General features: G+C 35.7%; 1 protein-coding gene and 1 long non-coding RNA gene across 2 annotated transcripts; both read right to left on the reverse strand.

The window, feature by feature from the left end:
- Positions 1–20465: 20465 nt before the first annotated feature.
- On the reverse strand, positions 20466–34752 carry LOC128237601 (ficolin-2-like). The gene is made up of 7 exons (XM_052953190.1): positions 34677–34752; positions 33482–33586; positions 30924–31072; positions 30502–30598; positions 30174–30353; positions 27991–28120; positions 20466–20640 (listed from the first exon to the last, which is right to left on the reverse strand). The coding sequence occupies exons 1-7, from the start codon at positions 34750–34752 to the stop codon at positions 20466–20468; spliced, it is 912 nt and encodes a 303-aa protein (XP_052809150.1).
- Positions 34753–60257: 25505 nt separating this feature from the next.
- LOC128237034 (uncharacterized) lies at positions 60258–63579 on the reverse strand. The gene is made up of 3 exons (XR_008261483.1): positions 63470–63579; positions 60466–60548; positions 60258–60292 (listed from the first exon to the last, which is right to left on the reverse strand). It is a non-coding gene; the product is annotated as an uncharacterized LOC128237034 (long non-coding RNA).
- Positions 63580–72089: the final 8510 nt, after the last annotated feature.

Raw genomic sequence — 72089 nt, forward strand, 5'->3', positions numbered from 1 at the left:
TCATTGAGTCTATCTGTCCAACTACCTGCTGGAAACATTTTAATTTGACGAATTTTCTTTAAAACATCCCCATAAAAATCGGAATGAGCAATACTATTAGCAATCAGCGATTGAAGACTGATATTGTACTTTGAAATGAGGTTATAATGACCATTAACAAATTTTGAGAAAGTTTGCCTTAATTTATAATATCTGAAACCCTGTTTTAGAAGTTTTTCCGTCATATGTTTACCGCGAGAGCTGATTGTTTTTACATCTGTACATATTCTAGAAAATCTAATCAACTGTGCAATAAAAACACCATATGATGGTGAACTAGGAACATCTCCATCAAAAGAAGGGTAATTAATTATTTTAAAATAAAAATCATCACGTTTATCATAAAGATTAATACTCAATATATCTCCCTTAACTTTGAGTTGCAGATCTAAAAAGGGTGCTTTTAAAACGGATGTATTAGATTTATTAAGTTGCAATTGTGAAGGGTATATCGATTGAATATTATCTGTAAACATAGGATTATCTAAACTTAGAATATCATGAATATATCTAAAAGTGCTATTGAATTTATCAACAAGAGCGAGATCTCCAGACTTAGATAATTTTAACATATATTCACCTTCATAGCAGTATAAAAAGAGGTCTGCAAGTAGAGGTGCATAATTGGCACCCATTGGAATTCCAATTGTTTATTAATTAATTAATTCCAGAATTCTCCTAAACTTTGCTACCGTATTTTTTCACATGAAACTTAATAGCAGTCAAGCAAGATGTTAGTAAAATTGAAACTTGTTTAGTAGAACAAGAAATGGAATTAATAATAAATCGTGATTTATATGGAATTTTATGCATTTTAGGCAACCAGTATATTGTAGGAATGTTTTCACGATCATCAATCATCAGAACTTGAAATTTAGCATTATAATCAATATGATTTTTAATAACACTTTCTTCATCGAGTTGACTAGAAATGTAAGTTCTGTAACTCTACAAACTATGATTACATTATTAGCTGCTTTATCAGCAGATACAAATATAAGTTTTTTTATGTAGAGATTTGATATCCATGATCAGCTTTGGAGTTATTGAAATAGAATTTGGGGGAAGGGTCAATGGATTATTGTTGAAAAACCCTAATTTCTTATCTATTAGGTACAATATTTTATTCATCCACTGCATTAAGGCATTAAGTTCGACCCCATCTCTTTTACACCAGCTTTTACAAGATTTGGATAAAGTGTTTGTCAATTCTAATTACATGTATTGAAATTAATTTCCGATGCTATCCGGTATTTAGGACCTTTATTTAGCAGTTTTCTAAGGAGATTATTTTTAATAAAAGTAAAATCTCCTGTAACAATATGTCCAACAGAGTCGTAGCGGTACATGGAGTCAATACAATCTCAAGAAGAAGGTGTATTTGCAGAAATGTCATCTTCTGATACCACTTTATTATAATTAAATATGAAATATTTGCAGAAATGTCATCTTCTGATACCACTTTATTATAATTAAATATGAAATTTTTAATAGGCTTTTTATAATTATAACATATCATTGGCATTTCATTATTCTTAAAGTATTGAGGAATACATTTTTCTACATTTTTATTCTTAAATAAATTATTTAGATTGAGAGGATCTATACCCTTGTTGGTAAAAGGACGTTTGATGCGATATCTTTTGCGTGTATCAACATTCTCAATAGTGGGATGAAGGTAATGTTTAGTATAACCATTAACGATACATGCGCATTCATACTTTGGATCTGTTCTAAAAATAGTATTATCAGCTTCCCTATCAAGTGAGCGTAGAGAAGTTACTGAAAGGGAACATAAAGTAGAAAGAAGTCGATATTTGCCATTTAATAACAATATACTATTACGCTGCTCCATATCAATTGTTTTACGTTGTTTTCTTTTAATGTTTCCATTAAATCTCTTGCCATGTCATCTTGTCCTACGCTTTTTATCTTTAAATTATGAAAAAAATATCAATAATACATTTTGAAATATTACCTACATTAAATATATTATCATTAAGTCCAAGCGGATATAGAGTTTGCAAGCGTTTAATCCAGTCAAGTTCTGCGATGAATCTTGCTTTAAATTTATAAGAATTACTTTCCTTATCTGAAAATATTAGATGTTCAACTGGATGAATGGTTAACTTTTCTAAACTATGTCCAGTCTTTTAAAAATGTTAATATAGAAAATTTAAGGAGTTATTATTCTTTTTGATTTTATAAACATGCTCACGTAATCGGGCTTTCAATGGCTTCCCTTGTCTGTCCTACATACTGTATACCACAAGTGTCTACATTTCAAGTTAGATCATTTATAATATGATATGATTTTCAAGAGACGATTTCCTTGAGTTAACCATTAAACGTTCGTCTATTTATGGAAGAGGTAATGTTAGGGCTATTTCGAAGAAAAGAACAGCAAATACATTTCCCAGAATTGCACGAAGAAATTTTAGGAAACAAAAAATGCAACAAAAAGCATTACCCATCCAGAAATCGAAATAAATGTCCCCAAAGCCTACATTGTACTCTGTCATGCTTCTGTTGAAATATGGACTTCTGGTGACGCGGCGTTGAAATACCTGAAATGATAAGGCAATATAAGGTTGAGGCAAAACGACAAGCATCGGATGTCAACGTCCTTAAGGACTTACATTCTTTGTATGTTCTCGCAAACCGGATATGGAATCCCTACTAATGAAAAAGAAATATGAATGAATAGTAAAACAGACTAGGTACTTAAACACTTACGGTCCAGCCTCCCGAATCGTACGTCATGTCACAGAAGACTTGCAGCACAGTGCGTGACCTTGGCAACATAATTGTGTACACACCGTCACCTCGGTTTGAGAAGAGATAAGGGCGATTGAGTATGTCTTTACAATCCGTAGGCAACGGTCCTGTAATTACAACCGGACAAATTCACTAGAATTGAGGCATTGATTTTTTTTTATTATTCGACGGGAACGTTAAAAATATATTAAGTGTTACAGAGGCTATGCGCCCGGTCTTTTGAACATCGTTGCAGACAATAACCATACTTGCCTGATAGTTGTATTATCAGTCAGAGGTTGGGAAAAGGTGGAAATAAGTTTGTATACATACATGTGTTTTATTCTTGACAAACTTACAATTTTTACTGATAGTTTTAACTACGGACTGGCCCACTCTTGCATATTATAAATATCGGCTATCCCGAGTAGCCCATATAGTAAACTTAATAATGGGTAAGATAGCTTGCTTAAAATCTAAAGATTAAAGTCTAGACATTTCAGCAACATTTAAATTTTAAACACTTCTTACCCATATCGCACGTTTGCCCAGAATACTCTGATGGACAGTGGCATTCAAAGTCCCCATTCAAACTGGTGCAGGAGCCTCGCTGACAGGGATTGGATGAGCAGGGATCAGCGACTGAAGTGAACATAAAATCATATAATGGAAGGAAAGTCCACTACATTATAATACAGAAGGTTATGTGTTGGAAAAACACACGTCGTTCCTTATTTCAACATTTATCGAGCCTATAGAACAGTTTTCAGTTAATATCTGATATATATTTCTCGAAAAGGACGTAGCATTATACAGTGACAGTTGACAAAAGAAATCACTACGTTAAGATCAATATTCTATAATAGGCCACACCAAATTATTCTTCTGCTCTACGAATTTTCAAAAACAAACAAATGGTGAGAGCGAGCGAAAAAAAAAAGATTTTGTTTCCATTTCAAAGCTATAACGAAGCGGCCTAATGCGATTTCAATTAAAAAAAAATCTAAAGACGATTTGATTAAAACATAGTTTATTGACTTTTTTGTTTTAACAAGATCAGTATTTACAACAATGATATAGGGTTTACGAAAAGCAAATTGGTTGGACAATGGTTCTCACAACATTAGTAACATCTTCCTCATGAACACATACATTTGATAAGTATTTGGCGATAGATATAAATAAGGAAAAGGTGAGGAAATGGATAAGTGAAAGAAATGTCAGTAAAAGACTCACTGCTACACAGGTGATATGTGGTAAACTGTTCAATAAAACAACCTGTTCAGTAATAATTAAAGAAGGGGATAAGCCAATTTTTTATTTTTTTATTACTTATATATTCTCTTTTATTCCACTTTTCAGTGATTTAACATATGATATAAGTGACATGGCATACAATGTAGTTAATAATATAAATAATACATGTTCAAAAAGTACATTACTTATACATATTATATAGTTGTATGATTATTTACAAATGATTGGTTATAATGATTGAACCAACCTTTCAAATTTTGCATTCAATATGTACACGCATGCATACTGTATATTTACCCGTCAAATAACTAAGAGCTTATCGAAAACGAAAAATAAGCATTTAGTGGCAGGTTTAAGATGTGTATGTTAGGGTACTTATGCAACAAAATGCAAGCAATATTTTATCACACTTACACACTATTATTTTTATTGTACAGACTGATAGTGTCGTGAACAAATTTGCATGCTTTTTTAAGAAACATCTTAAAAGTTTTCTCCGGGAGACTGAAAGCAGTGATGAAGTTTGGCTGGAAGAGTGAACGCATTAGGTATTCATTATCCGAACTTACGAGCAACGTATATATGTGCTGACCGCATAATGTTTTAGTTTCGTGTAGAAAAGTTTTTCTGAGGCTGCCAGTTTTTGAGCAGATGATAATGGTATGCATTATAATATCACTTGTTTCAGTTTTGCAGAGTTTACACGTGTATTCGGGTTGAAATTGTCTGTAAACTAAGGCCTTGGTTGCACTTATGGCGTGAATGATTTCCGTGCGTGACTGTGCATTCAACCAAAGAATGGATGGGGCAATAGACTCATGGACGCTTTGGAATCTTCGGAAATCCTCGTCGGAGTTGGTTCTTCTTCGCCACTGAGTTTTGTGATACAGTGATAATGTTCGATTGACTATTTGTTTCCACTTACTTTTACTTGGGAATATGGATGTTTTAAGGTACACATTCAAAGACCCAATCAGTTCGTATTTTTGCAAAAGTGAAATTATGTCCGGAATGTAGCCTGTCTGACGTTGAAATCCCTTTGCTATGTATAGGTTCAGTCTATAGTTGAATATTTGATGAATTAGCAATGAGGTGGGCATAGTACAAAGTTTTTGCAGGAACATGAGTTTACGTTTATGGATGTCGTATTCCATTGTGTACCAGCCTAGCATGCTTAGGGCCATATCCGTGCGTGTCGATGTCGGTAAATGTTGACTTCGTTTAGCTGCTAGGCGCTTGAATCTTTCTAATCGCAGCATTGATGTAGCGGAAACGTTGGACCATAATTCTGCGCCGTACAGTGCTGTGGGTATGCTTACTTTTGTCACGAGAGAGGCTATTGTCAAAGGGTTAACATCGCCCTCTGATTTTTCAATTGAAAGTACACTGAAAAGGGAGGAGTATCCTTTTCGTAGACGATTGTAAATAGTTTCACTGCAACTTAAATTATACCTCAAGTTCACACCGAGGTGTTTAGCAGAGTGTACGCTGACCAGTGTTTGCTGCCCAAATGGTACTGTTGTTTCACGAGGAATGTTTTTCTGGAATATAACTAGTTGGCATTTACTGAAATTAAATTCATAGCCCCATTTGTTGGCGTATTCAAGGACAACAGTGAGTTGATTTTCAAGAGACATTTTGTTCGGGCAAAGTAGAGTTAGATCATCGGCGAGAGTGGGGTTCCCACAGGGGATATCATGCAGTGTTAAACCATGGCCATTATTTTCAAGGATGTTCAGTATTTCATCAATGAAGAGGAGATAACTCCATGTTGATAATGTTGATAATACTTGCGCCCGCACCATCTAAAAAAATAGTTATTCTTTACGAGCGCTAATTTGTTAAGTAGAATGTAGCCTTTTCCCTTATAACCGCGTTTTCCGATCGTAACAATTATCAAAGCACCGGCTCAATCATGCAGCCGCTCTAATTAGAGTCAATGAACGATATAGACCCGGATACAAGCGTCTAGATGGTCGAGACTAAATTGGCAAAATGAAAACATTTATTTCACTTCCTGATTTTTGAAAATTACGTCAACAAATGACAATTCTACCGCCATTTAAAGTTTGATTAAATTTTGGACAAATGTGTTTGTTTTAATTTGGATCCCGTTAAAAGGAAACGTATATATACTGGGCAAGAAGTGCTGAATTTTATCGTGAATGACAGTGATTATCCAAAGTTTGAATTTGGTTCGGACATGTTTGACGGGAATTCGGATGACCGTTACAGTGAAAAGGCAGTTTCCAGTCGGTCATCTAAGCCTACTACACCTGTCCAGGTAAAAACTTCAGGTGTGTATTTTAACCTCTTTGTTGTTTTGCTGTTAATATAGCAAATATAATGTATTTTTTTTATTATTTGTTTCCTTTTGTTTATTTAATTCATATGCATGTACAATGTACAGTAATAGAAAAATAAAGTTTGACCAAGAAACGAGCACCACCTTTCTTGTGTAATCATCAAACTGTTTCAGTAATGCATACTACATTATACTACAATGAACATTTATGTATAATATTGCTTATTAAAATTTCAGATTCGTCCGACGCAGCGGATCATGAAATTCCTGTCCCCATGAGGTAACGATGGCATGGTTGTGGTGGAGGCCTTGGTCGCCGATGAGTCAATGTTCGTGGACAGTAGGATGACGCTAAAAATTAACCTGACTGACATTCATATGTGCTTCATGCAATCCCATGAGTTTTACCATTCACACAAAAACTTCATACAAGGCGAATTGTGTATATTTTGTAAATATTACTCAAAAAGGATAAAAATGGTGTCAGACTGTGTGCTTGGAAAAAGGTATTAATCACACTTTGTGTTGCGAATAAATGTTTGTAGATTTTTTAGATTTTCATGTGTATATTTAAACTATATAGGGAAATCATTCAAGTGTTAAATATTTATGCTGATAGTTTTTTTGTCTATGAAAAAATATTGCATATTCTTGTATTTTCTTGAAATATTTTTTGCTATATATGAAAATTGACACAATCAGTATTTGCAGTACAAAAGAAGTAAAAGTGGCTTTTGTATATATGTTTATGTTCACTAAAGTTTAAACAACGTTAGAAAAAAAAAACGTATATAAGACTTATAAGAAAAATAAATTAATTTAACGTAACCACTGTGTATTCCATAAAATTATCAAATCCAGTGTATGTGTACAAACAATGCAGTGAAAATGTAAACAACAAAGTAGTTCAAGTAGATCCAGCATGTTTTTGAAATCACAAACTATGAGCTCTATTCAAAATCGAGGACTTCTAAGGCAACATTTACATATATCAACATTTGTTGAAGGGTTCCAGCCGCCAGCGTCTTCGTTTTAATAAATTTAATGTGTTGCCACACTTCATTTGTAATGTCTTCAAAAATTGCGTTTTACAAACTTGAGCGAGTCCCTTTAAATCATGAATTTCATATTGTGTCGTCAACCATCAAATTTTCAGGTCAATTTTCAAAGTTATTAATTTTAAATGTTCATGTATAAGTATGTCAATTCGGGTACCAATACGTCTGTGGTTATATATCAACATGATAAGTGAATGTAAGAATGCTCATACCTGGTGTTGTCACTTGTCCGCATGATATCTGGTTACACAGGGTTGTGTTGCAACACCGCATAGAACAAGGCATGTCTGGAATAAAATGTAGGCACTAACTAAAGTACATTTACCTACAGTTGCCTTTGTGTTTTTACCGGTAGAAGTGATAAAAGAAGTCCATTAATCTAGCCGCCATACAAGCAAACTTAAATAGTGCTGATTTTTAATTACCTCTTTTTCTGCCCAGTATTCCCTGCGTAAAGGTGGCTACTTTAGCTTGACAGTCCTGTATCAATGCAAGTAAAGTAAGATTTGCAATTTGCAATTGTCAGTAAACCAAATGCATCTAAGAATAACACCCAAATTAAGTATTAAGTGACAGGGGGTAATGCTAATGGGGGCTACAACTAAACTACACGTGTTAAATTATAACATAAGTTATGGAACAAGTGTAATGCTCCAGGGAGTAACAACATAATTGCATGTGTAATGGAACAGTTGAAAATGAGCCAGTGAGTTACAGCATAATTATATGTGCTATGGAACAGGGGAAAATGCGTCAGGGAGCTACAACATAATTGCATGTGCAATGGAACAGTTGAAAATGCGCCAGGGAGTTACAGCATAAATATATGTGCTATGGAACGGGGGAAATGCGCCAGGGAGCAAGAACATAATTACATGTGTTATGAAATAGTTGGAAATGCGCCAGGGAGTTTCAGCATAACAACTTGGGTAATGGAAGAGAGTGAAATGCCCCAGTGAGTTACAACATAACGTCATGTGATATGGAACATAGTTCAAATGAGCCATGAAGTTTAAGCATCATTACATGTGTAATGTAACATGGTGAAATGCGCCAGGGAGTTACGACATAATAACATGTGTAATGGAACAGGGGGAAATGCACCAGGGAGTAACACCATAATAACATGAACATTACGATATGGTTGTTAATGCGTAGAAAACCGTTGTACAATTGAACGTGACTTTTGTTATTTGTAATCATTTATTTATAAATATAAACTACTTATTCCAAATGATGTGACAATCTGTCAAAGCTAACATTAGAATATCACGGATTGCTGACGTGGAAAGAGGACGATCAGGCACGACAGATACTTTGTCAATATAACTGTAGCATAATCATTTGAATGCTTCCTCTAAGGGGGTCACATCTGGTTTCTGGACATTTTTTAAAGGTGAAATTATTGACTTTGTATTTTAAATTTGGTAGGTTTTAGGTGAAGTCTCTATTTTCATAGAGGTATTCAGAACAGCAGCTGTCAATTTATGTTTGCATATACAAACAGTGAACCTATCTTTGTTTTAAGTATTTATTAGAAGCCAAAAAATGTCCTACGACGTAGCATTTCTGACGTAATTCATCACGTGTTATACACACACTGTGTTTTTTCGTTGTCTTATTGGTGACATTTCGATAAGTTACAAAAGATACAAAGACTGTAAGATGATGTCAATGAAAATGGTCATGGTACATATAAAAGCTGACTTACCGCATGCACAGCACAGGAAGACTCGAAGTGATATGTATGGGTTGCAATGGAGATATTTGGCACAAGTTGACAAACCTTAAAATGGTAATAAACACCAGGGGAAGGTAATACAATTTTACTTTTAAATTTTTAAACTTAATTGTCGAGCAACGGAACCTTTCATGTGTTTTAAGATGCTAGAGCACTGTTGTTCCTTTAATGTTTGGTACCGGATTCTAGGAGACTTTAATCTACACGAGGAAAAATATGCAGTAAAGAATAACACCAATTTCTAACGGATTTATATTGCTTTATGTGCTGCGTGAATACAACCAGGATGACTTATGTTTATGCATCCTTCCTTCTATTGGATAAATCTATTGCCGGCAGCTAGTTTTGTTATTTTGCTATGAAGCTCATGGAGATTGCTTCTCATAAACAATTAAAAAGTCCGAGTACCTGTCCAGCCTGGCAGTGCTGTATGTCCGAGCAGGAATCCTGTGTAGTATAGTTTGAGCACGAGAAACAGGTGGGACCACCGCTTAGGGATATGTCTACAGGATGAACAAGTGATTAAGTCTCCAAACATCTTCATTTTCTTTATTGAATTGTTTTATGGCTTAACTGACATATACAAACATTATATTGCCCACGTGAATTCGAAGCACCATCATAAATAGAATGACAAATAGAAAACAAAACGGTCCGGATGTAGACCCACCTCCTTCGGGGATCGAACAGCTTTTAGAAACTTCTGTATACATGTATAACTATGGAAGAAATGAATTTGTTTCTGACAGAAAAGACGTTTTCAAAAATTGTTATTGGGATTCCGTTTAATGGAACACATTTACTAGAGCAATTTTGAAAAATGACTACCGACTTTCAATCAAAGATTATTTTGGCGTTCGACCAAAAGTGGTCAAAGATACATTAAGGAGAAGTTGCTTTAAGATTATTTTGCTTAGTCAAATATATACATACGAAAGTCGACAACTTGCTAAGACAAGTGTGTACTTTGTCCTCAAAAGAACTTAAACAACAGCCGTACTTGGAGCTTCGCCACACATGTTCATGTTGCATATTGCCCCTAAGCAGCATCGTTCGCACAGTGGAAAACCAGTCTGTGTCTGGCGGGATGTCATGGACGTTTGTGTCTCTCTCCTACCAATCACCGAACTTGCACCACATAGCTGTAACCAGATATGAAAACAATCATTTTAACTTCGTTATCTACGACTGACAAAATATGAATACCATTTCTACAAAGCATGCACATTATTTCAGTGTCGACTAAGCGGAAAGCCATTATAAAATGATTAAATTAGTTATTAACAGTTGTCGGCGTATGTTATCAAGGATCACTTTACTTTCAAGCTTAAAATGCATATATTTATTGAAACATAAAAGTGTAGTTCAATTTAAGCGGAACATAGGTATAAAATTAGACAGCGCATATATTTTTACACGGGCAGTATAATAGTATGTGTATTGCTACCTGCGAGTCTTTACATCCGTACTCGTGTAAGAGATCCCCAGAAGACGTAGCCAGGATCCGCGCAAAACATTGCTGTGCGTAACAGAAAATAAAATGTGATGTATAACATTAATTATAAATAAAGTTTTTTTGGAAGTAGATCACAAAAGTATTAAATATATACTATTGGAATAACTCATCAGTTTAAGTATGTTTTCCGGATACCCATTGTCAGCTGTACGTTACCTGTCCGGCAGAACACTTCTGTACGTGGGTACACGGCACGTCCGAGAGTCTAGCCGGACACGACAAACACGTCTCATTGTCGCCTGAAACGTAAAGATCACTATAAAGCAACACTTAATCATGTTAGTAATAATGTTCCATTTTCTAAGGGTACCACATGCGTATACATTATTAATCTGAGTGCTATCGTGTTTAGATCAGAATAGAAGATGAGGTATAATTTGATTATGTCGCCGACCGTTCTTAGTCGATAATAGCAACAATTTGCCGGCCAACTAAAATATTAGTACGTAATTAAACCGTTTATTATTTGTGTTGTTTTATGTGTGCTTTGTTTGTTTGTTTGTATTTTTACTTATATGTTTGTGTCATCTAAGATTTATGATACTTCCAGGTACGCTTTTAATTCCCGATGAAGAAATCAAATTTATTTAAATTTTTGGTGAGTACGTATCATTTTGCATATACTTTGATAGAGTTTTATGTTCTGAAAATAACTTATATATAAGTTACCGAAATAAATCAACATAGCAAATAAACTTTCTGGTTTCGATAGATTGCAAAAAAATATTTTTTCTTATGTCCCAAGTCAGTATATTCAGGTGCAGTGAAACCAGAGTTATAATCCATAAAGATTTCAAAATTCAACTCACCTCAGCTTAACAAAGGCCCCCGGCCAAAACATACACAATATCTACATGAATCATTATTATGTCACAAATAATTAAAATACAAAAAAAATGCATAATATCTATATGAAATTAAGTTGCAAAGAATTAAATAAACATACAATGTCTTTTACACCAATTTGACTGCGTTTATTTATTTTAGTACGTACATACTTTTAATCTTTAAACAGACTGAAAATTATTATGATATATATATATGCATCGTTAATTTGATATCATGTTATCAATTTCAGAAGCCATTATATAGAAGAAATGGTGTAATAGTGGGGCTGTTAAGGGCAAATTTTGGTAGAATCGTGCTCTTTGGATTAAAAGCATGAAACTTGGCAAACATTCAAAACATCCACTACTGATTAGTTTTAGATATGAACCCAAGTCAGCAGCGCCCCCTGGTGACCGTGGCGGCCATCTTTCAAAATGGGCGCCAAAATGGCCTACCATTTCTTCAAATGCTTATATCTTTGTAAAATAATTTGATATATAAAGTATTTACTTTTTAAAAACGTTTATTTAATTTAAAATGGTAATTTCACACACCCAGTGAATTATTGTAAGTATTAAAAATAGAAACGACTGTTTGAATTGTGCAAACCCATCAACCCACATATGTATAGTATGTTATAAAAACTTATAACAATTAAAGGACTTGTATTACCACAGCAAATAACAGTGCGGAATTAATACTACACATGTCCAATACGAGCGACATTACTAAGTTATTGTATGAAAACATTAATACTAAGTTTTTTTATAAATACGGCCGTCCTCGGATGACATACGGCATTCGTCACTTATTGTACATCTCACATGAAAATCATGAATAAAGGTTTATATGGCTATTAAATCTACATATTTATTGTCACTCTTGGTAACAGTTGCCTTTACAACGACAAATGGCCTTAAACTGATGGCTAGCCTTGCTGCATTTGCACAATCGCCTGCATGCCGTGCGATAATTTCAGTGTATCAGTACATTACACATGTCATGTGCCTGACCAATGGTGGTCCATTTCTGTGTCCACGAACAATCACTTTGGTGACATCCCCAGTTTGAAAACACTTGTTATATGGGTAATATGGAAGTAGCGAATGACCCAGACATGCCCTAGCTGCTTGTTAGGCTGTTCGTAGTTAATGCTGTTTCAGGGCTGCCTGTGTTGGAGGAATATTTTCCAATGCTCTACATTGATGTGTAAAGAGATGCTGCCTTGCTTTAATTACCTCAGTCTGTTGACATGTTTAATCGTACACGAGATCAACAAATTTCTCTTGAACTTCAATTGTGCTGACAAGTAAATTTGGAGGGGCAGCAGGGACTAACGAGAATGCATCATCCGAAAATACATCCCACGTTTCCATGGTGTCTTCTTGTCGATGCCTTCATTGATGGACATTGCTGGTTCTCGAGGTGGGCCTAAAGTAGATGAATAGTATGTGCTGCAATTTACCTATGGTTTCTCCCTACACCAAACGATATAAAGACTTCACGTGCCATTGGAATGCTTGCTTGTTTGGACAGAATGTTCACGACATCATCAGAGTCGCATGTCCTAATCGTTACCAGTTATGTACCACTCTGTTGCGCCTTTGCGTGCATTGTTTTTATCTGCTAATCTGCAATATATCTCAACTCCTTGGTGCTGAAAGCAGGTTGTCCCTGTATGTGCTGAAGACTGATTTTTATGTAGAAAGTCTCTGCATGAAGCCTCTTCTGCCAAACAACAGGTGAAACGATTATGTCTTACTCTCATTAACATGAAGCAAACTTACATTTACTTGGCATATTTGATGAAAGCTCCGTTCTCCTTCTTACCCAACTGGGTATAAATATCCGGCACGATATCAATCCTATGTTCCAGCTGTTGTTCAATGAATACTTTTTAAGAATCGTTTTCAAGTGTTAGTGAGTTCCTTGCAGGCATAATTTTAACTATTACAGCACCACCCAGTAATCGTGCAGTAACTTGTTGGTTTGAGTCTACTGGTCACGCCATAGCTGCAAGTTCTACAAGTAAGTCTGATAGTGCCCCACCTTTAAAGTGCTGGAGACCATGGCTGGTTTTTGTGTTTGCAAAACTCTTCAAAAATTCCTTCCCTGGATTAGCACGCAATGTACAAACTGGAAAACAGGCCAAACAGCCTTCTTTCATTGTTGGAACCATGAAGTTTTTTTTTCATTATTGGGTCATTGATTGACTTTGTTTGATCAACAAACCTTTTTTTTGACAAAAAGGTCATAGTGCTCCTGGCCCACTTTGTACGCATTTTCTACAATTGTATGTACCTCAGAGTCTATAATGAGCTTTGTGTCCAGTGTAAGCAGGTTGCCACTGTTCTCTTAAAAATAATTTCCAATTTGTTCTAAGACTTCAACAAGTGCATTCACTTACTAGGCAAATGAGGTTTGAACAGCTGTAGTTGAACCCTGAATGGTGCCATCTATGCCACCATTTTTAACATCCAGCGTTGTAGTGCATATGGATTGTAAGTCAAGCCGACAGTTCAGCCAATACCTTTTAGCATTGGCATTTGCCTCTGCTTGATTAAGTGGCATGGCAGATAATGGACAGTTTGTATTGTGTGTAATTAACTTTCCTGCGACAAGCTGTTCGTAGATGGCAGGGTGCATTTCTGATAGAGAGTATATGTCTCTAATATGCATCGAGAGCCATCTATCATCATTGATTTGGTCAAAGCTGAATACCCATGCGATGACCATTGCACATGGGTAGCTCAGAAAATTTCCTGTCATGATTAATTCGATGATCTGAAATATACAAAGTTTCATTTCAAGCACAACGGACCAATATTTAAACTGTGGTTGCTCTGCTGTCAAGTGGCCACACAAGTCTGTAAAATCCAATAAGTTCATTCCCGCTAGGATAGATTATTTGTATTTCTCGTAAGCATCATGCTGCAGAATTCAGATGACAGCAGCTGTTATCTGTTAGGCATGCCTTGTTCTGGTTAAATGTATGTCTTTTAATAGGGAGTCATTGACTCCACTTGCTGCAATCCTGGCATTAAAGATGGCAGTTACCTAACCATTCCATCAAGTCAGTCGCCAATGACATTGAATGCTTTCATCTCAATGTGTAGTGAGTCAACCAACCATTCTATGATAAGATACTCATCTTCTCCATGTGTTGCACTGAATTGATTTTGCTATTGCACAGTAATTGTTGATTCATTACTAGCACTAGATTTTGTACAGTGTTGAGGTATTCTGTTACAGCCTTACCTACTTTCATCGAATGTTTTACTATGGTATCCGAATGTGCGAATTCAAGGAATTAGGGCATATGAGCCTCAACTGTACTAGGGGCTGTTTCGTCCTGTTGTATGGAAGCATGGTATGCAGACAATGAGACAAAATCTTCCTTGGTCAGCTCCTGTTTACTGAGCAGTCCCAAGTGTGCGTAACTATACGACATGGATTTTTTAGAACAGAAACATGGAATGAGTCAAACACTACTATGAGGGAATGCCGTTGCAGTCTTTTCTCCCACGTTGGAAGACAATCGTTAAGTAAGAAAGATTACTGGGAAAATACCATACATTATACAGTTTTGGGTCCAGAAACTTTTATTGATTTCCTAGATACCAGGATTATGATCGTTTAATATTCGTCGGTGGTGTTGCCAAAAAAGGCCATTTTATTTGATATAAAAGTTATTTCTGGAACAAAAACACTTTATATATCATTTTTTTTTTTGTTGCCCAATGGCTTCCTTGGCCTAAAATATGTATATTTAGACACCAGGAACATGAATATATGACATATAGTTACATAGATAAAAGCATTTGAAGGAATGGTCGGCCATTTTGGCGGCCATTTTGAAAAATGGTTGCCAAGATCATCAGGGGGCGCTGCTGACTTGGGTCCATATCCAAAAATAATTAGTATGGGTTTGTTTTATGTGTGTGCCAAGTTTCATGCTTTTAACCCAAAGTGCATGACTTTATGCTTAGCCGCCCCACTATAATAGATATTGTTTCCATATTGTTTTTATTCAAACAACTACTACAAATCTCAAATCTTGCGGAGTATTTGATTGTCTTCCATTTTTGTTCAGTGTTAAATTTGTGGTTTAAGCATACATGTATATATTTAGCAAAGACAATCTTATATTTAATGGAATTTTCTAATGTAGGTATATTTCCGATATAATCTTTAAAATCATTATGCTAGTTTTGAACAAAACAATCAATTATACATTGTCTTAAAATTCATATTAATGAATCCATATTTCCTTCATCTTGTAAAATCAATAGTCATAGGTGAGTTACATATCTGTATACAGTTACATACGTACAAGCTGCTCAATTGCAAACTACTGAGTTGCATTTATCTTTTTAGACAAACATTAAATCTTTATAATTTAGATAGTTATTTTAAAGCCTATTGTTATAAACGTAATTATTCTATTTTAATGTCATGAAGGTGTTCGAACATCTTATAATGTTTTTAACGTTGATATCTATGACCGAATAGAGGTGTATGCCAGTGTAGCCGTGATTACATACACACAGGTAACAAGCCGGTCCGCTAAAACAGGAGCTGTGCACACACGGGCTAGGCTGACAGGCATTTACGTCTGCTTATGAAAATGATACACATCTGATGTCCAAACATACAATTATTTTAATGTAGACATTGCAATTGCGATATATTTAGAGATATCAAATGTAAATTATGAAAATAAATTAGTATTGCAATGTATTCGGGTATAACTAAAACAGGGTACGGCTTAAATTCAAAAGGTACAAGGCCAATCAAGCACTTAACAAGAGAAGAAAATAAATATTTAACAAATATCCAAATATCGTCATTGGGTTATGTTAGAGTAATTGATTCGGTACGGTGAGTTAAAACTAAGTTAGAGCTCACTTGATGTTTAAATCAGCTTTTGAGCGCTTAGCCATACATTTGTATCAATATGAGAGATCATACGGGCACCAAATAAGACATGTCATTTAAGGTATCCAATACCGTAATAAATAATCGATAAAATAATTATAGGTATAATTGTTGCAGTTTCTATGTTTGTTCTTTTATTAAACGAAAATCAACGTGAAGAGAGCATTTTTCTCCCACCTCAGGTAAGTAGATCCCAAAATTTATCCACGGGCAAAGATAAAACAAGTACCTGCGTGGAACTCCTTTTTAATGGTTATCACCTTGTAGCCAAAAAAAATGTCTTAATTCCACATTATCGTTCAAAGACATCGAGCATAAAGAAATATCATTACCCGCTGTCTCTCCCGACTGCACCAGCCAGATGGTCAACCAGGCTGCACAGGAAATAGTAAATATAAAAAACAATTAAATAGGCTCACTTTTTTGTTTAAGTCTAATCACAAAACTAAGCAAGTATTAATTCCATTTAAGAGAGAATAAATATTTTATTTGACATTAAGCAGACAAAACGTACCGAGGAATACTCGCTCCATTCCCTCTTGAGCTCCAGGTTAGACAGTGCGATCTATGAATACGCGAATTAGGTTATCTGCTCGTATTTAACATTCACTTAGCCCTGTACATATAAGATCGCCTTTCGCGTGTTGCATATATATACATTTGCAGTTTGTTATGGTTATGAAGACAAACTTTATACGTGAATTCCCATCATTTATCGGTAAAGCTATTTTGATGCGTGTGAGGTCTGTTTGTTGTGTCTGTATTTGTGTATGTGGTGTTTATACATTTGTGTCTCTAGTTCATTGTCGTTTGGGCCCTTGCCTTAAGCCTATAAACATGGTCAATATTGTTTATTGTTCGACCCATAGTATTGTAACGTTTCTTCCATTGCTAGCTCGACCACGCTACCTTAAATCAAACTATAAAACTATTCTCCGACTGCCTTGTCCCAAAAATAAAGTATGTAATCAGTAATATATTTACTTGTTTAACAATGATTACTGCCAAGAACAAAAGATTGGAAATATTTATTATGGTTCAAGAATCAATGTTTAATTATCCAAAACCACATAACGTAACAACAGGAATAACTACATCACCTATACTATATCTTCAACAGGACCAGTATACTGAACGTTCATAAACTTATCTCAGAATATATCAGTGAAACACACAGTCCGTATTGTATAGATTACATACGGGAAATAAAAAACTGACCCCCTTCCGTCTGTATCGCAATGAGCAAGGCTTTCTAAAAGTCCAAAAAGAGACCCCACGGATATCCGAACCTGAAAACTAGAAGCAGTAGCGCAATGCTCCACTTTAATTCTCCTAGTCTCCAATAGCTAGGAATCCGTTCTAAACAGTACAAAAAGGAACTTCAACGTTTCCCAAAATTTTACGCCATACTTTCACTTCGGCTTCAAGACACAAACTGATTATTCGTAGAATAGTTAAATTACATGGAAATATTTCAATAAAGAGAATGTCAGAATAAATGCATCAGGAAATTATGTAAATTCGATTCACTCAAGCGCATAAAGTGCTTACTATTTGCTTAAAGCTCCATTCAGAAAATGGTCGTGTGAACAGATTGGCAATACTGTTCTATTAAAATTAAAATCACTATTCTTGGAGGTTTATCAATACTGACAATATACTACTTCATGGCAGTCCCTCAAGTTTATCATACAATGAAATAATGTGCGTATATAATAACTGTGTTTAAGCGGAAGACAGATATTTATCAGCCCGGACTCGGATATCTGGACAATTTAGTTATAGAAGATCAACTAATCTTTACCAGTGGTAAATACCACTACAAGACTTCGTAAACGTGTGAACTGGCAATTTAGGCTATAAGCCGAAATACAGTGACAATCCGAAAGGCGTCAGAAGACTTCTTCAAATCAACTTTAGCGGATTCTGCCGCGGGAAATAGGGCTATGATCTCGGGCCTCCAAATAGAAGGGTGCATGAAAGCGCTTTCAGATAAGGAGGAGAATTCAATGGCAGGCCTCCTCCGCTAATGGCAAGTCAGAGAGTGCCGGCGACAATGTCACTGTTCGAGGGAAAAGCAAAAGAAATTCTGCTTTATTCCGGTAACTGCATTAGAATATATTATACATTTTTTTTTTCAGATTGACTTATTTTATGTCTGGTGACTTATTTGACTAGCAATCTTCTTTGTAGGTACAACCAGCGAGATAAACATACAGAGCATTTAATCTGATGGGTGATGCAGGTGCTCGAGAGACACTTAATCACCAATTACATGGCAGAGACCATCAGCGCAGCCAGGGCATCTTTGTCCACTCTGGACGTGGTCAATGAGTTCCTTACCTGAACAGCAAAGGTCATTGATGAATGTTGGCTGTAAAATAGGCCGTCTCTGGTAATTTTATCTGTAGCGTGAATAATGTTTGCTCACCGATTTCATACACGTCTCGAACGTCTTATAATGCAAATTCATTGTAAATACGACTTATTATTTTGGGAACAGCTTTTTAAATAATAACTTAAATATAACTATATGATATCCACATATTTTAAACCTTTATTCATATTAAATATATTTTCAACTGTTATGAACCCGGTTTGGCGGGGAAGGAGAAGTCAGACAAGCGGCTAATTGCCCTCAAAACTGACATGTTATCAAGCGGAAGAGGTCTAGGAGTCGCAACGCAACTATTCTAGTGGCCCCAACCAGTGTTCCTATGACAAAAAAGCTCTCATCTAAGAAATGCGTTAAGAACGGGAGGCTGCTAAGTTCAGCTGATTTGCTCTATGAACACAAAGCTTGAGCAAGCAATACATATATTCATATCTTAAAGATATAGGCAATGGAGAAAAAAGAAACAAATACCAGAGATGCAGAGGGGAGGAGAGCGCGTAGAGAGGTGAAGAAGGCTGAGAAACAAGGAAAACCAAGACACGAATGACGTTCGGGCGGAAAATAGAGCTTAGAATGCGGCGATGACGTTTGGGAGGAGAACGGAGCTCAGAAGGCGGCGAGGACGTTCTGGAGGAGAATAGAGCTCAGAAGTTGGCGATGACGTTCGGGAGGAGAATGAAACTTAGAAGGCGGTGAGGACGTTCGGGAGGAGATTAAAGCTGAGAAAGCGGCGAGGACGTTCGGGAGGAGAATGGAGCTCAGAAAGCGGCCAGGGCGTTCGGGTGGAGAAAAGAGTTCCAAAAGCGTCGAGGACGTTCGGGAGGAGAATGGTTCTCAGAAAGCGGCCAGGACGTTCGGATGGAGAATAGAGCTCAGAAAGCGGCCAGGACGTTCGTGTGGAGAAAAGAGTTCCGAAAGCTTCGAGGACGTTCGGGAGGATAATGGAGCTCAGAAGGCGGCGAGTACGTTTTGAAGGAGGTAAGAGCTCAGATAGCGGCGAGGACGTTCGGGAGGAGAATGGAGCTCAGAAGGCGAAGAGGACGTTCGGGAGGAGAATAGAGCTTAGAAAGCGGCCAGGAAGTTCGGGAGTAGATAAGAGCTCAGAAGGCGCCGAGGACGTTTGGGAGGAGAATGCAGCTCAGAAAGCGGCGAGGACGTTCGGGAGGAGAATGGTTCTCAGAAAGCGGCCAGGACGTTCGGGTGGAGAATAGAGCTCAGAATGCGGTGAGGACGTTCGGGAGGAGAATAGAGCTCAGAAGGCAGCGAGGATGTTCGGTAGGAGAATGGAGCTCAGAAATGGCCAGGACGTTCGGGTTGAGAATAGAGCTCAGAAGGCGGCGAGGAAGTTCGGTAGAAGAATGGAGCTGAGAAAGCGGGGAGGACGTTCGGGAGGAGAATAGAGTTCAGAAAGCGGCGAGGACGTTCTAGTGGAGAATAGAGTTCAGAAAGCGGCAAGGACGTTCGGGAGGAGAATAGAGCTCAGAAAGCGGCCAGGACGTTCGGGAGGATAATAGAGTTCATAAGGCGGCCAGGACGTTCGGGTTGAGAATAGAGCTCAGAAGGCGGCGAGGACGTTCGGTAGGAGAATGGAGCTCAGAAAGCGGCGAGGACGTTCGGGAGGAGAATAGAGCTCAGAAAGCGGCGAGGACGTTCGGGTGGAGAATAGAGTTCTGAAAGCGGCGAGGACGTTCGGGAGGAGAATAGAGCTCAGAAGGCGGCGAGGATGTTGCAAGACGATTGGCGGTACTCGTGCTGAAGCGTTTACGTGTGCTGTTTGTGGAGAGTGTGGGCGTGTGGATGATGAGGCTAATGGTTTGGATGTGATGGATGTAATTGGTGGTTTCATGATGGTTTATATGAGTGTAAGCGAAATGTAGTGTGTAAGGAGCAAGTTGAGTGGGTTTGTAAGATGTGTTTCCCGACAGAATACGAGTAATGACATGTATATACATTGGTTTTTACTTTATATTTTTTATCTGAACATGATTAAACGAGAATGTGATTAAATTCATTACATATTCAATGTTAAATTTTACGATTTATCATTGGATAGAATTTTTGAATGAATATAAAATTGATGGATTTTTTTTTTCTCATTTAATTGATATATGGATAAATTATTTGTTCTAGTAATAAATTGATCATTGATTTATTGATGGATTGATTGATTTATTTGTCGGTTTATTGTTTGATTGATAATTGATCGATTATTGATTGATTGCTGATGGATTGGTGATTGATCGATTCATTGATGGTAAATGGATAAATTGAAATTGAAACGGCATCGTTTGTTGTTCCTTTCCCATTTGTTTTACATTTAGTTCAACGACGAGTTTTAAATTCACATTGAACTCAAAATTTATTAATATATATATCAATATATTACAAGGTCGATGCATCAACGTTTGTTCAATATAAAGAACTTAATTTGAAATGAATTGTTTATATATTCATTAAAGTTCATCTTCACCCTTTTATGTAATGTGGAAATTGGCTGAAGTAAATACTTTTCAATGCATGAGTTAAGTATCTACATACCAATGCAAGATTTCTAGGATTCTGACAAACCTACGTGTTCCTTCAACACGAAAATTGTCTGCGAAATGTAAAGTTACGGATATGATATTTAAGTTGAGCGATGTTTACTGACTGCCTCAATCTTTTACCCCTTTAAAGTATTTATAACTGCATTATTAAAGGGAAAATGGTTTGAAGCGTGTCCGAAAAGTTACTTATCCGAAAACGGAAAATTAGGGACTTTACATGGCAGCCGACATTCAGTAATTTTAACAGTTAAAAAAAAAATCAATCAAATACGTTTTGTAAAGGGTGCTCGAAATATTGCATGCCACTTTTCATTGAGATCCAGTAAAAACTAACAAATATACAGACGAAAACCCTAAAAAATATCCAAAATTGACTACATAATCAGTAAGAGTATATTTCGACTTACGTTTTTTCCACAAAAGTTAAACACTTAATTTCGACTTCAGTTTATCGACATAACACGTTTAGCATTCAGGTTTTTTTACGTTTTTACATAAAATATTTCATAACCGGTTTGATTGAAAAGGTCATGGACATTTTCCTTATAGATTGTACAGTTAAAGATCCGATTTATTGCAATGTTAATTTCTACGTATAATGTCCCAACATAAATAATATAATACCGGTATCGTCTATAATGGTTTGGCTTTCTGAAATAAGTAAATCAATTACATGACCAAAATAATATATAGTTATAATGTTTTACAGAGTGTATATTATGCTTTTCATTTGATTTTAAATTGAGAGCGAAAGCCAATTTTGTAATCTTAGGGATCTGGAGCGAGGGTCGATGCAGCGCTTGTACATTTGAGTCAAATGGTGTCGTAAACTAAGTCACTAGGTAAAATCTTTGAAATAACTTTGGAACATAGCAGAGATATTATATTTGTTCCATTAATTATTAACGTATTTAGACTGTACTCCTTTATGAACTTTTCAATTAAATTTGAAACTAGGTCATGTGGTGTCAAAAAATAGATCATTAAGTCAAATCTTAGATATTTCGGTCAAGAATTATATCATCAGATCATACTTTGTTGGGGATTGGTTAGATTATGTTTTAACTTGGTAAAATTATTTCCCTTGATCAAGCTCCAACCGTTTGTAAATTGGGTCACATTGAGTCAAACATTAGGTCACAAGGTCAAATCTTAGAAAACACACTAGATATATTTAATTTGGTCCAATGGTCATGAAACGTATTCAGACTGTTTTCCTTGATACACTCTTCAATTAATTTGAAATTCGGTCATGTTGTGACAAAAATAGGTCACTAGGTCAAAAATTAATATATATTGTGTCTAGAACTATATCATCGGAATCATATCTTGGTAGGGATTGTTTAGATCATGTTTAAACTTAGCAAGAATGTTCACTTTGATCAAGTTCAAACCACTTGAAAATTGGGTCACATTGAGTCAAAACCAAGGTCACAATGTCAAAAAAGGTCCGCTTAGCGAAGTGGCTAGCGCACTGGCTTCCCTTCTTAACAATCGTTGTAAAATAAATAAAGTTTAAACTAAGGTCAAACCTTAGAAAAATCTTTGAAGCACACTAGATGCATAAGATTTGGTTCACTTTTCATTAAACTTGAATGTTTTCCCTTGATGAACTCATGTTCTAATTTAAAACTGGGTTCAAATGTGATCAAAAATAAGGTCACTTAGTCAAATAATCTCAGATTGTTTTGTCTAGAACCATAATATGGTATTGATTGCTCAGATTATGTTCAAACTTGGACATAAAGTTACCTTTGGTAACATTTCACAGTATTTTAAAAGTGGGTCACATGAGGTCAAAAACAATGCTAGTAGGTCAAATCTAAGAAAGAAATCTTGGGAATTCTTAAAGCTATATATCTGGTTCAACATTTATCAAATTTAATGAGAATATTTCCTTGATGAAATCAATGACTAGTTTGAAACTATGTCTCTAGGTCATATCTTTCAAAAATCATGTCCGGACTCTAATATTCGTATTGATTGGTCAGATTATGTTCAAGCTGTGGTCAGAATCTTCCCCCTTGATGTAATTTTGGTAGACTATAAAAGTGGGTCACATGGGGTCAAAAGGTAGGTCGTTAGTTCAAATTTTAAAGAAAACTTGTGAACAATCAGAGGCAATATATCCGCTCGTATCTTCTTTGAAAATGAGTGGTATGGAGTCAAATATTAGGTGACTAGGTCCAATCTTAAAAAACCTTGGGAACTCTCTAGAGGCTACATTTTTGGTATTTTTCTGGTCCAATCTTCATGTTACTTTATTAGAAAGTTTGCCTTGAGTTATTTATTTTGAAAATTTGTAACATCATTGTGTGGTAGTCCTGAACAACTTAGTTATGTATCCTTGATTAACAAACCAATTTTTTTTATATAGTGTATATGCACTGTTTGTGAAGTTTTGTGATGTTGTTCTATGTTTCTTGTTTTGTGACTTTTTGTTTTTGTGTTCTATGTCTCTGGCGTTTACCATGTGGCATTAAGCGGGGTTTATGTTTAAATTTTTATCTACTGAGCTTGTTCCTGTAGTTTTTCACATAAGCATTGAGTGAAACTGGGTAACGCGGTGTCAAGATGTAGACTACTAGGTCAAATATAAAAGCTACACTAAATGCAATATTCCTTTATTTTTAACAGTTGCTTACAAACTCATATCTCGTGTGCACAAGAGTGTGTATAATAGTCCATCACTCTGCAGCCGTATTGCATTTTTTTTATTCAAGAGCTTTACTCGAAAACATCATTGGGGTCTTGACTTCATAAACAGATAAATGGTGAAGAGAAGTGCAGTGCATAACTCTGTCTTTGGTATCATTTTATAAATAATTCGTAAATTCACATCAGTTTTTAAGGTATTAAAGTAAAACATCATCTACAAATATTAACCATAACGCTGTTTTTTTGTATAAGATTTTTCTTATTGCTTTTTAAAAGTAAATGTCCTTTGTTCATGTTGATACTTAGTTTTTGTTCACAACATAACCCAAGAAGACTTTGACGTATACCTCATATACAAATATATTTTATTCAGGACTATAACATGAACAATAACTCTGTTTTTAGCTTTTTAAGCATTTAAAATGTGATTGCCCTTTGTTCATCTCTATACTGTTATTGTCTGAAGCGTATTCTTATGAATTACTATGATTTTGTATCAAACATAACATTTCTTCTATGCTAATATTGGCATTGTAAATGGCAGTATGTGACTGCTTCTAGAACAGTTATGCGCTTCTATTTAAATTTGACTTTGCCTGCCTTTCCATTCCGCAAATGATAAGAATAATTTCATAATCACTTCGAACAAGTATTTTTATCGCGCGTCTGTCAACCACTTACTTCTTTGTCATATGTTTCTAGGGTGATTTAAAATAAATAAAGTTAAAAATTAAATATGATTATATGCTTTCCATCTCTAAATTGAACCATTAGGAGAGCATACATATTTCATCTGCGCTGGATCTGACAAAATTGAGCCTCGGACCTCTGTTTATCATCAATGTCTGATCATGAAATATTCATATACAGTGTCTTGTATTCGGAGTAAGACGACGTGAAGAAACTACCTAAATATTATGTACTATTGCTTCCAGAGAACGACCCTTGTCAAAGACAACTTAAAGTGACATTCGTATTTTAATTCAATAGATACACATGTATAACAAACATAAATTTTGAGTGATAAACCTTAATATTGCATTAAAAATGAAAACTATTAATTACAGATAGCAAAATTGTAACCGTGTATTTAATAGCTGAAACGCGCAATTATTTAATGACAGGTGAGTCCTAAAATATTTACAGTGATCAACTTGTTTTAGTGAGGTTAGTTCAACGAGGTAAGGGGAAGATGACCCTCATGAGGTATAGAGCCAATACAAATAATTCGAACCAAAATAGTTGTGTAACATCAAGAATGACGTTTAAACGTTTAACCACCAAGAGAAGATAAAAAATAGGGGTCAGTCTCCGTTAAATGGGGTTCCAGGCTGTGTGCACGTTGCATTGATATGTCTGAAATGGATCGCCCCAAAGAGTGACTCAGAGCCTCCACTTGGACCACCATCCTACCCAGTCGAATGATAAACTGTTAGTATGCGCCTTATTTTTAAACACTGAAAATAAGCGTTCTCCGGGACCTTTTCGGTGTCAATCTTGGGACTGGTGTGTATTTCATAGTTCATAAAGATACGCATGTATGTGACGGTTTTTTTATTTACTGTAAATGTTCATGATAAGCACTTTTTGTGAAAATGAATATATCTAACAGAGAAATACGGCGAACGTTGAAATATGAGTTCATCCTTATACTGAACAAAGCAAACTTAAATACGTCTTCATCAATAGTAAAACAACACTAGCTGATAGGAAAATATAAGCTTAAAATAGATAGGATGCCCCCGTTTACCATAAAAAAGAATGTTGGCAGGTTATTGCCACGCTGACAAACAAAAACTTGTATGGCCTTAAAATGTAGCCTTAAATGAAGTGGTTTGCAATATTTTTAACCGTAATACCCAATCTAAATGTGTAATTCTGCGCATTAATTTCTTTAACATGCTATCTCAAAAAGTAGATATTGCGATACCTTATTTCGATTTGCGATACTGAAGCTGAACCGGTGGCTGAAAAATCACTACGTATTTCTCATAATATTAAGAAATATTATAGATGGATACATACCACTGTCATGTAGTTATTTAGTCGCTGAAATATTTAGGAAACAGTGGAAACGTCACTTAACTCTTTCACACTTATATTGAGACCAGGTACAGTCAGGAGGTATATATACACATAGCAACACGAACCCATTATGGTATATTAGGATGTAAATTTTTAGTTTAGAAACTGATTATTTTTACAATATTTAGATTGTTTTCCAGAAATTATTTCTGGAAGTATAAGGCTTACTTTGATAAGATTGCAACATTAATGTGAATTTGAAAGCAAGCCGAAGAATCTTAAGTTAATATTGACGAGTATCCGATGGGAATAGATAATAGTGTATAAAATATAGAAAGATAGAAGTACATACCCCTAAGGCCATGAATTTATTCGGCTACAATCAACCAATTTACAGACTTCTTTAGGCTACAGTTTTTTTCAAATATTTACACAAGAAACTAACAATTTGTGCAATAGAGATGCAAAGTCAGCAACTGTTTCTTCCTTTTCATTTAACTTTCATTAAATATTGATACGCTATCACAAGCACTCCTTTTTCCGTATTGACATCCGGATCTGATAAACTTGCCAGATGAATGCAATGTTCATATATCCTAGTACATATAATGTTTATCAGTTACTGTTATAAAACTAGATAATTGTCTTCAAAAATAGTCAATTTACATTATCTATTAATAAGTTATGGCACGCATTATCAATTACAGTTTTAGGCCAGGCAAAATGTTTTTGGGTTAGATTTTTTCTCCTCCGAATAGAATTATAAAAAAGATAAAATCACGCTTGTCACACAAACAGCCTTTCAACGCATTCAGCGCATTCATTTAATAAAAATACATCCGATTTGAAGCCATTTGCTTTGTCTGAGAACACTTTGCTCAGCATAGAAAGATTGTTTTTATCTTGCTTGGATAAGGATGAAAGCGTACAAATCATGCAAAACCCTAAATTAGAAATTATGAGACGAAATTCCATTAATAATATCGTGTGCGACAATTATCATTGCTATATCACGTTGATTCTAGTGTACTTTATATATGAAAAATGTTATATGTAAATGCGTTGTACATGTTGCCGCATAAAGTGGCCTGAGAGATTCATTAAAGGTTCTAAACACGACTTAACTTGATATAATCGGCGCAGTGCGCAAAAAATCCATAATGAGACAACTTCCGGTTAAACGCGCCGGTAACACCAGAGTTTTACAACGCGACGTCAGCCGCAACGATACAAAATGGAGTCCGTCGGAGGAATTGATTTGTTAAACTAGTGAACATATATGTAGTCGAGCCGCATGAAATCAAATTTGCTTAAAACATGCAAGAAAGACACCCTTGACGTTGTTAATCATTTCTTGTTGCTGTTATATTGTTGCTGTTATTATAAACAATAAATACTAACGTATCTTGTACTGCTTTAATTTTTTCAATAAAAATATCACCAAAACAAGCGTTATCGAAAAGAATTATAGTTGTCCAAAAGATCTTCAATTAAAATCCACAGATTACAGAAAAAGAAATACATAAAATACTACAGACAAATAAATACATTAGCCTGCATGTGACCTACAATAACTCTTATTTAAGCATTATGTCTGTTAATCAACCGACTTAATATAATTAAAGTTTGTTATTCACCATGTGTGCAGCGCACTGCATGATTTTTGCTAATATTCAGGCTGCATATATTTTCTTTGTCAACTAATTGTTTCGTCGAATCATCATATCAATGTAAGTCATTGAAAACCGATCAAATGCTTGCGATGGACGGTCAGAATATAGATTCAATGGGGTACAATGGGGTACAATGAAAATTTGCATCTGGAGGTAAATGTCCACCGGGATAGAAATGTGATCCGCAGTAAATAGAGTTATTATATGTGTTGGTTGGTAATGAGCCGTGAGACGGGACACAACCATAGTACCACCATCCTCCCCCTTGATGCGTCGCGCAGCGGTCAGTAGTGTCCCGGTCGTACGTGGCGAATGTGGCGACATGTGGGGACACGTCATCTATATCTACCTGTCCATTTGCCTCCGGGACTATACTGCCTGTACCTGTAAAATGGTATGTGTATTTTATATGTCATAATTTTGATTAAAAATTGCTACCCTACCTTGTGACAGTCAACCTTACCTGTGCCACAACACAAGAGCATGCTCATGTATGGACAGCATTTATCGAAATATTAAATAAGTAACAGAAATAAAATACATTTGAAAATTAAATAAAATACACTTTCAGAGAATGTCGATACGTTGTTTATACGTTGTAACTCGATATAAACTTAGTAGGTGTTGCAACCATATTGTGTTAAGCACTCGACCTGTAAAATGACCTGCAAGTAGGTCAAATACTTTCATTGATACGCATATAAAGCTTATATTGTATAAAAGATTGCGAAGAGAAACTTAAATTGTACGAGATGAACATCAGCATAATTGATATAGAACTGGCAATCACGTCATGATACAACTAAAATAATTTGAGAGCCATCTTAAATTGACATACGTGAGATATCAACGTGTACCTTCCAGTACAGAATGTTATTACTCATTACAATGATTTCACCTCAACTTACAAAAATCTTCTTCATATAGTTCAATTGCCAACATTACATTTAAGCAGGGTAAAATACATTGCTATTGAAACTTACGTTTTTGTATCTCACCAGAATATGTTCAAAACCTTGTAGCTTTCATGACATGTAATTTTAATCTCAGATATGAAAACTGTGTAGATGTTCCATCAGTAAGAATGACTAAATATGGGAAAAACTCTTTCCGCTTTAGGCCAGTCAGGTATAGAACAACCTTCCAAAAGAAATAAGATGCTCCCAAAAACTACCTGGAATTTAGAAGGCTGATCCGCACCTTGAAGGGTCCCTCTTGTAAATGCTCAATGTGCAAATAATACCTTATTGCTTTAAAAGAAATAAGAAGAATTTGAGAATTATAAGATGCTTCAGTGAATATATTTCATCCTTGTTGGTATTTAAAAACCAAATATATTTCAGTGGAAATTTTAAATAAAAATAACCAATTAAACAAAATGGGCTAATATCTATTTATGAGTGGTTCAAATTTATATAGCATCTGTCGAACACATACAACTACTTGTGTTTTTCTTTCGGCAATTGTTTTCTCTGTGTTACGACTTTACATTTTCAATTATTATTCTTACACAGTGGTAGGTGCTGGTATTGTCAGGACAGTAGCCGGGCAGAGGTTTGGAAGGCTACTTGTAGGTAGGGATTGCCCAAATGGGATAAACAATGTCTTTATACGCTACTGTTTCTGATAATAAGCGAAATCTAGTTACATCAAAATTAAATGATTAATATAATGCCTTCTCTTACCAATACTTTCCAAAGATTTTTCCCATCAAGCTAGATTAATTATAAGTTGTTTACCAACTAAACATCAATGTACAATGCTGCCAATCCCATGTAAATATTGCTACTTACAATTTTGCTTTGTCGAAACACGAAATGGTCAATCGGTATTTTATGCATACTGGTATACGGCACATTGCTTAAATGTGCGCCTTTATGGGCAATCCTTAATTCAACTGGTGCTGGTCATAAAGACATCAAACTTGTCGGCCTTGAAATTCTAAGTAAATGATTTTGTATTTTGTTGTGATTGTTTTTAATTGGGGTCTTCTTGGAGACTATTCCGGATAGAAATTGTTCACCCCATTTTGTACCGGTATTTGCATTACCCGGTACTTTGGTATTAATGTAACTTTCATGCAATTATGAACAGAACACTGAAAAATAGTATACGGTTGTCCGGTTTAGCGCAGTGGTTAGTGCAGTCGCTTCTTATCTAGGCAACCTGGATTCGAATTCCGGCTTGGACGCATGTGATTTTGGTTTGTGGTCACCAAGTCGGACAAATGGGTTTCTTCCGGGTACTCCGGTCTCCCGGACAACACAAGACCACACTCTCGCGTAACATCGTACCAACGTGAGTGATTAATATTATTTTGAAATAACTTGCTTCACAATTGTTGTAAAATATATATATTTAAACTTTAATTGCTATCCAGAGATCAATAGAAACGTTATAAAGAATATGAAAAAAAAATACAACAAAAGTTTCTTACATGAAAAATTCGTATTAGCCTCCGTCTCGATGGTAAATGATGGAGCACCATTCAGAGAGATAATTCGCATGGTATAGGTACATTGTTCGTGCAAGGAGCTATCGTTGGCACCAACGACAACTCCGTGTAATTTCCCATCGGTAGGTCCTAAATCTACGATTTCCTTCAAGTTCTCCAAACCTGAAGAAAGCGCAATTGTCTACAAAAACATAAAAAAAAAATGAAAATTTGTTTCCAAATTTAAATTACATCTAAGTTGAGCAAGTATATGTTATGATTTTCAAGGAGATTTATTTAAACGTAACGTAAATATAACAAAAAACACTACCCATCCAGAAATTGGAATTTATGTCCCCAAATCCCTTTTTGTACTCTGCCAGGTTTCTGTGGAAATCTGGACTGTTTGTGACGCGGCGTTGAAATGCCTGAAATGATAAGTAGTTATAAGGATTAGGCAAAACGACGTGCATCGCATGTCAGCGTCCTTTATGACTTACGTTCATTGGTTTTATGTATTAACGCATAAAATCGTTACATAATTTATATGCTCGCAATACGGAAATGGCAACCAGACTCATGAATTGGAAATATAAATGAATGCACAGATCTGATATCGTCTTTGGTACAATTATTTCCGTTATAAATAAGTTTACTTAAATATTATCAGCAATAAACTACATAATTTCCATTTAAGTAACATTTATTGAACGGTCTAATCATAGTAAAAATACTAAGTACTCTAACACTTACGGTCCAGCCTCCCGAATCGTGCGTCATGTTGCAGAAGACTCGCAGCACAGTGTGTGACCTTGGCAACATTATTGTGTACACACCGTCACCTCGATTCGAGAACAGATGGGGTCGATTGATTATGTCTTTACAATCCATAGGCAACGGTCCTGTAATTAAAACCGACAGATTCACTTGAATTAAGGCATTGATTTTAGCTCTACTGGCCAAAGGCCAAAAGAGCTTATGCGATGGTAATGTGCACGTCGTATGTGCGTCCATGCGTCCGTGCGTCAGTGCGTCTGTAAACAATTGCTTGTGAACACGGTACAGTCTTCAGTTTTGATTGTATCTCGATGAAAATTGTACAGTATTAAGTTCCTTTCGAAAACCAGCCCAAAACCTCCCATGCATGCCTAGAGTATGGCCCATATGAAAGTAGTAATAAGAAAGTATTAACAAATTTTGTTTTTAGCCAAATCAACATGTAAAGCAAAGTCTAGGATCAAAGGAGACAACCTGTTCTTTGGTTGTGCAGTTGGTCTTGTGTCATACTCTCCATTGCCCTTGTTGAAAGAGATCAAAATTAGTTAAAAGAGGCTGGTTGATTTTAAGTTTTATAGGCCAAAGGCCATTTTTGGCTCTATGGGCCAAAGATCAGAAGTGTCAGTCGTTCGCGCATTCATTTTAACACAAATGCTTGTGAATGTTTGTTTAAATTATGCCCCTGTGGTCATTACTTGAAACACCCCCGGGTTCACAGGTTGTGTATACTTAAATCAATCTATTTGTCTAAAACAGCTAGACAGACCCTAGCTATTTAAGGCATAATTCAGTGGTCCGCTACCATGGTTGTTCAAATTATGCCCATGTGGTCAAAACTGGCACTGCCCCAGGGCAGTGCCAGTTTATTATTTAAGAAATATTTTTTAAATAGTCTTGTTTCAAACCAAAAGGCTCATATGTTTGATATTTGTTGTGGAGCATCATATGATGGCCGTCTAGCAAAACAGTTGAAATTAGGCCCCTGAGGCCAAAGCTGGCCCCACCCCTTTTGACCTCCTTTTTTTTAAAAGCTACAGGAATTAAATTTGGCCCATGAGTATGATTCCGAAAATGAGTATCAATGTTGTCGTCGTATGACCTTGACTAGCCTTTTGACCTACTAAAACAATGAAATTTAGACCATGTGTACAGTTTTGCAAACCAACTTCAATGTTGTCCTCGGAAGACCTTGACTGTGACCTTTTGACCTATTTTCTTATTTTTGAAGCTACAACAATGAAATTTAGACCGTGTGAAGTTTTGCAAACGAGCATCAAAGGTGTCCTCAGATGACCTTGACTGTGACCTTTTGACCTACTTTCTTATTTTGGAAGCTACAGCCATGACTTTTTGACCATGTTTACTGTTTTGTAAACAACGATCTACATTGTACTTCGATGACCTTGTTTGTGACCTCTTGACCTACTTATTTAGTTTTGAAGCTTCAGTAACAAAATTGTACCGTGTGTACTGTTTTTCAAACAAATACCAATGTTATCCTCGGATGACCTTGAATGAGACCTTTGCAAAAAAAAATTAATTTTGAAGCTACAACAGTTAATCTACAGTTTTGAAAGCAAATATTATTTTTCCTCAGATGACCTTTACTTGGCATGTATTAAAATAGTTCATGCAACTAATCTGCTTACAACACTTTCTGTCCTCTGGTGCTGAACGTGCAACGTTCTCAGCCAACCCAAACACAAGAAGTGAACTATATATTTCTTGCCTATTATCCATATATACATGCTCTGGATTGAAAATGACCACAAAAGCCATGCCAGTAGAGCATAGGCTCTCATGGGCCCTCATGGACCTCTTATTTTTTTATTTTTCAAACAGCTACCGAGGCTATCCGTCCGGTTTTTTATCCATTTTGCAGACAACAGCCATACTTGCCCAAAGTTTGCATTAACATTCAGGGGTTTGGAAAAGTGTTGAATAAGTTTGTATACATATTTATGCGAAAAGCTACAGAAACAAGCTCAGTAGCAAAAACTTTAAACATAAACCCGGTTAAATGGCACTGGGTAAGATTATGTGAACTAAAGACTACCGTTCTCAGTCTCTGTAAAACTACAAATTATGACAATTTAAATGTAAATACTGGGCGACTTTTTACAGCTTCCACACGGCACTCACAAAACTGCTGTAAATATCAATATTAATGCGAACAGCTACAGAAACAAGCTCAGTAGCAAACAGTTTAAACATAAACCCGGTTTAATGGCACTGGGTAAGAGTATGTAAACTAAAGACTTCCATATTTAATACGTGTAACTGCTTATCAAACTCAGTAGTATTAGCTAAATGGATAAAGGTGCATTCGAAACCATTTTTATTTTGGTATATAATTATATCACAAACTTGTCTGATACTAACACCTATGGACTAGCCAACTCTTGCATATTATAGATATCAGTTGTAGTTCATATAGTATACATATTAATGGGTAAGATAGCTTGCTTATAATATAACGATTAAAGTCTAGACATTTCAGCAAAATTTGAATTATAAACACGTGTTACCCATACCACACGTCTTCCCAGAATACCCTGATGGACAGTGGCATTCAAAGTCCCCATTCGAACTGGTGCATGAGCCTCTCTGACAGGGATTGGATGAGCAGGGATCAGCAACTGAAGTGAGCATAACATCTTATAATAAGGGGGAAAATCTACCACCTCATTATACAGCTAGGTGATGTGTTGGAAAAACACACATCCTTCCTATCCTAGAGTTATCAAGCCTATAGAACAGTTTTCAGTATTACTCGAAACGGGCGAGTTAGCATTATACAGTGACAGATGATAAAGTGAATCATTACGTTAAGATCAATATTCTATATGAAGTAACACCAAATTAATAGTCTGTTCTACCGATTTTCAGGGGACAGAATGGTGCGAGCAAGCGAACAAATATTTAAAAAAAATTCTTTCGATTTCAAAGATAAAACGAAGAGGCATAATGCGATTTTTAAAAAACGCATTTTGACGACGAGTGAAAAGTTGTATAAAATATTTACTTTCACATGTTTACGTCAAACACATTTTTCAGGTTTTGTAAGCATTATATCATTCATCATACATGTACAGCATGGACTCAATTTGCAATAGCAGTAATTTTACAGCGCGTTTGAAATTGAAAGAACACTTATTTTTGTGTTGTTGTTTTCAGAATGTCACACCATTATAGTTTATACATTGTTACATACTCAGAGAAGTTGTCATAAGGTAAATATAAATGCTACTGCACCAGCCGACTATGGGAAAGAAACAGGGCACGAAGACGTGTAATCTGAACATTGTTACAAGACCGAATAAACTACTTCTATAGCATGCCACTTGTTAATTGAGTGGTCGAAAGCTAATGTTGATTACACGCCATTTCTCCTCAGGCGTCAGAAGTAGTATATACAAACAGATTCAAGTTTCAAGATTCAACACATTTATCCAGTAATTTGATGACAAACGTATTCCTTATTACATTATCAAAAAATGAATTCAATCATACATATATAGAACGATAACGCCATAAGTTTGAATGTGAGACACGACAGATATAATATGATTACTAGTAATAATCAGTGTTTTACACATGTATTAAATATTGTTTAAGTTGACATTGAGGATGGACAAACAAGCGTTAAGCAAAATGTTTAAACTATATTTGTCACAAACAGAAACATATCATATGACAAAAATGTTTTTATTCTAGTATATTACGTACAAACATTTTTAAGAATGTTTTCTATTTTTCCCAGCTCATTGACAGCGGCTGATGTCGAACATGTCAGCTCGTACATTAAGCGACAGGACTCCTTGACAGACAGTGAAACACAAAGTGGCCAACTGAAACGGTAATTTAAGAGAGCTTGGCTCTCAAAATTCCTAGGACTTGAATATAGAATTTCCGAAGATGCTGTCTACTGCGTACACTGTGTAGTGTTTCCGGGAGCAGACAAACCACGTGTTCAGTTAGCATCTGAACCATTCCGAAATGGGATACTGGATACACGCTAAAAGATACCAGAAACATAGGAAAAATGTGCATCAGGCACATATGTACAGTAAGGTTCGAGCTGAACTGTTTATAGCCTCTATGTCGAAGAAAATGACAGTCGCCAAGCATGTGGATACCACCCTGAAGGCTAGAGAAGGGGAAAAAGTTGAAGTGCTACAGCCTACAGTCTGTAGCTAAGACAGTGTTATTTTGTGCCCTCCATAATAATGCATTACGTGGTATTCGTAATGATTCTAAGTACCTAAATGAGGCTGACAGCAACTTCGGAAATTTTAAGGCTCTATTGGAATTTAGAGTTGAACATAGAGATTTGGTGTTGAAAGAACATTGCCAGCGCTCATAAGAATCATACTACAAAAAAAGATCCATGCAAATTACTCGATGGATATGAAAATAAAGTATGTGCACACCTAATGAAAGAGGTAAACAGGTATACTTTGCAAAGAAAAGCCATGTCATAAAGCTGCTATTGAAGCAAAGCAATGGTTGCATATTACCATATCTATTATAATCTAACTAGCACCACTTTTTGTATATTTTTGAAGTATTTTGAAATATATTTAATTATATATGTGTAAATTTTACAGAAGCTTTGTCCCACACGTTGGGTAGAGAGACAAGATGCGCTGGAGATTTTTTTCGATTTTCTCTCAGATATTGTTGAAGTGATGTCCCAGGATTATGTCTGGTGAGAAGAGGGCCACTACATCCGCAGTGATGAACTGGGTTCCTATTTGCAATCACCTCGTTCCAGTTCATCCGGGTACTGGTTGTGGTCACACGATGCCTCAGCTATATCAATCCTCTAAAGGTTTCCTTGCATGTTTATAATAATAATTGAATAGCAAAAATTACTAAAAAGGCTTTTGAAAGAAGAAATCAGTCCCAGCGCATTTGGGATATATCGCTCATCAGAGGTGCATATAATAAAGAACATAACAACAGTGTTTTCAGTCAACGCTACTGGTACGCAAACATACACAATTGATTGAGACTAACAAAAGCAATAACTGTCGAGGACTGGTTGAAAACAATAAAATGTTAATATATATTAAACGATAGATCATAAAATAATAGATAGATTGTAAAGTGTTCAATTAGATCCAACCATGAAAATGTTTCTGATGTTTCGGGCAGGGAAGTTTATGTTGCCAAGGCTATGTCCGAGGTCAATGTTGTCACCGACACCCTTCAGGACGTACGCTCTCCACATCGACGACTACCACAGGAGATGGTATCACGAAGCAGCAGGGATTCAAAGCCCAGAACATATGGACGCTAAACCAAGATGGCAAATGCGGAGGCATCCACACCATAGGAATGATACCGGAGAAACCTCACTGCTGATTTCATTGACACTCTGCTACTGCAAATGAGCGAACGATTTGGTAAACTTCAGAGGAAGCTGCCATGGGCCTTACCCTGATCCCCAAACATATGTGTGCCAATCCGGCAAATGCTGCTGACTTGGACTGGTTCCTGGAAGACATGCATTCACCACAGTCTCTGGGTTCAGAACTGCATAGCTGGCAACAGAAGTGGAAAAATGTGGAATTTCCTACTGAAACTCTACAAGAAAGTCTGAAAATGTACCCCAACATCCACACAGTGCAGACAGTTTGTAGTGTGTTTCCAGTAACCTCCTGTGAATGTGAAAGAAGTGTAAGTGCACTGACTTTAGTGAAGTCATAATTGAGGGCCACATGGGGCAAGATAAATTTCCTCAATGTGCCTCTTGAGTATTCACAGAGATGGTAAGATCGACATTGCCAGGGTAATGGCACTGTTTGCAAAGAAGAACCCTAGGGGAATTGCTCTACCAAGTGCTTTATTGGACAGTGTTCAAACCAAAACATGCAAAAATATGCAGGGTCATCAGCCCTTTTATTATTAACTGCAAGTGTGGCAGAGTGTAGTGTCATGACAATGTCCTATTCCGAATTGGTGAAGTTGCGCCTCAAGTTATTGACTTCCGTTTCCACAGGATGGTGAAATTTGCCGGTTCATTTGAAGATTTACCACTTCCAAACAGCGTATTTATTTTTTTACAAAAAGACATTAATAATTTTGATCAAAGTAGTGAAATCATATTTTAACATCTATTTTGATGACTTTTCAAAAATATACTACGAACAAAATAGTCAGTTCGACAAATTTCAAGGGGCGGGCGCAAAAAAGTTCTTGTTTGCATTTCGAAAAAAATGATAAGGTAAACCCGACGCACAACTTATCAGTTTGTTCTTGCGTTATATGTTTTTACCAGCTGTAATATAGAGATAGAGACCTTGTATTTCCAACGAAACAATATTCTTTAGTTTTACAAGGGAAAATTACTCTCACATTTGAAAGGACATTACTGTGACTTCACTATCATTTAAAGGGGCTTTATGTTTATGGCCAACATTTTTTCCCGGCAATGCACTGGAAAGCACTTCTATTGTATTGATTTTACTCATTGATACCGTTATTGCAGAAAATCAATACAATAAAAGTACTGACTGTAATTGGAAGCTAACCCACGCCTATACCGTCAAGAATAAATAGAAAATGCCATTAAACCGCTCGCACAGAAGGACTCCTAAACGATGGTTAATTTACCCTTTTTGGTGTTTTGTTAAATCGAGTTACTAACGCTATTCAAAACCGTTCACTTTAAAGACAATATTTGAGCATCACTATAAATCCTGATCGTCTTTTGGGAGGGACGTTAAATGGGGTCCCGTGTGACAGTGCTATACACTGGTGCACGTAAAAGAACCAGGGAAGCTCTTACCAGAGCTACATTTTGTCTGTGCACTATGCTCCAAAAACCTAAAATGACTAACAATCTTAACGGAGCACTCGCCGAATGGGCAAGGCCCAAGTGCGAGTATAAAGAAGCTTACACACCACCACCACCACCACCACCACCACTACCACCACCACCAACATCACACCAAATGACATAAACATTCTTACATGTGTATGGAACAGAGTGTCCTCGCAGTCCTCACACCCATGCCTAACTGGTGAACGTCAGTAATAATGATGTGCTACTACCAATCATTATAGATATTGTGACCAACATGCAATCATAAATTACATGAACACATTAATTGACTTAGCTGCGATTCTAAATACCCCTATAGGCATATAGAGACTGAACCAAATGAAAAATACAAAGTTAGCACCTGAACCCTTCACTTGCCTCCTAAAAAACAAACATCACCTTAGAGGGATCATTTAAATATATTTTGGCATTTAAATATATATTGGCATAAATACCTATTGTGCCTGAGCGACATCTTGCAATGTTACAATCATGTAAAAATTGTTTAACTCCCTGGCGCATTTTCCCCCTTATTCCATAAGACATGTAATTATTTTGTAAATTCCTGGCGCATTTCCCCCTGCTCCATAACACATGTAATTATTTTGTAAATTCCTGGCGCGTTTTCCCCTGTTCCATAACACATGTAATTATATTTTAAATTCCTGGCGCGTTTTGCCCTGTTCCATAACACATGTAATTGTTTTGTAAATTTCTGGCGCATTTTCCCCTGTTCCATTACACATGTAATTATTTTGTAAATTCCTGGCGCATTTTCCCCTGTTCCATAACACATGTAATTATTTTGTAAATTCCTGGCGCATTTTCCCCTGTTCCATAACACATGTAATTATTTTGTAAATTTCTGGCGCATTTTCCCCTGTTCCATAACACATGCAATTATGTTGTAACTCCCCCTCCCTGGTATATAACACATGCAATTATGTTGTAACTCCCTGGCACATTTCCTGTTATAATTTAACACACGTTGTGTGGATGTTTTTCTCTTTAGCATTCCCTTGTTATGTATATATGCAATTTTGTTGGAACTACTTGATGCATTTCCCCTTGTTGTTATTAAACACATGTAGTTTGGTTGTATTTCCTTTTAGCTTTCCCCCTGTTAAATAATATCTGTAATTTGGTTGTTACCCTTAGATGCATTTGGTTTACCAACAATAGCAAAGTACAAGTCTTACTTGACCTACTTTAATACAGGACTGTGAAGCTAAAGTTGCCGCCTTAACGCAGGGAATACTGGGCAGAAAAAGAGGTAATTAAAAATCAGAACTATCTAAATTTGCTTGTATGGCTGCTAGATAAATCAACATCTGTTATCATTTCTCCCGATTGAATCACAAAGGTTAATGTAGATAAATATACATGTGTTAGTGTCCCGCGCTTTATTCCAGACATGCCTTGTTCTATGCGATGTTGTAACACAACCCTGTGTAACTAGCTATCATGCGGTCCAGTGACAACACCAGGTATGAGCATTTTATCATTCGCTTATCACGTCGATATTTAACTATAGACGTATTGGTACCCGAGTTGACATACCTATACAAGTACATTTAAAATTATATACTTTGGAAATTGACCTTTAGTTTTGATAGTTGACATAAAATAATTATGAAATTCATGATGGTATAGGCACTCGCTCATATTTTGTAAAATGCACTTTTAATGAAAAATAAGTTTGTAAAAACTTAGATACTGACGGGTGGAACCCTTAAAAAATGTTGAAATATGCTCAAATATTGTCTTTAAAGTGAACGGTTTTGAATAGCGATTTAATAAAACACCAAAAAGGGTAAATTAACCATCGTTTAGGAGTCCTTCTGTGCGAGCGGTTTAATGGCATTTTCTATTTGTTCTTTACGGTATAGGCGTGGGTTAGCTGCCAATTACAGTCAGTACTTTTATTGTATTGATTTTCTGCAATAACGGTATCAATGAGTAAAATCAATACAATAGAAGTGCTTTCCAGTGCATTGCCGGGAAAAAATGTTGGCCATAAACATAAAGCCCCTTTAAATGATAGTGAAGTCACAGTAATGTCCTTTCAAATGTGAGAGTAATTTTCCCTTGTAAAATTAAAGAATATTGTTTCGTTGGAAATACAAGGTCTCTATCTCTATATTACATCTGGTAAAAACATATAACGCAAGAACAAACTGATAAGTTGTGCGTCGGGTTTACCTTATCATTTTTTTCGAAATGCAAACAAGAACTTTTTTGCGCCCGCCCCTTGAAATTTGTCGAACTGACTATTTTGTTCGTAATGTATTTTTGAAAAGTCATCAAAATAGATGTTAAAATATGATTTCACTATTTTGAACAAAATTATTAATGTCTTTTTGTAAAAAAATAAATAAGCTGTTTGGAAGTGGTAAATCTTCAAATGAACCGGCAAATTTCACCATCCTGTGGAAACGGAAGTCAATAACTTGAGGCGCAACTTCACCAATTCGGAATAGGACATTGTCATGACACTACACTCTGCCACACTTGCAGTTAATAATAAAAGGGCTGATGACCCTGCATATTTTTGCATGTTTTGGTTTGAACACTGTCCAATAGAGCACTTGGTAGAGCAATTCCCCTAGGGTTCTTCTTTGCAAACAGTGCCATTACCTTGGCAATGTCGATCTTACCATCTCTGTGAATACTCAAGAGGCACATTGAGGAAATTTATCTTGCCCCATGTGGCCCTCAATTATGACTTCACTAAAGTCAGTGCACTTACACTTCTTTCACATTCACAGGAGGTCACTGGAAACACACTACAAACTGTTAGCACTGTGTGGGTGTTGGGGTACATTTTCAGACTTTCTTGTAGAGTTTCAGTAGGAAATTCCACATTTTTCCACTTATGTTTCCAGCCATGCAGTTCTGAACCCAGAGACTGTGGTGAATGCATGTCTTCCTGGAACCAGTCCAAGTCAGCAGCATTTGCCGGATTGGCAAACATATGCTTGGGGATCAGGGTAAGGCCCACGGCAGCTTTCCTCTGAAGTTACCAAATCGTTCGCTCATTTGCAGTAGCAGAGTGTCAATGAAATCAGCAGTGAGGTTTCTCCGGTATCATTCCTATGGTGTGGATGCCTCCGCATTTGCCATCTTGGTTTAGCGTCCATATGTTCTGGGCTTTAAAGGTTCAACCCCCAGTGTTTCCGCAATCCCTGCGGTAGTCGTCGATGTGGAGAGCGTACGTCCTGAAGGGTGTCGGTGACAACCTTGACATCGGACATAACCTTGTCAACATCAACTTCCCTGCCTGAAACATCATAAACATTTTCATAGTTGGATTTAATTGAACACTTTAAAATCTTTCTATTATTGTATGATCTATCGTTTAATATCTATTAATATTTTATTGTTTTCAACCAGTACTCGACAGTTATTGCTTTTGTAAGTGACGTCTTTTGTGTGTTTGCGTTGACTGAAAACACTGTTGTTATGTTCTTTATTATATGTACCCCTGATGAGCGATATATTAAAAATGCGCTGGCGCTGATTTCTTCTTTCAAAAAGCCTATTTAGTAATTTTGCTATTTAATTATGATACTAACCATGCAAGGAAACTGTTAGAGGCTTGATATAGCTGAGGCATCGTGTGACCACAACCAGTATGCAGATGAACTGGAACGAGGTGACTGCAAAGAGGAACCCAGATATCACTGTGGATGTAGTGGCACTCTTCTCACCAGACATAATCCTGGGACATCGCTTCAACAATATCTGGGAGAGAATCGATGAAAATCTCCAGCGCATCTTGTCTCTCCTGTAAAATTTACACATATTTAATAAAATATATTTCAAAATACTACAAAAATATACAAAAAGTGTTGCTAGTTAGATTACAACAGATATATTAATATGCAACCATTGCTTTGCTTCAATAGCAGCTTTATGCCTTGGTTTTTCTTTGCAAAGTATACATGTATACCTCTTTCATTAGGTGTGCATATATTTTATTTTCATATGCATCGAGTATTTTGCATATATCATTTTTTGTAGTATGATTCTTATGAGCAGTAGCAATATGTTCTTTCAATACCAAATCTCTAGCTCCAGCTCTAAATTCCAATAGAGCCTGAAAGTTTACGCAGTTGCTGACAGCCTCATTTATGTACTTAGAATCATCACGAATTCCACGCAATGCGATACTATGGAGTGCACAAAAATAACACTGTCTTAGCTACAGACTGTATGCTGTAGCACTTCAACTTTTTCCTCTTCTCTAGCCTTCAGGGTGGTATCCACATGCTTGGCGACTGTCGTTTTGTTCGACATAGAGGCTGTAAACAGTTCAGCTGTTGTGCCTGATGCACATTTCCTCCATCTTTCTGGTTTCTTTTAGCGTCTGTGAAATGCCCGGTGAACACTTCCAATGCCAGTATCCAATTCCGGAATGGTTCAGATGCTAACTGACCACGTCGTTTGTTTGCTCCCGGAAACACTACACAGTGTACGCAGTAGTCAGCATCTTTCTACAGAAATTCTATATTCAAGTCCTAGGAATTTTGAGAGCCAACGCCTCTTAAATGACCGTTTCAGTTGACCACTTTGTGTTTCACTGTCTGTCAAGGAGCCCTGTCGCTTAATGTACGAGCTGACATGTTCGACATCAGCCGAGAGAAATACGTTTGTTTTCAAATTACTTGATAAATGTGTTGGATCTTGAAACTTGAACTTTGTATGGACTACTACTGACTGCTGAGGTAAAATGCCGTGTAATCATCATTAGTTTTCGACCACTCAATTAACAAGTGTTAACAAGTGGCATGCTATAGAAGTAGTTTATTCGGTGTTGTAATAATGTTCAGATTACATGTCTTCGTGCCCTGTGTCTTTCCCGTAGTCTGCTGGTGTACTAGCATTTATACTTCCCTTATGATAACTTCTTTGAATGTGTAACAATGTATTAACTATAATGGTGTGACATTCAACAACACAGAAATAAGTGTTCTTTCAATTTCAAACGCGCTGTAAAATTGACTCCATGCTGTACATGTATGAAGAATGATATAATGCTTACAAAACCTGCAAAATGTGTTTGACTCAAACATGTGAAAGTAAATAATTTATACAACTTTTCACTCTTCGTTAGAATGCGTTTTTTAAAGATCGCATTAGGCCTCTTCGTTTTATCTTTGAAATCGAAAGAAATATCTTAAATATTTGTTCGCTTGCTCGCACCATTCTTTCCCCTGAAAATCGGTAGAACAGAATATTAATTTGGTGTGACCTCATACAGGATATAGATCTTAACGTAGTGATTTCTTTTATCAACTGTCACTGTATAATGGTAGCTCGTCCGTTTCGAGTAATACATATTTGATATCAACTGAAAACTGTTCTATTGGCTCGATAACTCTTAAAACGTTGAAAACGACGTGTGGTTTTTCCAACACATCACCAAGCTGTATAATGAGGTGGAAGGTTTTTCCTCTTTTTTAAAGATGTTACGTTCACTTCAGTTGCTGATCCCTGCTCATCCAATCCCTGTCAGCGAGGCACGTGCACCAGTTCGAATGGGGACTTTGAATGCCACTGTCCATCAGGCTATTCTGGGAAGACGTGTGATATGGGTAACACGTGTTTAGAATTTAAATTTTGCTGAAATGTCTAGACTTTAATCGCTAAATTATTAGCAAGCTAGCTTACCCAATAATATACATACTATATGGACTACTCGAGATAACTGATATTTATAATATGCAAAACTTGGCTAGTCAATAGGTGGTAGTATCAGCCAAGTTTGTGATATAATCATATACAAAAATAAAAATGGTATCGAATGTACCTTCACCCTTTTGCTAATACTACTGAGTTTGTCAAGCAGTTACACATATGTATACAGACTTATTAACACTTTCCATAACCTCTGACTGATAATGCAACCTTTGGGCAAGTATGTCTGTTGTCTGCAAAATTGATAAAAACACGGGGGGGGGGGGGGATAGACTCGGTAACACTTGTCGAATAATGATAAAAAATCAATGCCTTAATTCCAGTCTGTAATTACAGGACCGTTGCCTATGGACTGTAAAGACATAATCAATCGCCCCAATCTGTTCTCGAACCGAGGTGACGGTGTGTACACAATTATGTTGCCAAGGTCACGCACCTTGCTGCAAGTCTTCTGTGACATGACGTACGATTCGGGAGGCTGGACCGTAATTGTTTAAGTACCTAGTCAGTGTGAGTCCTCTGCGACATGACGCGCGATTCGGAAGTCTGGATCGTAAATGTTAGAGTACCTAGTCTGTGTGAGTCCTCTGTGACATGATGCACGATTCGGGAGGCTGGACCATAAGTGTTAGGGTACTTATTCTGTGTGAGTCCCCTGTGACATGACGTACGATTCGGAAGGCTGGACCGTAAGTGTTTAAGTACGTAGTCTGTGCGAGTCCTCTGTGACATGACGCACGATTCGGTGAATATAGGTTGCTTTCGATGTCTTACTCTAGTTCTGACTTAAAATTGCCATACAGAAATGGAACATAAGTCGTGTTAATCATTTTAAGTGAAACATTGGCTTATGCTCAAGAGCACATATACAAGAGTATTACAGTATAACGGTATGTGTTTCTCTACCTGCGAGTCTTTACAGCCGTACTCGTGAAGCAGGTCACCTGAAGACGTTGCCAGGATACGCGCGAAACATTGCTGCACATAATAGGAAACATCGGGGTTGTAAAATATATGTTACATAAAAATGAAATATTGAAGTAATGTTCAACGAAGTTTTATTATAAGCATGACAATAGAAGTATTTAGTATGTGTTTTCATATCAACGAATCAGTTTCGTTACTGTATGTAAGGGTTGTTCGAAAGTTACCTGGCCCGATGAGCACTTCAGTACGTGGGTACACGGCACGTTCGTAAGTCTGGCAGGGCACGACAGACACGTCTCAATGCCACCTGAAACATTCACGTGCATGGTTGAAGTCTAAAGTATTATTGTCGCTGGGCTATTTTTCGCTTTTTGTTCGGTTTTATATGAGTACCATAAAGATATAGAGGATATTTGTTGTATTCAGTGTAAGATCGTATTTTATTTCACGAGTGGTGAAAAATATTTTCACAAGTGGCGTAGACAAAGAGTGAAAATATTTTTTTCTATGACCACAAGTAAAATAAATGTGTGTCATAAATATAGAGTATATAAATGTATGTATTAGTTAAAGCAACAGAAGTCTGTCTATCTATTCACTGTCGCTCTCAGACTCTGGATCGTACGGTATGTTTTCGTGGTGAATTCAGGCTCAGTGCAGCCGAATGATGTTTTGTTGTTGAGACAGCGAATTAGTTTCATATCTTTTAAAATTGAATGTCACGTTTCCGTTAAATTTTGTGTTTACGAAAATCCCAGAGAAATGTCGAGGATGTGCACGAAAATCCTTTTGGGAAGGATAGGCGCAGACTCTGAAAAGTTTCTCGACAAGATGTCGGAAAACACCATGGCCTAGTAAGGCTAGTTGGGTTTCAATCTGAGCATTATTTTAAAAAATAAATGAATTGTTGAACTGAGAAAGGTAAACAATTGAAAGAAATTGGTCAAATTCAAAATGCTTGTGCATACATTTACGCGGTTAAAGTTTGTAGGATGAAAATGATCTAACAACTCTATGACTAGCGCATGTGGCCAAGTAAATATTCAATCGATACCTACCAAGCGGGTTAATTGTATTTTTTTACAGTATGTTCCATGAAATAGTTCATACATATATTGGTAAGTTTATTCTTTTTTAATAGTTATAATTAATAGCAAAACTGTTTGTTTTATTAAAACTATTGCATAATTTGATTTTGACATTTCTATACGATTTGGCCAATGTGTCTATTACTGCACCACATACGACAACAAACATGTATTCAACTTGTTAAATTCATGTAATTTTTCAAGTCAAGGGAAGCAAATCTTATAAGAGATGGAAAAATAGTCACGAGCTGTCTGTACAGAGTGGAATGATCAAATGTTATCATTTCACTCGAGCCAGAGTGAAATGATCAAGTTATCATTCACCAACATTTTTTATTCTTTCACCGATATGCATGAAATAAATAGAGGATATTTGTTTATTTCAGTGTAAGATCGTATTTTATTTCACGAGTGTCATAGAAAAACATATTTTCACGAGTAGCGAAGCCATGAGTGAAAATGTAGTTTTTTTATGATCACGAGTGAAATTAAATACGATCTTACACTGAATTTAACAAATTTTCTGTTTCTTTTATGCTTATTTTCGGAGTTTTATTTGTTTTTACCTAATACTGAAAATAAGCGTTCTCCGGTACTTATTTGGTGTCATTCTTGGGGGTGGTGTATATCATAGCTCATAAATATACGCATGTATGTGACGTTTTTATATTTACTGTAAATTGATTGTTCATGTTACGCACCTGTTGTCAAAATGAATATATCTATCAGATAAATACGGCGAATGTTAAAATATGAGTTCATCCTTAAACTGAACAATGCAAACTTTAAAGTTAAATACGTCTTCATCAATAGTAAAACAACATTAGCTGATAAGAAAATATAAGCTTAAAATAGATAGGATGCCACCATTCACCATAAAAAAGGATGTTGGCAGGTTATTGCCACGCTGACAAACAAAAACATGTATGGCCTTAACATGTAGCCTTAAATGAAGTGGTTTGCAATATTTTTAACCGTAATACCCGATTTAAATGTGTAATTCTGCCCATTAATTTCTTTAACATGCTATCTCAAAAAGTAGATATTGCGATTCCTGATTTCGATTTGCGATACTGAAGCTGAACCGGTAGCTTAAAAATCACTATGTATTTCTTCTAATATTGAGAAATATTATAATTGGATACATACCACTGTCATGTAATTATTTAGTTGCTGAAATATTTAGGAAACAGTGTAAACGTCACTTAACTCTTTCACATTTATATTGAGACCAGGTACAGTCAGGAGGTTTATATACACATAGCAACACGAACCCATTATGGTTTATTAGGATGTTAATTTTAAGTTAAGTAACTGATTATTTTTACAATATTTAGGATGTTTTCCAAATATTATTTCTGGAAGTATAAGGCTTACTTTCATAAGATTGCAACGTTACTGTGAATTTGAAAGCAAGCCGAATACTCTTAAGTTGATATTGACGAGGATCCGATGGGAATAGATAATAGTATATATAATATAGAAAGATAGAAGTACATACCCCTAAGGCCATGAAGTTATTCGGCTACAATCAACCAATTACCAGACTTCTTTAAGCTACAGTTGTTTTCTTTCAAATATTTACACTAGAAACTAACAATTTGGGCAATAGAGATGCAAAGTCAGCACCTGTTTCCCCTTTTCATTCAAATTTTATTTAAGGAATGAATTGCGGGGTTGGTGTCATTATCGAGGTATGAACGCAATTGGCTTGGTAAATTGTGAAGTCCGAACACAATACAACCAATAACAAGATCAATAGCTTTCATGTATATTGTTATGCAATGAATTACGATCCGAACATATCCGAAGATGTTGCGTTCATCGATTGATAAACGCAATTGCCGAAAGGCAGTTCATTTAAGGGATGGAAGATGAGGTGTAAATATTAAATATTGATACGCTATCACAAGCACTCCTTTTTCTGTATTGACAACCGGATCTGATAAACTTGCCAGATGAAAGCAATGTTCATATATCCTAGTACATATAATGTTTATCAGTTACTGTTATGAAACTAGATAATTGTCTTCAAAAATAGTTAATTTACATTATCTATTAATAAGTTATGGCACGCATTATCAATAACAGTTTTAGGCCAGGCAAAATGTTTTTGGGTTCGATTTTTTCTCCTCCGAATAGAATTATAAAAAAGATAAAATCACGCTTGTCACGCAAACAGCCTTTCAACGCATTTAGCGCATTCATTTAATAAAAATACAGCCTGTAACATCCGATTTGGAGCCATTTGCTTTGTCTTAGAAGACTTTACTCAGCATAGAAAGATTGTTTTTATCTTGATTGGATAAGGATGAAAGCGTACAAATCATGCAAAACCCCAAGTTAGAAATTATGAGACGAAGTTCCTTTAATAATATCGTGTGCGACAATTACCATTGCTATATCACGTTGATTTTAGTGTACTTTATATATGAAAACTGTTATGTGTAAATGTGTTGCACATGTTGCCGCATAAAGTGGCCTGAGATATTCATTAAAGGTTCTAAACATGACTAAACTTAACTTGACATAATCGGCGCAGTGCCCAAAAAAATCCATAATGAGACATCTTCCGGTTAAACCTGCCGGTAACACCAGAGTTTCTCAACGCGGCGTCAGCAGCAACGATACAAAATGGAGTCCGTCGGAGCTATTGATTTATTTAAATTGTGAACATATATGTAGTCGAGCCGCATGAAATCAAATTTGCTGAAAACATGCGGGAAAGACATCCTTGACGTTGTTAATCATTTCTTGTTGCTGTTATATTGTTGCTGTTATTATAAACAATAAATACTAACGTATCTTGTACTACTTTAATTTCATCAATAAACATATCATCAAAACAAGCGTTATCGAAAAGAATTATAGTTGTCCAAAAGATCTTCAATAAAAATCCACAGATTACAGAAAAAAATACTACAGACAAATAAATAGATAAGCCTGCAAGTGCCCTAAAATAACACTTATTTAAGCATTATCTATGTTAATCAACTGACCTAATATAATTAAAGTTTGTTTTTCACCATACATGCAGCGTACTGCATGATTTTTGCTAATATTCAGGCTGCATATATTTCCTTTGTCAACTAATTGTTCCGTCGAATCATCATATCAATGTAAGTCATTGAAAGACCATCATATGCTTGCAATGGACGGTCAGAGTATAAATTCAATCGGGTACAGTTGGCATCATCTTCTGGAGGTAAATGTTCACCGGGATAGAAATGTGATCCGCAGTTGTAAGAGCTATTATATGTGTTGGTTGGTAAGGAGCCGTAAGACGGGACACAACCATAGTACCACCATCCTACCCCTAGATGCGCCGCGCAGCGGTCAGTAGTGTCCCGGTCGTACGTGGCGAATGTGGCGACATGTGGGAAAAAATACGCGGCATCTACCAGTCCATTTTCGTCCGGGGTTATACTGCCTTTACCTGTAAAATGGTATGTGTAGTTTAAATGTCATAACTTTGATTAAAAATTGTTGTCCTACCTTCTGACAGTCAACCTTACCTGTGCCACAACACAAGAGCATGCTCATGTATTGACAACATTTATCGAAATATTAAATAAGTAATAGAAATTAAAATGCATTTGAAAATTAAATGAATTTCACTTTCATGTACTTTCAGAGAATGTCGATATTTTTTTATACGTTGTAGCCCAATATAAACATAGTAGGCGTTGCAACCATATTGCGTTAAACGCTCGACTTGTAAAATGACCTGCAAGTAGGTCAAATACTTTCATTGATATGCATATAAAGCTGATATTGTATAAAAGATTGCAAATAGAAACTTAAATTGTACCATTGGAACATCAGCCTAATTGATATACTTATACAGAACTGCCAATCATGTCATATCATGTCATGATACGACTAAAATAATTTGAATGTCATCTTAAAGTGGCATACGTGAGATATCAATGTGCATCTTCCAGTACAAAATGCAATTACTCAATACAATGATTACACCTCAACTTACGAAAATCCTCTTCTTATAGTTCAATTGCCAACATTACATTTGCGCAGAGTAAAATATGTTGCTATTGAAACTTACATGTCTGTTTTGTATCTCACCAGAATATGTTCAAAACTTTGTAGCTATTATGACATAAAGTTTTAATCTCAGATATGAAAAGTGTGTAGATGTTCCATCAGTTAGAATAACTAAATATGGGAAAACCCGCTTCAGGCAAGTCAGCCTTCAAAAGGAAATAAGATGCTCCCAAAACTACCTAGAATTTACAAGGCTGATCCGCACCTGGACGGCTCTTGTAAATGCTCATTGTGCAAGTAATACCTTATTGCTTTAAAAGAAATTAGAAAAAAATGAGAATTATAAGATGCTTCATTGAATACAGTTTATCCTTGTTGGTATTTAAATACCAAAAAAAATCATTGGAAATTTTGAATAAAAATAAAGTAAATGAAATATCTATTTATGAGTGGTTCAAATTTATATAGCATCTGTCGAACACATACAACTACTTGTGTTTTTCTTTTGGCAGGTATTGTTTAGGTGTTACTGCTTACATTTTCAATTATTGTTCTTACACAGTGGTAGGTGCTGAAATTGCCAGGGCAGTAACAGGGCAGAGGTTTGGAAGGCTACCTGTAGGTAGGGATTGCCTTAGTGGGATAAACAATGCCTTTGTACGCTACTGTTTCTGATAAAATAATGTAGTAACATCAAAATTGCATGATAAATATAATGCCTTCTCTTACCAATACTTTCTAAAGGTGTTTCCCATCAGGCTAGATTAATTATAAGTTGTTTACCAACTACACATCAATGTAGTATGCTGTTACTCCCATATAAATGTTGCTACTCACAATTTTGCTTTTTCGCGTCACGAAATGGTCAATCGGTATTTTATGCATACTGGTATACGTCACAATGCTAAACTCTGCGCCTTTATGGGCAATCCTTAATTCAGTTAGTGCTGGTCATAAAGACAACAAACTTTTCGGCCTTGAAATTTTAAGTTAATGAATTTGTTGTGTTTTTGGTTGTGATTGTTTTTAATTGGTGTCTTCTTGGAGGCTATTCCGGATACAAGTTGTTCACCCCAGTTTGTAAGAGTATTTACATTATCTGGTAATTTGGTATAAATGCAACATTCATGCCATTATGAACAGGCCACTATATAAAAATATACGGTTGTCCCGTTAAGCGTATTCGCTTCATATCTAGGCAACCTGGATACGAAATCCGGCTAGTACGCATGTGGTTTTGGTTTGTGGTCACCAAGTCAGACAAATGGGTTTCTTCCGGGTACTCCGGTTTCATGGATAGCACAAGACCACACTCTCGCGTAAAATCAATGTGAGTTATTAATATAATTTTGAAATGACTGGTTTTACAATCGTTGTAAAATATATGAATTTAAACTTTAACCCTTATCTAGAGATCCATAGAAATCTTCGCTTAAGCTTCTCAATGTTATAAAGAATATAAATAAACACAACAAAATGTCCTTACATGAATAAGTCGCATTATCCTCCCGCTCGATTGTAAACGACGGAGCACCACTCAGAAACATGATTCGCAACGTAAAGGTACATTCTTCGTGGAAGGAGCTATCGTTAGCAGCAACGACAACTCTGTGGATTTTTTCATCAGTAGGTCCTAAATCTACGATTTCCTTCATGTACTCCAAACCTGAAATAAGCGGAATTGTCTGCAAAACGTATTCTAACAAATTAGCTGCTTAACATTAAACAATTCAAAGTTTGTTTCAAACATTTAAATTTAATCTTAGTTAAGCAAATATATGTTATGATTTTCAATCAGATTTATTAAAATGTTGTCTACATCCAAACACTGAAAATCTGCAAAAATAAATAACAAAATAAAAAAAAAACACCACCCATCCAGAAATTAGAATTTATGTCCCCAAAGCCCTTTTTGTACTCTGCCAGATTTCTGTTGAAATCTGGACTGTTCGTGACGCGGCGTTGAAATGCCTGAAATGATAAGTGGTTCTAAGGATTAGGCAAAACGACGAGCATCGCATATCAACGTTCCTTTATGACTTACGTTCATTGGTTTTTTGTATTAACGCATATAATCGTTACATAATTTATTTTCTCGCAATACGGAAATGGCAACCAGACTCATAAATTGGAAATATAAATTAATGCACTGATCTGGTATCGTCTTTGGTACATAGTAGAATTATTTCTGTTATAAATTAGTTTACTTAAATATTATCAGCAATAAAGTACATTTCCATTTAAGTAACATTTGAACGGTCTAATCATAGTAAAAATACTAAGTACTCTCACACTTACGGTCCAGCCTCCCGAATCGTGCGTCATGTTGCAGAAGACTCGCAGCACAGTGTGTGACCTTGGCAACATTATTGTGTACACACCGTCACCTCGATTCGAGAACAGATGGGGTCGATTGATTATGTCTTTACAATCCATAGGCAACGGTCCTGTAATTAAAACCGACAGATTCACTTGAATTAAGGCATTGATTTTAGCTCTACTGGCCAAAGGCCAAAAGAGCTTATGCGATGGTAATGTGCACGTCGTATGTGCGTCCATGCGTCCGTGCGTCAGTGCGTCTGTAAACAATTGCTTGTGAACACGGTACAGTCTTCAGATTTGATTGTATCTCGATGGAAATTGTACAGTATTTAGATATCAATCAGAGCTCGGTTCCTTTCGAAAACCAGCCAAGAACCGCCCATGCATGCCTGAGTATGGCCCATATGAAAGTAGTAATACGAAAGTATTAACAAATGTTGTTTTTAGCCAAGTCAACATGTAAAGCAAAGTCTAGGATTAAAGGGAGACAACCTGTTCTTTGGTTGTGCAGTTGGTCTTGTGTCATACTCTCCATTGCCCTTGTTGAAAGAGATCAAAATTACAGTTAAAAGAGGCTGGTTGATTTTTAGTTTTATTGGCCAAAGGCCATTTTTGGCTCTATGGGCCAAAGATCAGAAGTGTCAGTCGTTCGCGCATCCATTTTAACAGAATTGCTTGTGAATGTTTGTTAAAATTATGCCTCTGTGGTCATTACTGGAAACGCCCCCGGGTTCACATGTTTTGTATACTTAAATCAATCTATTTGTCTAAAACAGCTAGACAGACCCTAGCTATTTTGAATAAAGCATAATTCAGTGGTCCGCTACCATGGTTGTTCAAATTATGCCCCTGGGGTCGAAACTGGCACTGCCCCAGGGCACAAGTTTATTATTTAAGAAATATTTTCAAAATAGTCTTGTTTCAAACCAAAAGGCTCTTACCTTTGATATTTGTTATTGAGAATCATATGATGACCATCTAGCAACCAGTTGAAATTATACCCCTGTGGCCAAAGCTGGGCCCACCCCTTTTGACCTCCTTTTTTTATAAAAGCTACAGCAATGAAATTTGGACCATGAGTATGATTCTGAAAATGAGTATCAATGTTGTCGTCGTATGACCTTGACTTTGACCTTTTGACCTACTTTTTTATTTTTAAAGCTACAACAATGAAATTTGGACCATGTGTACAGTTTTGCAAACGAGAATCAATGTTGTCCTCAGATGACCTTGACTGTAGCCTTTTGACCTACTTTCTTATTTTGAAAGCTACAGCAATGAAATTTTGACCATGTGTACTGTTTTGTAAACAACTATCTACATTGTACTTCGATGACCTTGTTTGTGACCTCTTCACCTACTTTTTTATTTTTGAAACTTCAGTAACAAAATTGTACCGTGTGTACTGTTTTTCAAACAAATATCAATGTTGTCCTCGGATGATATCGAATGAGACCTTTTCACCTTTCTTTAATTTTGAAGCTTCAGCAGTTAAATTTTGACCATAAGTACAGTTTTGAAAGCAAATATTGTTTTTCCTCAGATGACCTCTACTTGGCACATATTAAAATAGTTCATGCAACTAATCTGCTATACAACACTTTCTGTCCTCTGATGCTGAACGTGCAACGTTCTCAGCCAACACAAACACAAAAAGTGAACTATATATTTCTTGCCTATTACCCATATATGCATGCTCTGGATTGAAAATGACCACAAAAGCCATGCCAGTAAAGCATAGGCCCTCATGGGCCTCTTGTTTTTTTATTCTTCAAAGTGCAACCGAGGCTATCCGTCCGTTTTTTATCCATTTTGCAGACAACAGCCATACTTGCCCAGAGTTTGCATTATCAGTCAGAGGTTTGGAAAAGTGTTAAGTTTGTATACATTTTTATGCGAAAAGCTACAGAAACAAGCTCAGTAGCAAACACTTTAAACATAAACCCGGTTAAATGGCACTAGGTAAGATTATGTAAACTAAAGACTACGTTGCTTAAAATCTAACAATTAAAGTCTAGACATTTCAGCAAAATTTGAATTCTAAGCACGTGTTACCCATATCACACGTCTTCCCAGAATACCCTGATGGACACTGGCATTCAAAGTCCCCATTCAAACTGGTGCATGTGCCTCTCTGACAGGGATTGGATGAGCAGGGATCAGCAACTGAAGTGAACATAACATCTTATAATAAGGGAAAAAAATCTACCACCTCATTATACAGCTAGGTGATGTGTTGGAAAAACACACATCCTTCCTAATTTCAACGTTTTAAAGCCTATAGAACAGTTTTCAGTATTACTCGAAACGGGCGAGTTAGCATTATACAGTGACAGATGATAAAGTGAACCACTACGTTAAGATCAATATTCTATATGAGGTCACACCAAATTAATATTCTGTTCTACCGATTTTCAGGGGAAAGAATGGTGCGAGCAAGCGAACAAATATTTAAAATATTTCTTTCGATTTCAAAGATAAAACGAAGAGGCATAATGCGATCTTTAAGAAGTTGTAGTTTGAGACGTTGTATAAATCATTTACCTTCACATGTTTGAGTCAAACACATTTTGGGGGGTTTGTAATATCTTCCTTCATAAATGTACAACATGGAGTCAAATTGCAATATCAGTAATTTTACAGCGCGTTTGAAATTGAAAGAACACTTATTTTCTGTGTTGTTGTTTTCAGATTCTCACACCATTATAGTTATTGCAAGACCGAATAAACTACTTCTATTGCATGCCACTTGTTAATTGAGTGGTCGAAACTAATATTGATTACACGGCATTTTACCTTAGGAGTCAGTAGTAGTCCAAACAGATTCAAGTTTCAAGATTCAACACATTTATCAAGTAAATTGAACACAAACGTATTCCTTATTACATTATCAAAAAATGAATTCAATTATTCATTATATGGAACGATAACGTCATAAGTTTGAATGTGAGACACGACAAATATAATATGATTACTAGTCATAATCAGTGTTTTACACATACAATTTTTATTTAATATTGTTTAAGACATTGAGGATAGACAAACAAGCGTCAAACAAAATGTTTATATTCTTTTTGTCACAAAGAAAGACACATGTTATGACAAAATGTTTTATTCTAGTATTTTACGTACAAACAGTTTTAAGAATGTTTTCTATTTTTCCCAGCTCATTGACAGAGGCTGATATCAAACATGTCAGCTCGTGCATTAAGGGACAGGACTCCTTGACAGACAGTGAAACACAAAGTGGTCAACTGAAACGGTCATTTTAGAGGGCTTGGCTTATAAAATTCCTAGGACTTGAATATAGAATTTCCGAAGATGCTGACTACTGCGTACACTGTGTAGTGTTTCCGGGAGCAAACAAACGGCGTGGTCAGTTAGCATCTTAACAATTCCAAAATGGGATATTGGCATTGGAAGTGTTTACCGGGCATTTCACAGACGCTAAAAGAAACCAGAAAGATGGTGGAAATGTGCATCAGGCACATATGTACAGTAAGGCTCGTGCTGAACTGTTTACAGCCTCTATGTAGAACAAAATGACAGTCGCCAAGCATGTGGATACACCCTGATGGCTAGAGAAGAGGAAAAAGTTCAAGTGCTACCGCCTACAGTCTGTAGCTAAGACAGTGTTAGTTTGTGCCCTCCATAATATTGCATTGCATGGTATTCGTGATGATTTTTAGTACCTAAATGAGGCTGAGAGCAACTGCGTAAACTTTTAGGCTCTATTGGAATTTAGAGCTGAAGCTAGAGATTTGGTGTTGAAAGAACATTTTGCCAGTGATCATCAGAATCATACTACCAAAACGATCCATGCAAATTACCCGATGGATATGAAAATAAAATATGTGCACACCTAATGAAAGAGGTATACAATTATACTTTGCAAAGGAAATTCATGGCATAAAGCTGCTTTTGCAGCAAAGCAATGCTTGCATATAACCATATCTGTTATAATCTAATAAGCATCACTTTGTATATTTTTGTAGTATTTTGAAATATATTTAATTAAATATGTGTAAATTTTACAGGAGCTTTTTCGCACATAGAGGTATAGAGACAAGATGCGCTGGAGATTTTCATCGATTCTCTCCCAGATATTGTTGAAGCGATGTCCCAGGATTATGTCTGGCGATAAAATGGCCACTACATGCGCAGTGATATCTGGGTTCCTCTTTGTAGTCACCTCGTTCCAGTTCATCTGCATACTGGTTGTGGTCACACGATGCCTCAGCTATATCAAGCCTCTAACAGTTTCCTTGCATGGTTAGTATCATAATTAAATAGAAAAATTACTAAATAGGCTTTTGGAAAGAAGAAATCAGTCCCAGCGCATTTTGAATATACCGCTCATCAGAGGTACATATAATAAAGAACATAACAACAGTGTTTTCAGTCAACGCTACTGGTACGCAAACATTAAGACTGGCAATGTTTGCAAAGAAGAACCCTAGGAGAATTGCTCTACCAAGTGATCTATTGGACTGTGCAAAACATGCAAATATATGCAGGGTCATCAGCCCATTAATTCAGTCTTTGCAAAGTTTTTTTTAACTGACAGTGTGGCAGGGTGTAGTGTCATGACAATGTTTAGTGCCAACATTTTTTCCCGGCAATGGACAGGAAAGCACTTCTATTGTATTGATTGTACTCTTTGATACCGTTATTTCAGAAAAAACAATACGATTAAAGTAAAAAAAACTGACTGTAATGGAAAGCTTTCCCCCACCTATACAGTAAAGAACAAATAGAAAATGCCATTAAACCGCTCGCACGGAGGGACACTTGTACGATGGATAATTTACTCTTTTGGTGTTTTGTTAAATCGCGTTACTAACGCTTTTCAAAACCGTTCACTTGAAAGACAATATTTGAGCATTTTTCAACATTTCTTTAAGGATTCCACCTGTCAGTATCTTAGTTTTTACAAACATTATTTCATTAAAAGTGCATTTTACAAAACATGAGCGAGTTCCTATCCATCATGATTTTCATATTTGATGTCAAATATCAAAACTAAAGGTCAATTTCCAAAGTATTAAATTTTAAATGTACTTGTATAAGTATGTCAACTCGATTACAAATATTTAGTTAAATATCGACGTGATAAGTGATCGTAAGATTGCTCATACCTGGTGTTGTCACTTGCCCGCATGATAACTGGTTACACAGGGTTGTGTTACAACATCGCATAGAACAAGGCATGTCTGGAATAAAGCGCGGGACACTCACTAAAGTATATTTATCTACATTTACCTTTGTGTATCAATCGGTAGAAATGATAAAGGATGTTGTTTTATCTAGCAGCCATACAAGCAAATCTAAATAGTGCTGATATTTAATTACCTCTTTTTCTGCCCAGTATTCCTTGCGTTAAGGCGGCTACTTTAGCTTGACAGTCCTGTATTAAGGCAGGTCAAGTGAGACTTGTAATTTGCTGTTGTTGGTAAACAAAATGCAACTAAGTGCAACAACCAAATTACAGATACTATTTAACAGGGGGAAAAGCTATTAGGAAATATAACCAAACTACATGTGTTAAATAATAATAAGAGGAATGCATCAAAGAGTTACAACATATTTGAAAAATTGCATTTGTTACATATCAGGGGGAATGCTAAAGGAAAAAAACATCCACACGATGTTTGTTAAATTATAACGAGGGAAATATGCCAGGGAGTTACAACATAATTACATGTGTAATTGAAAAGGTGTAAATGCGTCAGGAATTTACAAAATAATTACATGTGTTATGGAACAGGGGAAATGCGCCCAAAATTGACAAAATAATTACATGTGTTATGGAACAGGAGATAATGCGCCAAGGAGTTACAACATTATAATATGTATTTTGTAATATTGAGGTACTATGCCAATATATATTTGAATGTTTCCTCGTAGGGGATCACCTTTAGTTTTTTGGTCATTTGAAGGGTAAAGTCGTTTGCTTTGTATTTTGCATTTGGTGCAGTCTCTATATGCCCATATGAGTATTTAGAATCGCAGCTGAGTCAATTTATGTTTGCATGTAATTCACGTTTGCATGTTGGTCACAATATCTATAGTTATTTGTAATAGCAAAAAGAATGACTACTGACGTTAGGCAGTGGTGTGAGGACTGCGAGCACACTCTGTTCCATACACATGTAAGTATGTTGATGTAATTTGGTGTTGCAAATTGTATTGTTTTTAGAGAACCATGTATAGTTTATGTATATAAATATATTACAATGAGTCCGTGTTAAAGGATAAAATACATATTTGGTTAAGCTTGGACGAAATATTTAACAGCGAACCGAAGTGTGTGTATACCTCGTGAAAAAGTACGTCACAAATGCTACATCGGAATTACACTTTTTGCTTCAAATGATGACTTAAAACAAGGGTAACTTTTCTTTTTCTTCACCATTTCAAATTAAACAAAGTCTTTATCGCTTAAAGAGCCGCACCTTCGTTTAATTACCGGAGTTTGATGAGGTGATTACTTTCCTCAAACACTTCGTTACACCTGTTTCCAAAATCATGTTTTAACAGTGTCCCTTTTATCGAATAGGTTTGACCAAGTGTTTTTAGAAACTAAATCCTGAATCAAACTGTAGTAAAAAACCGAAGGATGGGCTATGTAAGCGGCGAAAACTGTATCATGTTGAATTTAACATGGTGAATAAAAAGTAAAGATAAACATGTTTTAAGTCTTCGTTTAAAGCAGAACATTGTCTTCCGACGTAGCATTTATGACGTAATTCATCACGTAGTATACACACACTCCTAAGAAGACTGCCGTTTTTTCGTTGTCTTATTTGGGACATTTCGATAATTTACAAAAGATACGAAGACTGCAAGAAGATGTTAGCGAAAATGGTCATGGTAAATATGAAAGCATACTTACCGCATGCAAAGCACAGGACGACTCGAAGTGATATGTATGGGTTGCAATGGAGATTTTGGGGACAAGTTGGCAAACCTAAAAATCATAATATACGCCTTTAATTTAAATCGTGTAACCTCAAGTGTCGATCAACGGAACATTTCGTGTGTTTTAAGATGTTTTAGCACTTTTGTTACTTTAATATAAAGTACCGGATTTAAGCAGACTATAATCTACACGAACAATAATGCAGTTGAGCAAAGCACCAATTTAAACGGATTTATATTGCTCTGTATACCACGTGGATACAACCAGGATTACTTATGTTTATGCACTCTTCCTTCTATGAGATAAACCTATTGCCGGCAGCTACTTTTGTTACTTTGCGAAGAAGCTCATGGAGATTGCTTCTTATAAACAATTAAACCGTCCGAGTACCTGTCCAGCCGGGCAGTGTTGTATGTCCGTGCAGGGATCCTGTGTGGTATGGTTTGAGCAGGAGTAACAAGTGGGACCACCGCTAACCGAAATGTCTACAAGATGAACAAGTGATTAAATCTCCAAAAATGTTCATTAACTTTATTTGCATTGTTTCATGGATTTACTTTCATATACAAACATTGTACTGCCCACTGAAATCGAAGCACCATCATAAATGCAATAGCAAGTGAATAACAAATCTTCAAAAACTGTAATACAGTATACAAAACTGTTATGGAATTCCGTCTAAATGGATTACATTTAATTGAGCACTTTTAAAAAATAATTTTCCAACTTTTAAGTAAACATTCTTTTTGTGTTTGGCCTACCTTGGTCAAAGATAGATTAACGATAAGCTGCTTAAAGAAGTTTTTGCTTAGACCAATGAACTACGAGAGTCGACGCAGGTTTTGACAAGAGTGCACCTTGTGCCATGAAGAACTCAAACAACAACCGTACTTGGAGCTTGGCCACACATGTTCATGTTGCATATTGTCCCCAAGCAGCATCGTTCGCACAGTGGAAAACCAGTCTGTGTCTGGCGGGATGTCATGGACGTTGGTGTCTCTCTCCTACCATTCACTGAACTTGCACCACATAGCTGTAACCAGTTGTAATAACAATTATGTAACCTTTTACAATTGACTGATTGTATTCTAGTTTCCTTGTTTCCCGCATGCCCCCAAAGCCATTTACAAAGCATGTCAACTATTTAAGTATCAACAAAACGGCCAGCCATTTGGAAACGTCACCTGAATTTGTCACCACTGGATCAAGTCAGGGGCGTATCCAGGATACGAAGTTAGAGAGAGCGTAACTAAGGGTCGTAAACCTTTGACCCGCGCCCCAACCTCAGATCCCCCACCACCCAACTCCTGGACCCGCGAGTGAATATAGATTGCTTTCGATGACCTACTCTAGTTCGGACTTAAAATTGCCATACAGAAATGGAACATAAGTCGTGTTAACCATTTTAAGTGAAACATTAGCTTATGCTCAAGAGCACATATACAAGAGTATTACAGTATAACGGTATGTGTGTCTCTACCTGCGAGTCTTTACAGCCGTACTCGTGAAGCAGGTTACCTGAAGACGTTGCCAGGATACGCGCGAAACATTGCTGCACATAACAGGAAATATTGGGGTTGTAAAATATATGTTACATAAAAATGCAATATTGAAGTAATGTTCAACGAAGTTTTATTGTAAGCATGACAATAGAAGTATTTAGTATGTGTTTTCATATCAACGAATCAGTTTCGTTACTGTATGTAAGGGATGTTCGAAAGTTACCTGGCCCGATGAGCACTTCTGTACGTGGGTACACGGCACGTCCGTAAGTCTGGCAGGGCACGACAGACACGTCTCAATGCCGCCTGAAACATTCACGTGCATGTTTGAAGTCTTAAGTATTATTGTCGCTGGGCTATTTTTTGCTTTATGTTCGGTTTTATATGAGTACCATAAAGATATAGGGGACATTTGTTGTATTCAGTGTAAGATCGTATTTTATTTCACGAGTGGTGAAAAAATATTTTCACAAGTGGCGTAGACAAGAGTGAAAAAAAAAATATGTGACCACAAGTAAAATATATGTGTGTCATAAATATAGAGTATATAAATGCATGTATTCGTAAAAGCAACAGAAGTCTGTCTATCTATTCACTGTTGCTCTCAGACTCTGGATCGTACGGTATTTTTTCGTGGTGAATTCAGGCTCAGTGCAGCCGAATGATGTTTTGTTGTTGAGACAGCGAATTAGTTTCATATCTTTTAAAATTGAATGTCACGTTTCCGTTAAATTTTGTGTTTACGAAATTCCCAGAGAAATGTCGATCATATTAACTATGACACTGACCATATAAACAATGACACTGAGCATAAAAACTATGACACTGACTATATTAACTATGACACTGACTAAATAAACTATGATACTGACAATAGAAAGATTGGCATTGACCATATTAACTATGACACTGACTATATTAACTATGACTCTGACTATGTTAATTGTAACACTGACAATTTAAACAGTGGAACTGACCATATTAACCATGACACTGACAACACTGACTATATTTACTATGACACTGACAATATATACTATGACACTGACTATAATAACTATGACACTGGTCATATAAACTATGTTAATGACCGTATTAACTACTTTACTGAGAATATACACTATGACACTGGCCATTTAAACTATGACACTAACAATATAATGATTCTGAGAATATAAACTATGACTCTGATAATATAAAGAGTAACAATGACCATAATTACTATGACACTTGCAATATAAACAGAGACACTGACCATTTTAACTACGACACTGACAATATAAATAGTGGCACTGACAATATTCACTAGGACACTGACAATATAAACAATGACACTGGCCATTTTAACTATGACACTGACAATATTAGCTATGACACTGACAATATAAACAGAAACACTGACTATATTAACTAGGACATTGACTATATTAACTATGACACTAGCCATATAAACTATGTTACTGACCGTATAAACTATGATACTGACAATATAAACTATGACACTGGCCATATAAACTATGACACTGGTTATATAATCTATGACTCTGACCATATAAACTCTAATACTGAGAATATAAACTATGACACTGACGATATAAACTGTGGTTCTGACCATATAAACTATGACACTGACCATATAAACTATGACACTGGCAATATAAACTTTGACACTGGCCATATAAACTATGACACTGAACATATAAACTATGACACTGAGGATACAAACTATGACACTGACATAATAAACAGTGACACTGACCATATAAACTTTGACACTGACAAATTTAATACTAAAACATTTAGGCATGCTTTTCAGAACTTTACACAGAAAGAGAAAATGTTGAAAAATAACTGTTACTTTGCTTTACAAGCTTCTTGATTAAAATGAAGCATTGAAACATGTTAGGGTTAATCAGTTAACTGGTTAAAATTTGATTTGTCTATTAAATTGTAAAAATTATCATTTTAACAACAATGTGTACATTTGTATGTCTAAAACATCGGAGGGCATCTGTCGTGTATTATCATGATAAACTAGACTGCCCTGTTATTCCTGACTTGCAGATAAGCAGTAGCACACTTTCAGAAATTAGAGTAAAAGATAGTGTAAATGCGGTGATTATTTTTAGGAACGTGTTATCGTAATGGTGAAAGTAGGTAACTGGTTTGTCAAGATATATTGACCTTTGATAGCAACTGTGCCATTTTAGAATTTTAAAGGCACCGTGGTCATGGTGGCATTTCAACTTTTAGGTGTTCCAAGATGAAATTCTTTATAAGGAATGCTTCTTAGCTCTAACAAACAGTATGGTCAGTTAATATGTAACGTCTATCTGAATGAAAACGTGCCCTGTAATGAATATAGCACCTGAGTTGTTGGTTCAATCTAAGGTTCCTACGCTTGTCCCCGTTGTTGGTACATGTATTTAAAGTGACAATCTTAAATCATACACGTGTATAACAAACATTAATTTTGACTGTTTGACCTTTGACTACTTGCTGAATAATGCATTTATGCAAAATACTTATTACAAGATTGTAACCGTGTATTTAAAAGCAGAAGGCGCAAAAATATTAAATGATTGGTCAATGCTAAAAGATTAACTGTGGTCTTCTTTAGTCCCATCAGGTAGAAATATAATGTTTTATGCTCATTTCTTTCCAATTAAACTCGGTATCCTTCATAAGCACCATTGTTTTCTACATTTAGTCATCATATTTGGAATATTAAAACAATATTATTAATTTTGGTAAATTTATCTGGGAGTAAAAGTGCATCTGATACTGGGGCGGTATTCAAAAATCTTCATTTCATAACTTCAGTCATTTTCTTACATTAAGTATCTCCATTATGCTTTCATATTATTACTTTATACGATCTGAAATAATTAATCATCATTGATCTGATGCAAAATACATATTATACGTTAAAAACACTTATACTTCTCATTTCATTTGACTATGAAAATTTTAAGAAATTTATTTAAGTTAAGAAAAGACTTAAGATGTTTTATAAATACCGGCCCAGGAAGTGTATGTTCAAAGATATACATAAGTATAAGCCTGTTACAACATACTACTGCTGTGTTTAAACACTGATTGCTCTTCTTTTTTAATAAATATTTTAAATTTGCTATTTAGATTATTGTTGTTTTTTGTCTTATTATGTTTTTTCAAGTGCTTATGCGCATTAACACATAATGTTTCAAAGTTTTTTTTCGATTTACCTATGCTCGAATCACAGTGAATGCCAGTGTAGCCGTGATCACAGACGCACAGGTAACCAGCCGGTCCGCTAAAGCAGGAGCCATGCACACACGGGCTAGACTGACAGGCATTTGCGTCTGTTTATGAAAAAATAAACGCATCGGTAAATATAATGCCCGCACTACAAGGATACATTATACTTTCTGCAATAACTTTAAACCTTAACTATATCGATAGCATCATAAGAATATATACTAAATCACCAAGACATAGGTAGATAGATATCTTTAATTAATCCTCTAAAAGAAGACTTATAACAAAGATGTTTTTTTACAATCGGTACACACAATACATGAAAAGGTACATGCAATAAATATGTATATATATATTATTGGAGTACGGCAATGACCACGATATTGAATTATGGAGTTATATTATGTACATTTATCAAGAACAGTTTAAATATGGGGGTTTTTTATGTTCCAATCTATAGCTAAGTAAGAATAAATGAAAACCTTGCCGAAATGAAACTTAATATTCTTTATTGCCTCTATTAGAAACCGTCTGTTCATAGTAATATACTCAACATAGTTACCAATGTTATTGTGGCACCACAAGCTTGTTGCAGTACCCAAGTAGCCAATAAAAGATAATTAAGTTGACTATTTGTGTTCCTACTTAATTGTGCGCCAATGACAGTCGAGAAACTCTCCAATTGTCTGTAGCTCAATTTCGTTTATACCGATTCTTATGGTGGAGACGGTCACTTATTTTTAATCGTCTATTTTCTGTTGATGCTTCTTTTAATTGATCTATCATCATGTGGATATATTCTGAATTGAATCAAAACTAAAAGATTCCGGTCGCTTTACACATTCATTTTTAAGTTGAGTTACATGACGTAAACACCAACCGCACCCATTTAAGAAAACCTGATTCCGGTCGCTTTACACATTCATTTTTAAGTTGAGTTACATGACGTAAACACCAACCGCACCCATTTAAGAAAACCTGATTCCGGTCGCTTTACACATTCATTTTTAAGTTGAGTTACATGACGTAAACACCAACCGCAACCATTTAAGACAACCTATTAAATTTTCAGTTTAATTGAGTCGAACACCAAATAATTTAGCATCCAATTCTGGATGGAGCGTATGGCCTCCTGGCGTAGATCGCCCAAAAATAAAACACATGCACTATCACTATTTGTTTAGATATTTCAAACAAATATGAACTAACATTACCGATTGACTCTCCCCACTGCACCAGCAAAATGGTCAACAAGGCTGTACAGGAAATAGTAAATAAATATAATGTTTTGAATAACATATGCTCAGTTCCTTGTATCAAGAAAGCAAGTGTTTAGCAACAAACATTACAGTAAGCAATTTTAAAGATTTAACAATTTACATGCAGAACATTCTAAGATTTTGTCAAACATAAGAACCAATTAATAGATAATTACATTCAAGTAAAGGAAATTTATGTTCGTTGAGTAAAAAAGTTAATATATCATACCGAGGAATAGTTTCTTCATTCTCTCGTGAGCTCCAACTCACAGTGCAAATTATTCGACCCTTCAATTAGGTTATCAACCTTTCTTATCTGTCTGTATGTCCATTTATGGACGAGGGAATGATACTACTGTTATAAAATAATATGTAATGTCGATTTACATATAGTCAAGAAACTCTAATATAATACAATGGTTAATCAATATAAATTTAATATCAAAATAATCTCGATGTTACTATCTAAAGTTCACTTATACATCTTTGGGTCATAATTATCGAGGGTTTACCTTAATATGAAAGAATGATCATTTTAATACACGGTTAAATAGAAGAAAAAAACAGGGACAAGAACATTAACGACGACATGGCCGTGTTTTGAGGCACAATGCCCAATGCCAAAGAGAAACAACGCCAATGAACAATAAACATCGATCACATAGGCTGTCCTAAATGTTGCGGTGACCGCCTGGAAAAGTATGTCAGCGGCTGCTGCGTCGGGGCTGCCAGTGACATGATAAAACCTTAATGTTAGACAGAGCTTAAAAGTCGATGCAATATCTCGTAACTTTTTCTTAAAGTTCGTACAAAGGTCAACATAACGGATATCATGAAAATGATAATGCCTCAAAAACTTGTAATATACGTATGCGTGCCTTTAAATGTCCCGACATACGGATTAAGAATAAAAGGTTGCTTGCTTATTAAAGACAAAGACAATACTTTTCAATTAATTATTTCCTTTATAGGTGAGCCTTATCGTCGATATTAAAGTGTGGTAGTTCATCATACTTAACAAAGGATGCAATTTCGAGACCTGCTATAATTTAGATGTTTGCCAAGAGTATGTGGCTACGCCTATGCCATGAAGCTGCCGAGCCCTATGATCTTGTTGTTAAACCGGTCGGCTGTAAGGTTTCTGTGACTTTAATTGCAGAAGTTCACACTATGTTATATATACACAAGACCAGAAAGGTTTACACAGCAATCCCTGATCGACTGCAACAGATCTCAAGCCACTGCTACAGTCATTAGCGTGCGTTCCAACTGAAACCCCATTATCGTTTTGTCGATGCCAATGCTCTAAGAGTCTCGGAGCCTCTACGGCTCAGCTCCATTAGAGCTTCTTTGAACCTCGTTGACGAGTGTATTAGCTGTCCTTGTTTAATGGCCGTACGTAACGCGATGCTCCATGGACCAACACTTGCTACGACGTTGCTATGAGTTTAATTTTCAATCAGAATGCATTACTTCTAGGGTTGAAACTACCCAGATAGTAGTGTTTATCCGATCTAGCATAATGTTGTTTCTCTGCTTAGAAAGCAGACAAGGCCGTAAATATTGAACCCTCTGTCCAATCATTACTTCTCGCGTGATTAAACATGTGTCCTTTAAATACTGCTCGCGTAGTAAATTTTCTAGTCTATGAACTTATGCAAAATATCTACAACTAGTGTTGTGCCGATGATCGATTATAATGGACATTTGATCGCAAAGGCCTACGTCGGCGACAATCGATAGTGAAATTTGAACAATCGATTATAGAAACAAGGGACGTAACCGCTTCTGACTAATTTTCTTTTTCTTGTTAATGTTAGTCAATGTTGAAATGTTAAGGTGTTACTCTGTTAAGTTATCTAGTCATATTCTTATCAAGTCAGTAAGTTACTACAGTACCTTATTACAAATTTTCTTTGTAATTTAACTGCTCAACTTGTCATGTTTTTGGTTTAAAAGTGTTTTTAAAACATGTTACCGTTCACTTTAACCATGTAAGGATTTAGTTTTTTCTCAGTTTTCTGAATAATTATGTTCTTGAAAAAAACTTATAGAATATTCAACTGCTTCTTGTACTTGTTACTGACTGATTATTAAAAAGAAATTGATATCTTTCTTTGTGTTTATTTTACACATATATATATACAATCCTAAATGTAAGACAAAAAATAAATCCTGTTGTCTCAGGTTCTGTAATAGTAACTTGTAAACGGAATAGTTGCATTCTGAATAAATACTGTAATTTATACAAAGAAATGTTCAAACAATATTGTAAGGGAACATTGGTGCTTAAAACTGGTGAATATACTGTGTTTGTCACATGCCTTTAATATGATGACCAAGGATTATTAAATAATGATTAAATCGATAAATAATCGATCATTGATCGGTTTCATAAACCTAAAAATCGATAGTATTTTTCTATCCGATTCTCAACACTATCTACAACAATCGTGGTTTTTACATCAAAACACGTAAATACAAATGAAAAACTGTCTATTTTATATTATCATAGTGCAGAAGAAACATTAATACCCTAATAAAAGTTATAAAACAACAACAACAATATTCAATTGTCACCTTAAATAATACACAAACAAACACCGCTAAATGGTTTAACCACCCAATATAGGCTACACGTGAATATTTAAAATACAGTAAACATTAATAAGTAGAACATTGCTATTCTAAAATACACTACTACAGGCAGTATGTTTCATATACCGTTGAATCGCCAATTTTCGTATTTAGTGAACGTTTCCTCCATCGCCTGCTATGGAAGTCGACACAAACTTTTGCCAAACCCATCATGGCTATAATCCTGAAGGTTACACACCACCATTGTTATTTCCTATATAATTCAATGTAAAATTATAATTTTTAGACAACATTTAAAGGCATTTCGAGCGAATGCAGGCTATGATAACCACATATATTCTTAAAGTACAAGCTTTAAATTACCTTTTAAGCCAATAAAAACGGGGGGTCAAGTCCGCCATGACAGATCTTCCAAAATGACCTTTCAACTATAGGGCAGCGGTTTATGCTTTAATCTCTACTCTAAATGATAACTCAAGCAAAAATAGATACTTAAGGTATAAAAGTTTCAGGAATAATGATAGTTCTGATTTACAGTACTTTATGCTAGACAGGGGGAAAGTGGTTTATTTATGTCTGTTAGAAAATAATATATGAATAAATGCATAGCCCTTCTGCTATTAAAACAACCCTTAATGGAATATGGTTTGATGTTGTGGCTTGCGCGGAATGCATTAGAAACAAGAAAGAAGACAGAACGTGATGAGAATTGTCGCACGCGTTTATTTTATTTAGATGTTGTTTGAGTTAGTATTGTTGAATGAATGTTTATTTACCCGCCATGTGGTCAGGTAAGCGTCGGTCCTATTACATCATGACCGAGAGGACGCCCAATGGTTTGAATAAATTTTTAATGTCATAATGTTTTGAAAAGACCGGTTGCTTTATAATTGCTTTATACACCCTTCCCAGTTGTAACCGAAGAAAGACGAACTGCTAATAATAATTATGTGTACAAACTCTTGTAGCTTTTATTATCATGCGATGTTAATTTCGTGCACATGTAAAGAACTGAACAATGCGATGCGTGTTCAAATAGTGTACTCTGTGTACGAGGGAAGATCCAAAAAAACGAAAACCAATACATATCGTATTAGGCAAAACGTGTATTTAATATATGAAATTATGCTTGCACTTGAGGCTGATCAAGTTCACGACTTCGACTCTTGCAAAATACCTTCAAATTGGACTTCGGCGGGTATGCGTTACTATGGTGGTTATTCCAAAAGAGTAGTTTAGTCTTTATCCTCACATTATAAACGACATAGTTTTTTTTTTAAAATTGCTCATACATGTCTTTATAGCACGACTCAAAATATGGCCCCTGCAAGTATTTTACGAAAACCATGTTCGCCATTGATAGTTATGTTAACGCGTAACAAAAAATGTTGCGTACTGGAATATGTCTTTTTTAAAGTATGCCACTGGCAGATTCTCACAAAGGGAATATTCAACTTAGTCCACTTTATTAGATGATATGCGAATGAAAACATGGTATTTTCATGTGCATCAATTGTTGGGATGCCCCTCAAAATTGAACACATGTTGAATAACAATTTCTTACTATCTCAAAAACTGCAGCTACCTGCTACCCGTCTTGCCGTCTACCACACGTATGTTACACCGGCTATATGGACAACATACCTCGGCCACATTCCATCGATGGAAACGTTTTTATGGTATATTTTGACAGCCTAGGTCCTAAACATGTCGGATTCTGTACAAGTGCAGCTTAAGTTTAAAACAACATAAGAACACAACATTTAAATAAAAATAATAATAAATCTCTAATCACTTATTTGAGATTTCGTCTGTATTTAAGGGTTTCTGCTGAGAGAGCCAGCTTGGCATTCACTGTTATGTATTCAGTAAATCAGTAAGCCCCTCACGAATATGTATAAATAATAATGGCCATTTTATTTGTCTGTTTTGGAACGAAAAGTATAAAATTAGCACGTTCAGTTTTCTTAATTTGATTATGACATTAATCTATGTATGAAAACTTGGCATTCTTAATTTTCTGTAAGCTTATGGCCTATGTTGTCGTAACAAAACATTAGAATTGTACTTAAAAAGATATTTAAATTCACAATTTCAATTTTAATTTTAAGAAAGGCTCAAACTACAGCCTATATTATATTTAACACAGGAACTGTTCAATTTCAATTTTAAGTAAGGCTCAAACTACAGCCTATATTATATTTAACATAGGAACTGTTACCATTCAATAAAAAATAAACTTTTTGCAAATGTGTGTATGATAGGTAGTCTAGCGTTCGTGTAACAGGACAATAAAAGTCTTGGATATGAAAATGACCCTGTACAAATGGAACGATTCATCCAAGGCAAGCCATCATGATCCCAGACAGAGCATTTGTCCATCGCTATGATCAATCTGAAACAAGTATAAAAAAACTCAAGTTTGGTGTTGCGTTATTACTCTGCTGCCATTTCATATCAATTTTACCATAAATAATAACGCTTTTGCATGTTGCAAAATTCACCCAAACTGCTTTCCATAACTGCAGCACTCTTTTTATTTTGAACAATATTGGAAAATGTATTTGAGAGATGTTTTTTCTCATAATTTGATACTACACATCACGGCATTGGACTTTAGGTTTGATATCTCTAATACGGACCCTCTTTGGGATTACTGATTTTCCGTAGACTCAATTATTTATTTACGCCAACATTTTTTTCACTTTATAGTAACGAATTGTTTTGTTTGTATACCGGTAAGCCCAAATGCACTTAATATAAAGATGAATAACTAACACTGAAACAACTGATGATCATCCGCTTCCTTTGCTTTTTGATATTATTTGTGTTCTATAAATCAAATAAACATATACAATCACAATACTACTCACTTCCAGTATTTTTTTCAATATGTATGATCACTTTAAGTATTTATATCATATATTTGTAATCAACTTAAATACTGAAGTCAACTATGCCTTAACACTTTAAGTTCTAATGTGATGTATGTGTGATTACCTGAAGTATTTATGACATATTTGTGTGATCACCTTAAGTATTTATGCCATATATATGTGATCACCTTAAGTATTTATGTTATATATGTGTGATCACCTTAATAATTTATGTAATTTATGTGTAATCGCCTTAAGTTTTTATTTTATATATGTGTGATCACCGTAAGTACATATGTCAAATATGTGTGATCATACAGTATGTATGTACTTTAAGTGTGATCACCTTAGTATTTATGTTTTTATGTCATATTTGTGTCACCACCTTAAGTTCTGATGACATATATGTGTCATCTCTTTAAGTATTTATGCAATATATGTGTGATCAACTCTAGTATTTATGGCATACATGTGTGAAATCTTTAGTATTATGACATATATATGCTCGATCATTTTTAATACGTATAACATTTATGTGTGACCACATCCAGTACTTATGTCATCTTTATGTGTTATCACCTCTAGTATTTAAAAATTAATATTTGATCACCTTAGTATTTATGTCATGAATTTATGATCACCTTTAGTATTTTTGTCATGTATGTTTGACAACACTTATACTCGTATGTTGATCTTCCTGAAACGTATCGACTGTTATTTTTTTTAATTGGATTAATAGACGTTTACATTGTTTTTATATAAATTGTGGTCCAATAATACGATGAAAATTACAGAGTCAGACCCAGCAGTCAAATATACATATCCAAACCCTTGTAGGAGAAACCTGGTAAGAGCTCAAACTTCACTGAACGAGAAATATAATCATTAACAAACACATACAGATCGCACAATCGTAAATGTTTGAACAAATAAGCCATTTCATTATAGGGACGATGCAGTCATTCGTGAATTCCGTGACAGTCTTGTATTTTGAAATGCTGGCCTTCCTTGTATCCTAGCACAGGTAGTCGTGTATGAACAAAATAAATTGCCCTTTGTTTCAAACACAGGCAATTTACCATCATAAGTCAATTGATTATGGTGTCATGCCCGGATACTTATTCAAGGACGTATGTAACAATTCCGTGAGCATATTGGTATATGAGAGATATGAGAATGAGATTCTTTCTTGTTATCATAGCAAAAAACACCTTCATAGGACCAATATTGTATTTTTTGAAACCTTTGTTTTTCTTGTGTCAAAAGCAAACTATTGCATTGCAATTTCAATTGACATGACTCCGAATTAGCCGTATATAAATATCAAAAACGGTTGAACCAATGAAAACATTTTACTAGTCACATGTCTACATAAGACAAACAAATTGCCACACAATCGTTATAAGTATTGCAAAAACAAGTCAAGATCGAGGGCGTCTGTATTTCTACTGAGCGCAGTAGTTATTGTGCATGCAACAACATGCATATGTTTGCAATAACTTACATAATCATGGGTTATTTAAATTATGTGAAATGGAAATGTTTAAGTCGTCATAATTGTGGGTGGGGGGTGTAAAATCATTTCAAATAACATTGCACCTCTGGGTGTCAGGAAACCATGGTGTCTACGAAATCTGGTCATGCATTGTCGAAGCAGGCAATACAATATAAATTTTAGATACTTATCTAATATCTTAGCAAAGATAAATTTTACTGTGTATCTCTCTATGTATCTCTAGGCCAGAGAAATACTACGTTAAGACTGTAACTCCATCTTAGAGAAATCAGTAAAGTATTCGTCAAGTACTTGGTACAGAAAATGAAAGAAGAGAAGCTCCACAGTGGACAACACATACATATATTTGTCTTGTCGA

This window comes from Mya arenaria, chromosome 6 (genome assembly GCF_026914265.1).
Source record: "Mya arenaria isolate MELC-2E11 chromosome 6, ASM2691426v1".
NCBI lineage: Eukaryota > Metazoa > Mollusca > Bivalvia > Myida > Myidae > Mya > Mya arenaria.

What these genes read in the sequence shown, in the direction of transcription:
- LOC128237601 (XM_052953190.1), bottom strand. Translation starts at nt 34,752, where the DNA reads ATGTACGAGCTGACATGTTCGACATCAGCCGCTGTCAATGAGCTGGGA. An exon ending in GGCTAATACGAATTTTTCAT is followed by an intron (nt 28,121 to 30,173) that starts GTAAGAAACTTT and finishes ACCATTTTACAG; the next exon opens with GTACAGGCAGTATAGTCCCG. An exon ending in ACGCATCAAGGGGGAGGATG is followed by an intron (nt 20,641 to 27,990) that starts GTGGTACTATGG and finishes CCAAACCATTAG; the next exon opens with CCTCATCATCCACACGCCCA.